This window comes from Bidens hawaiensis, unplaced genomic scaffold (assembly GCF_021521415.1).
Source record: "Bidens hawaiensis isolate Kalapana, Puna unplaced genomic scaffold, B.hawaiensis_p1.1 tig00017759_1, whole genome shotgun sequence".
In the NCBI taxonomy this organism is placed as follows: Eukaryota; Viridiplantae; Streptophyta; class Magnoliopsida; order Asterales; family Asteraceae; genus Bidens; species Bidens hawaiensis.
Window position 1 is genome coordinate 289303 of NW_027492678.1, and position 72089 is coordinate 361391.

At 36.1% G+C, this 72089-nt stretch overlaps 3 protein-coding genes and 2 pseudogenes across 4 annotated transcripts; 2 read left to right on the forward strand and 3 right to left on the reverse strand.

Moving 5' to 3' along the window:
* The first annotated feature begins 28438 nt into the window (after positions 1 to 28438).
* LOC143554539 (auxin-responsive protein IAA7-like) lies at positions 28439 to 30976 on the forward strand. Its single transcript, XM_077044268.1, has 5 exons — positions 28439 to 28842; positions 29308 to 29552; positions 30173 to 30308; positions 30399 to 30460; positions 30933 to 30976. Exons 1-5 carry the CDS (start codon positions 28625 to 28627, stop codon positions 30968 to 30970), a joined length of 699 nt encoding a protein of 232 aa, XP_076900383.1. The 5' UTR covers positions 28439 to 28624; the 3' UTR covers positions 30971 to 30976.
* Positions 30977 to 36422: 5446 nt separating this feature from the next.
* LOC143554553 (3-dehydroquinate synthase, chloroplastic-like) lies at positions 36423 to 40213 on the reverse strand. Its single transcript, XM_077044279.1, has 8 exons — positions 39736 to 40213; positions 39053 to 39203; positions 38047 to 38214; positions 37725 to 37951; positions 37498 to 37621; positions 37357 to 37419; positions 36821 to 36964; positions 36423 to 36733 (listed from the first exon to the last, which is right to left on the reverse strand). The coding sequence occupies exons 1-8, from the start codon at positions 40053 to 40055 to the stop codon at positions 36602 to 36604; spliced, it is 1329 nt and encodes a 442-aa protein (XP_076900394.1). The 5' UTR covers positions 40056 to 40213; the 3' UTR covers positions 36423 to 36601.
* A 1085-nt stretch (positions 40214 to 41298) lies between these two features.
* Positions 41299 to 43646, reverse strand: LOC143554540 (DNA-directed RNA polymerase V subunit 7 pseudogene; annotated as a pseudogene). The gene is made up of 2 exons (XR_013139038.1): positions 43501 to 43646; positions 41299 to 42338 (listed from the first exon to the last, which is right to left on the reverse strand). The product of XR_013139038.1 is annotated as a DNA-directed RNA polymerase V subunit 7 pseudogene (transcript).
* Positions 43647 to 45261: 1615 nt separating this feature from the next.
* On the forward strand, positions 45262 to 46657 carry LOC143554541 (uncharacterized; annotated as a pseudogene).
* A 10585-nt stretch (positions 46658 to 57242) lies between these two features.
* LOC143554542 (small ribosomal subunit protein uS19x-like) lies at positions 57243 to 58789 on the reverse strand. The gene is made up of 4 exons (XM_077044270.1): positions 58727 to 58789; positions 58500 to 58648; positions 58377 to 58434; positions 57243 to 57645 (listed from the first exon to the last, which is right to left on the reverse strand). Exons 1-4 carry the CDS (start codon positions 58727 to 58729, stop codon positions 57397 to 57399), a joined length of 459 nt encoding a protein of 152 aa, XP_076900385.1. The 5' UTR covers positions 58730 to 58789; the 3' UTR covers positions 57243 to 57396.
* Between the last annotated feature and the right edge of the window lie 13300 nt (positions 58790 to 72089).

Below are 72089 nucleotides of genomic sequence, written 5' to 3' on the forward strand. Positions count from 1 at the left end.
CGGCTGGTGACAGTGGTGGAAGGCGGTGTTGGTGTGGGTGGTGAAGACGGCAGTGGTGGTGGGTGGTGATTGGTGACTAGTGATTGGTAACTGGTGATGGTGGTGGACGGCGGTGTTGGTGTGTGGTGATTGGTGACTGGTGATGGTGGTGGACGGCGGCGGGGTAGCAAGGGTGAGATGGTGAAAGGGGTTTGGTGGTTGCGGAGGTGGTGTATGGTGGTGGTGAGAGATGGAGGGACGGCAAGGTGGTGGTGATTGGCTGTGGTGATGGTTCGCCGGAAAGGGAAAGAGAGAAGGACGGGGAAGGGAGAAGACAGGGAAGAAAGAAAGGAAGAACAAGAAGGTATAAACATCAGAAACGGGTTCGGGTCAAACCATGACCCATCGCGATACGCGATGGGTCAAGTTGTAGACCCATCGCGATACGCCGCCCAAATAATTTCCAATTAGGGCTTGAACTTATCGCGCTACGCGATGTGATGTTTGTGACGTCATCGCGTATCGCGATGACGTCATTAGCCAGGTGTGCCACCCTCCATCGCGATACGCGATGGAGGTAATAAGAAGCCCATCGCATAGCGCGATGGGTTCTCTGACAGAATCAAAAATTTTCAAAAATGCAGCTTTTTGGCATCCGGACATCACCCCAATGCGTACAAAACTCAAAATACCCTTACATACCTGGAATGACGTGTGCATAAACAATGCTTACCGAACTTCTCTATTTTCTGAATCTTCAACGAGCTTCCCCACACTTGGCGTTCACTGCACAAAACTCGAGACGACACTAAGTACAAGACTCGATAAAATAAAAACAAAACTGGACATACACTTACAAACCCCGGGTTGCCTCCCGTAAGCGCTGAATTTAAAGTCTACAGCTCGACAGTGTCTCGAACTCAGTTATCTTCATAAACCGGTGAAGTCACAATAAAATTCACCGATTCCTTATCAAGCTTGTGTATGTCCTTCATCTCCAAATATGGCTTCATTCTGTAGCCATTTACCACTTGCCTCAAATGATCATCGAAATCTTCAATCTCATACTGACCATGATTTCCAACCCTTACAATCAAATACGGGCCCGTCCACTTACTCTTCAACTTACCCGGGAAGAGCTTCATCCTTGTGTTGTACAACCACACTCGTTGACTAACTTCAAAATTCTTCAACCGGATATTTGCATCATGAACTTTCTTCATTTTCGCCTTGTAAGCGGACGTGCAATCGTATGCCTCGTTTCTCAACTCCTCAATCTCACACAAAGCCAATTTTCTCGCTTTACTTGCATCATCATAATCCATGTTAACCTGTTTAGTAGCCCAAAACGCTCTTTGTGCAATTTCAATCGGTAAATGACAATCCTTTCCATACACAAGTCTATAAGGAGTGGTTCCAATTGGCGTTTTATAAGCGGTTCGGTAGGCCCATAAGGCATCAGTCAACTTGGTTGACCAATCCTTTCGGTCCGTCCGAACAGTTTTCTGTAAAATCTGTTTTATTTGCCTATTGGAAACCTCAACTTGTCCACTCGTTTGTGGAGGTAAGGAGTTGCAATCCTATGATCAACACCATAACGTTTAAGCAATTTCCCGAATTTAAAATTCTTAAAATGAGATCCCCCATCACTTATGATGGTTCGGGGGACTCCAAATCTCGAAAAAATATTACTTTGAACGAAATTGCAAACGACTATGTGATCATTTGTCCTAGTGGTGCTTCAACCCATTTAAAACATAATCGACGGCCACTAGGATATACAAATTACCGTGGGAATTCGGAAACGGGCCCATGAAATTGATCCCCCAAACATCAAAAATGTCAACAAAGAGGATCGGGTTCAAGGGCATCTCGTCCCGCTTAGAAATACTCCCGAGTTGTTGACACTTTAAACAGTGTGTCGCGAACTCGTGAGCATCCTTAAACAATGAAGGCCAAAAGAAACCACTCGTTAAAACTTTTTGAGCGGTTTTCTAGCCACTGAAATGACCACAACATGCAGACGAAAGCGCGTGTTCCAAAACTGATCTGACATCCTCCTCGGGTATGCATCGTCTGATCATCTGATCTGCACCAATTTTAAACAAATCCGGATCGTCCCAGATATACTGTTTAGCTTGGGACATCAACTGTTTCTTCTTTCTCCTTGGCCAATGCTCTGGTAAATCACCTGCAACTATAAACTTAACAATATGAGCAAACCACGGATTTTGTCAAACTGCCAGGATATGTTCATCCAGGAAAGACTCGTTAATGGGCCCATCAGTGTTCCCATTGTCCACCATAATTCGGGACAAGTGATCTGCAACAACATTTTCACTCCCTTTCTTGTCCCGAAACTTTAGATCAAATTCTTGTAACAACAAAACCCATCTGATAAGCCTCAGTTTTGCATCCTTTTTATCCATGAGGTACCTGACAGCAGAATGATCAGAATATATAATAACTTTACTACCCTAAATATAAGACCGGAATTTATCTAAAGCATATACTACTCCTAGTAACTCCTTCTCGGTTGTGGTATAATTTAATTGAGCATCCGAAAGAGTTTTACTTGCATAGTATATAGCAACGGGTTTCTTGTCAACCCGTTGACCCAAAACAGCCCCGACCGCATAATCACTTGTATCACACATTATTTCAAAAGGTAAACTCCAATCGGGTGATTGCAAGATCGGGGCTTCAAATAATTTCAATTTCAAAATGTCAAAGGCCTTAGCACAATCATCATTAAATTCAAACGGGGCATCCTTAAGCAATAAATTACATAAGGGTTTGGTAATGTCACTAAAACCCTTAATAAACCGTCTATAAAACCCGACATGCCCCAGAAATGATCTAACGCCTTTAACATTTGTGGGATGAGGTAAAGTGGAAATAACTTGGACCTTAGCCCGGTCCATCTCAATCCCTCAACTCGAAACAACATGGCCCAATACAATTCTCTCTTGAACCATAAAATGGCTCTTTTCCCAACTAAGAACCAAGTTTGTTTCGACACATCTTTTCAAAACTATTTCGAGTTGGTTTAAGCATGACTCGAAAGATGTGCCGAAAATCGAAAATCATCCATGAAAATTTCCAAAGACTCCCCCACCATATCTGAAAAGATACTCATCATGCACCTCTGAAAGGTGGCGGGGGCGTTACATAACCCGAATGGCATTCGCCTAAACGCGAATGTGCCATACGGGCACGTAAACGTGGTATTTTCCTGATCTTCAGGATGAATAGCTATCTAGTTATACCCGGAATACCCGTCTAAAAAGCAATAAATTTTTTGACCAGATAGATTTTCGACAATTTGATCGATAAACGGAAGCGGAAAGTGATCTTTTGATGTTGTCGCGTTCAGTTTACGATAATCAATACAAATGCACCACCCGGTTACCGGTCGGGTGGCGACCTCGTTACCTGAGTCGTCCTTGACGACTTGGATGCCCGCCTTTTTCGGTACTGTCTGTGTCGGGCTCACCCACATGCTGTCTGATATGGCAAAGATAATGCCAGCATCTAACCACTTCAGCACTTCCTTCTTCACCACTTCCCTCATGTTCGGGTTCAACCTCCACTGAGCATCATGCGCGGGTTTGACAGCCGGATCTGTTAAAATTTTGTGCATCACAATTGAGGGACTGATTCCCTTCAAATCCGCTATCGTGCACCCGATTGCTTCTTAATTCCCAACCAGCACCGCCATCAAAGCATTTTCCTGTTCAAAAGATAAGTTAGAAGCTATAATAACAAGCAATGTATTATTCTTACCAAGAAAAGAATATTTTAAATGCTTTGGGAGCTCTTTCAGTTTGACTTTCGGTTTTTCCAGCATTGATGGTTTCAACCCGGTATCAATCTTCTCGGGAAGCGGTTCCACCTGAACTGACCATGGTGGACGGTCTCCTCGCACAGCTGCGATCTCCATCTGTCTTTCTTCATCTTCCAACAACTTGTCTGTTTCCACCTGTAACCTGTCAAACAAAAAACACTTCTCCGTTGTGCCATCCGAACTGATGAAAGAGTCGTATAGTGGAATGCACTCGTCAATGACATCGGCCATAAAGCACTCGTCATCGACCGGAGAATTATCTCCATTTGTGAAAACATTAATTCTCAGCTTACGGTTACCGAATGCCATGTCAACAGTACCATTTCTACAATTAATGTTGGCATTTGCGGTAGCCAAAAATGGTCTACCGAGGATAACCGTAGGCTGTTTAGTCCTCTCACCCGAAATATAATCGAGGACTAAATAGTCAACTGGAAAGTAAAAGTCTTCCACCTTTACGATAACGTCAATCAATATTCCTCGGGGCAGTTTCGGTGTCTAGTCAGCCAAGACAACCGTGGTGGCAGCCGCATGAAGCGGGCCAAAATCGTACTGGTCGTATAAACTCCCCGGGAGAATACTGATGCTAGCTCCAAGATCTAGAAGCGCCCGAGTCATTTTAAAATCACCCACTTGAATGGGTATAATGGGCGTTCCCGGATCTTGTAGCTTGGGTGGAAGAGCACCCGAAAGAATTGCACTCACATTGTCGGTAAAATCAATATGTTTAGGAATCTTATGATTTTTTTTCTGTGTGCACAATTCTTTTAAATACTTAGCATAGGCGGGAATTTGTTTTATGGCATCTAAAAGAGGAATGTTAATTTTGACTTGTTTAAACGTTTCCCACATTTCTTCTTGTTGCGGGCCTCGCTTTGATGCCATCCTCGAATTTAAAGGCGCCAACAAAGCATCGGGATATGGAACAGTTTTCACCTTTTCCTTATCCTTAGAGTTGTTGGTGTCATCCTTCAGAACCGATTTATTATTTTTAGTTTCACTTTTGTTAGGTTTATTTAATTCAATCGGTTCCGGCTCATCACTGACGAGATTTTCGTCAATCTCTTCCACCACCCCATCAACCAATGGTAGTGGACCCCCAACCTTGTTATCATATTTCTTACCATTATGTAAAATACTTACCTGGTTGACGTGCTTTTTCGAACTGGAACCGTGATGATTCGGGTTGACTGTGGTGTCGCTCGGAAGTTGGCCCGCATTCTTTTGTAATTTCGCCATGTCTGAAGCGAGCTGACCAATTTGCTTCATCATTGCCTCCGATGATTTATCCCGTAACTCGAACTGTTGCTTCGTCTCGGCCTTTTGATCAGTCATGGCTTTCAATAATGCATCCAACTTCGAATGTACTGAGTCATCCGAACTACCCGAGGACCGTTTCTGCTGATGTCGATTACCTTAATGATTTTCACCCCGGTTACCGTCTCTGTTATACCCCCGATTCTGATTACTCGAGCCCTGCTGATAACCGCTCTGGCGGTAATTACCCTGCCATCTGTTCTGACTCGATCCCTGAAAGTTCGGGTTCAACTGAGAAGACGCGTTCCCGTAACGAAAATTCGGGTGATTCCTCAGGCCCGGGTGATATGTGTTTGAATTGAACCCTTGACCTTTGGAATCCCCGTAAGCATAATTAACTTCCTCGGTGTCATCCTTCTCATCATCATCATAATACTTGGGGCAATTTTCTGCCTTAAGCCCGAGTTCATCACAGTCTTCACAAACCGGGAATTTCACTCCAACTTTCCCGACTTCTTTCTTCTTACCCTTTCTGTACCCAGCCAGTTCACGTTCTAATTCAGCGATTCTTTCAGACTCACTCGTGACTGACTTAACCGATCTGGATGAATTACCACGTCTTCGTCTTTCAGCTGCTGCTTCTGCCTTCAAATCTTCACACATGAACTCTATATATTCCCAATCATCTTCCTCTGGCTGATTCAACCACTGACTATTACACGAGGCCTTAAGATGCTTTCGGTCCTCGTACGTCAAACCATCAACAAAGCACTTTACCAGTTCCCACAGTTCGATTCGGTGATGTGGGCATTTTCTGATCATATCCTTATACCTGGTAAAAGCTTCATGGAATAACTCACCTGGTAACTGTGAAAAGTGACGAATGTCTAAACGGGCCTCGGTAGTCTTCGACTGTGAATAAAACTCGTTTAGGAAGACTTGTTGCATCTCGGCCCAGTTTCTGATACTGTGTGTTGGTAACGAGTTAAACCACAGTTTTGCTTTGTCTTTTAACGAGAACAGGAATAACCGCAACCGGACTTCATCCTGATCGAATGTACCATCACCAATAGACCCGCAAACAGCCGAAAAATCGATCAAGTGCGAATACGGGTCTTCCGAAGCCATCCCGTTGAAATGAGGAACGATGTTGATGTAAGATGGTCGGGACTTGAAAGTTTGTTGTCCCGGCACTCGTTCCTGTGAGACCAACAGGGATGCTCCGTCTGAGATAACCGGTCTGAACCGACTGTTAATACCATGAGTCGGGGCTTTGTAATTTCTTCTTTGCCCCCCGTGGTTTCCCATACCGCCCCGGTTAACCGGAATACCACGAACTCTCTCGGGCCGTTCCACCCGATTTACCCTTTCTCGATACCTTCGGTGTTTGTTAACGGGTTCAGCCCGTCTTCGAATTACTGGCTCTTCCACTTCTTCTTCATACTGATTATCACCCTCAGCCTCTGGTTCATCAACCTCATTCTCGGTCTCAACCGCCCGATTCCTCCTAACCCAACGATCAACCTCATCATCAGCTGCCCGAAAACCCTCGTTTCCATTATTCTTTTCACCCCCATCCTCATCTTCAGTCGGAACACTCGATCGAACATCATCAATATTTATCCGAACTCGACGGTTTGGGTTGTTGTTTGGAGCGGATGGTCCGGCTTGGTCAAAGTTGAGGTTTTGGTTTCGGTTTCGGTTTTGATTTCGGGTTCTGGAGGCACGAGCTGAGTTGTTTTGGTTATTCTGGTTATTGAAGTTTGGTGGGTCGGGTATGTTTTCTAGGTGAAACATGTTGGTTTGTGGTAGTGGATCTTGGTTTTGGTTATTGTTCTGGTTCTGCTTTTCGTTTTGGTTCTGGTTCTAATTTTGATTCTGAATCAGGTCTTCCATTTGTGAGTTTCTGTTTTGCACTCGGTTCTGCCGAGCTACTCTCTCGATTTCGGGCTCTTAAACTAACGGAGACAGTCGGCCCGAATGGCGGGTGCGCATGAACCTGTAATCTGCACAACTGACAGAACCCGCGTAAAATGAAAAAATACAAATAAAATAAAGTAAAATAAAATTTAAACTAAAAACTGAAAATTAAATAAAACACGAAAATCAAATAACACGAAAAACAAAAAAACGCACTAACTCCCCGGCAGCAGCGCCATTTTGATTACCGTCGTTTGAGTCAATCAAAAAGCTAATTATTCTAAATAGATAAAGCAAGTAGAGTATCGTATCACAAGGAGTATGTGGTCAATGCAATTCGTGTAATAGATTTAATATTATGAAATAAACGGTTTTAGTGCTGATCACACAAGCAATAGTTTGAATTAAAAGAACTAAGCAACGAACAAGTAAACGAGTATTAAGCAGTTAACAAAGAAAACCACACCCGGGAATTCAAGTAAGCAACCAAACAGTATCTCATGCAACCTAACAGATTTATTATTAACTATTAACTAAAAACTGATCAACCAGACAAAACCTTAGACGTCAACAATTACTTTACACACGGCACTGGTTATCAAACAGTCCTTGCCAGTGTGACTCAGTTAAGGGTAATTGTACGTTTTATCGTATTCAATCTAACCAAACAGTTATATGACAAGTTATCCAGCAACTGGTAACAGATCGTTCAGACCAACGTAAACCTAAACCGACCGAACACACAGAAATACCAAACATCAATAATCATATATCAATCATCAATAACAATACATAAGTGTTCTTAATCACATGAGAAAAACTGTAAAAGGTTACAAACTATACATCCCGGGTGCGATTCTAGGAGATTAGCCGAGCCGAGAAATCATCAAGTCTTCGATACGGATGATATGGATCATGTAGAAGGTCTTGACACAAGCTATAATGGTGGAAATCGCCTCTTGGAGCTGCTGGAATCGCCTATGGTTCGTCAACACGGAGTTAGGGTTCTTGAGAATGAAAAATAATATATAAACCTAAATTTCCCGTCTGCACCCCCCATCGCGTATCGCGATGGGGTCTTCAATGGTCCATCGCGTATCGCGATGGACCAGAAAGTTAAACTTATTTTAACTCCCATAGCGATACGCTATGGGTCTTCAAGGGAGCCCATCGCGTATCGCGATAGGTCTCCTCAACAGCAAACATCATTAACATTCTTGTTTCGCGTGCTGGACATCCCGGGTCTTCATTCCGTGTCACAACAGGTCCATATTGAGTACTTTAACGCCTGTGACCTGAAATCCAATAATACACGTATGAAGTATCGATAGTTCTATAATAAACAGTTAAAACTAAACAATAAACGAACTAAAATATATACAAATTAACCGACCATCAGCAATTCGTTAAAATATGGTAGCGAATTGATTATCCCAGTTCGTTATGATCAGATAACGAATTAGTTCACCAATTCGCTATGACGAAATAACGAATCAGTTTCCCCAGTTCGTTATGATCAGATAACGAATCAAGTGATTTGTTACCCGCCCAATTCGTTAGGATAACGAAGTAGGCTAACGAACTTGGATAACGAACTAGGTAACAAATCAGGTGGTTCGTCACGCTCTAATTCGCTATGATGAGACAACGAACCAGACTAACGAATCAGATCATAAAATGAAACGAATTAGCTAACGAATTAGGCTTAATTCGTTATGGCGAAGGAGTTAGATAATTAAATAATAAATTAAAATCCTAATAGAAAATGTGTTAATACAGTTAACGAATTAAATAATAAATTAAAATCCTAATAGAAAATGGCGAAGGAGTTAGCTTAACCCCAGCCAGGGGCTCGGCCCCTTGGACCCCGCTAGGGGCTGCCGCCCCTAGAACCCCACTGCTAGGGGCGCTGCCCCCGGACCCCCGTTCGTTGAAAGTAATAATTAAGCTAGAAAGACGATATGTGTAGTGATAGTTAATTGATACGTGTAATTGTTATACAGTTAGCCGTGCACAGCTCAAGAAAGGAATAACAATTAACGGTGAACGTAACCATGTTTAGGTGAGTTTCTAGCCCCATGTTCTTGTTATGTTTTCGGGGCTGTGTGCATACTCGATGTTAATGTTAATACACTTACCTTAAATGGTAAGTGTATGTCTATATGATGATTGTGATAGTTATGTATGTATGCTTGAAAGTACGTGAACGGCCTTCGGGTATAGCACGTATTGTTAAGGCAAGTATAGTGTAGTATGTACGATATGTGTATGTGAATAAGGAAGCATGTATGACTATGATATGTATGGATATGATAATGAAAGGTAAGGTACGGTTAAAGAGTTGCATACCCTAATAATATATGCGAAGGTTAGAGGGTTGCATACCCTAATAATATATGCGAAGGTTAGAGGGTTGTATACCCTAATAATATATGCGAAGGTTACAGGGTTGCATACCCTAATAATATATGCGAAGGTTAAAGGGTTGCATACCCTAATAATTTATGCGAAGGTTAAAGGTTTGCATACCCTAATAATATATGCGAAGGTTATAGGGAATGCTCTTTAAAACGTAAGGTACGAACATATTATAAAAGAAAGAATGAAGGTAAGCAAGTATGAAAGTATGTATGTGTGTATGTAGTGTATGTTATGTGATTAACTAGAGCTCACTCAGCGTAGCTGACTTTTAGTATGCACGCAGGTGAGTAGAATGAGGCAGCTCGCTTGAGAGGAACACATGGCATGGAATTGAAGAACTGGCATCTCAAGGAAGTGTTATGTTATTATAAAGACAATGTTTTCTGTTTAAACTAATTTGAATGTTTATGCTGATAAGATTTGGAAGCTATGCAATATTCTGGTTGAAGTTTTAATATTCCGCGAATGTTTTTATTAACTCTGATATTTAGAACTGTGTTTATGAGTAAATCCAACGTCCAAATGTGAGGCATCGGTAACGGGGCCTTACAATTTTCTTAATCTTAATGAACTTAGCCCATATTAACTGAATCCTCATTAATGCACCACCACAATGTGACAGATACATAAACATACCCTAACAGTTCGACGCAACGTGCCGAGTAAACTCACTAGTTCTTAAATGAAAGCGTAATCTAAGAAACTGTATATTATTTTTATTGATACATTTTTTTATTATTATTATGCATGACATTATTATATATTATATATAATAAATTAAAATTAAAATTGGATAAATATTTCAATTTCATTTTTTGTTTTATATTTTATCATCTAAAATGTAATAAAAATTTTTCATTTTTTTTAGGAATTGTCTAGTTAATATATATATATATATATATATATATATATATATATATATTAAAGGGTTCAAATAAAAAGAAGTTGTTTCCTAGGAATGGTAAGAACCAATAGAATTTTGACATTTGTCATTAAAACCTATGGTGAAACAATAATTCTAGGAAACTATAACGGTTATAGTGGTGAAAGAGTAATTCTATGAAACTATGACGTTTTTTGGTAATTTTAAATCTCAACCATTGATTGATATGATCCAATGGTTATGATTTATTCTTAGTCTTCCTAGGAAACTATTTCTTTTTAGTATAACTCTCATATATATATATATACATATATAACGGTTATAGTGGTGAAAGAGTAATTCTAGGAAACTATGACGTTTTTTGGTAATTTTAAATCTCAACCATTGATTGATATGATCCAATGGCTATGATTTATTCTTAGTCTTCCTATGAAACTATTTCTTTTAAGTATAACTCTCATATATATATATATATATATACACTATATATAATATAGCAAAGAGGGGCAAATTAAGGCACTACTTTTTAAGGGATTTACAAATAATGTAGCATATGGTACAAGGGGCAAAATAGTCATTCTTAAATTAAAACAAAACTCAAACGTTTATTTAATATATAATTACAATATTCACCCCTTAATTATAATTAATTAAAAGAATAATTACAACAATAACACTTAATCTTTTACTTAAATCTTATTTTAATTTTCACTTTTAACCCAAATACCCCCAAGATTTTTAAACGTTAATAACTTTTTCATACGCTAATATTTTTTTAAAAACATTATACCATAAAAACGAGCATATTATTATCTTTAATTTGAGTATGATATTGTCATAGTTTTTTTCAGTTAAAAAATACATTTTATGTATGTGTGTTTCGGCCTGGTTTTGATAATTTTAAATTAAATCGTGAGCCAAACCTTTTTTAACAGTTTTTTTTGTCGTCGAAAACCAAGACAAAACCTTTGAAAGTTGAAAATAACTAGCCAAAAGTTAAAGAAAAAATCAACTGTCAACTCAAAAGATGAACGGTTTTACGGTTTCAAACCGAACAATAAACACCCATAAACTAATTGCGTAGTCTGCGTTTCCCGCTGCATGGTGCGGGCACCCGTCTAGTATATATATATATATATATATATATATAGGATTAGTATCATTACAGAACTGTTAAATTATTTAAGAACTTGAAGGAACCATTGAAAACCAACGCTTTTTATAATTTTTTTTTTATGTTAATGTTCTTTGAGAGTAGTTTTATCATTATGTATATCTATATCTACGATTACAGTTTTGAAAATTAGTTTTTATACATACCTATGTTTTGTTTTACACCTATGTAAATTTGTTAGTACATAAATTTTACATATATGTAAACTTGTGATCAATATATGTACTCAAAATTTTTTATATAAAATATGATAAAACTACTCTTAAATAATGTTAATATATATAAAAAAAATTAAAAAATTGTTTGGTTGTTAAGGGTTCCTAAGAGTTCTTAATCTTTTTAGAGTTCTTAAATGGTACCAACCATATATATATATATATATAACCTTTATCTATAATATGAAAAGTTTCTAGAATGCCTATAAAAAAAATTAGGAAGTTGAGCGGGAAAAATTAAACAAAAAAGAATATGGAACTGCCATATCATTCTCATATTTTTGAATATTAGTATAGACTAGATTTAGAACCCGTGTGATGCACGGGAAGCTCAAAAGAAATACAATTAAACTATAGAAATTAAATAATTAAATTAAAAAAATTATATATTTTATCAAATTAAATAGGTTAATAAGTTCAAAATATATTTTATAATGGAATCTTCATAAGAATACATGGTTCATTCTCTCAAATTTCTTCATAATCATAAAAAATATGAGCATAGTGATTTTATAAGTTGTAATTATATTTTTTTTAATAGAATAGCATATTCTAATTAAAGATGATAAGACGTTTCATTATAAATGACATAAAAAGAGAATATCATAGATAAAATTAGCATGATTAAAACATGTTTTTGTATTACAAATTTAAAAGAGATGAATGAGAACTCCATGGATCCATAGATATTGAATGAATACGTATAATAAAATTGTTATTCATTCATAATTTCTTATTGATTTTATCTTCTATATAGATATCGTTCATTAAATTTTACTAAATTCATCTTATATATTGAAAAGTGTTTACAAATTGATTTAATATAAAAAAGGTATATATGATTTCATTTAAGATATATATTTTTTACTATACTAACATAAATACCCATATATTTTTAATCTTTATAATATAGATAATTAGTATATGATTAAATGATGGATTGATATGTTTTGATTACACTGACATAAATAAGTTTTCATTAAAAATAGAAAAATAGTTTGAGTGGGAAATTTTGGTTAAGAATGAATCTCCCAATGACATATGTTCCAGTTATTTTACTTTATTAAAATAGGTATATATATACGGGTAAAGTTAAAATACAAAGGACAACAAAAATGAGAAAGAATCCAGTCCATTGATCTTAGATTTGAATGACTGAGATTAATTTAATAAATAAAAATTGATGTAAATGACATGAATGTAATAACCCATGTTTGTTGATTTTCTCTCTCTACATGCAAGGCACATGTCAATTCCCTCATCATTTTAAAATATCCATAACTATTTCATATGACATTATTTTTTAAAAAAAATCACCATAATAATAAGCGTTTTTTATTTTAATATGAGTATCATATTGTTATATAAAAATAAAAAAATTAATGGATTTTTTTATTGTGTTTTTTTGTTGTTCATTGTGTCTTTTAGTTGAGTTTTCATATGAATTGTATTATAGATTTTGATCATTATATTTTTCAATTGGTACTCATATTAAAGATAAAAATTAAAACAAAGATTATGTCATTGTGTCGTTTTGTTCATCGTTAAATTTTAGTCATTGTGTAATACGTTCATTGTCTTTTATTTGGATTGACATATGACAAATTTATTTAATTTGAGAAAAAGAGTATTGCATTCATTTTATATTATGTTCAAGTCATTGTGTAATATGTTGTTTACATTGTGTTTTACGTTTCAAGTCATTGTGTTATATATATTCACCATTGTGTCTTACGTTTTAGGTCATTGTGTTATACGTATTCACCATTGTGTCTTACGTTTAAGTCATTGTGTTATATGTGTTCACCATTGTGTTTTATGTTTCAAGTTATTGTGTAACATGTATTAATCATTGTGTTTTATGTATTAGATAATTTGTTGTTATTTTATCATTATTTTTACATACTATTATTACACAACGGTGTTATTAGTATTTAAAAAAACGTAATGATGAGTTGAAAGACACAATGACGAAAAAACACAATGACGTAAAAGGCATAATGATAAGCGAAAAGACACAATGGTGTGCGAAAAGACACAATGACGAAAAAGACACAATGGTGTGCGAAAAGACACAATGACGAAAAAAGACACAATAATAAGCGAAAAGACACAATGGTGTGCAAAAAGACACAATGACGAAAAAAGACACAATGGTGTGGGAAAAGACACAATGACGTGATTTTTGTTTTAAATTTTATATAACAAAAATCATACTCATATTAAAGATAAAAAACGCTTGTTATTATGATGAATTTTTTTTAAAAAAAATATCATACGAAAAAGTTATAAACGTTCTAAAATGATGGGGATATTAACATGTGTCTTGCATGTGGAGAGAGAAAATGTGTACAATTACCTCTATACCCTTTTTCTTTTAGTCCCCACTTGACACATGTCATTTATTTATGGCTTCTCACACTTCTTATTTTTGTTACCTTTTGTAGAATAACTTGACCCGATATATACACATTTTGGATATAAACATTATTTCTACATTAAGTGAAAAGTTGAGAGCTTTCCATGTATGGGATCTAGTTGTTGATCGATCATATAAATATATAGGCCTTTAAACTCAAATTAAGGACCACTAGTGCCGTTTGGCTACTTCCCCTAATCATGCCATCTTCAATAAATTTTTCCCAAAAAAGCTGCAACATCTTCTTTAATAATTAAATATCTTTATTTTGTTCAAATTTAGTGGTTTGTTTCAATTTCCAACTATCCTTTTACATAAACAAATATAAAGTACATTAAACCTTATAATGAGTACTACAAATAACAAATTCATGATGATGACTGGTACAAAAACTAATACATATTTCTGTAGAAAATTGCAAACTTTATTTGCTTTATAAATTAATAAATAATCGTGTTTATTTTTCTGTCAATAAATTATTAAAAAATGTCTTAATAGGCAAATATTTAAAAAAATAGACTAAAGTCAGATTTATTAACTCAAGATGAAAAGATTAGTGAATTTTGTTCCTTTTTTTTTCCAGTAGCATGATGCTTTTCATATAACCTAAATTGTTTTTGCAAGAGTTAGATTGTGTTAGGCTGAGGGGTGTGGGGGGCGCGAGAGGGGGCGCGAGTGGGGGCGCCAGCCAATAATATTGTGACGTGTGGCAGAGAGAGAAACTTGATAAGATGGGTGTTGGTAGTGGTGCTCGCGCCCCGGGCCATGGTGTGGAGGGGCGCGAGAGGGGGCGCGAGCGGTTTATTTTTTTATTTTTTTATAAATGTATTAAAAAAACGTATTATTAAAAAAACAAGAAATTATTTAAAAAAACACACATTAATTAAAAAAACACATTAATATCTAAAAAAAAATTAAAGTACTAAAAAAAACATTATTCTTATTATTCGGCTTGGTCTTCTTCGATCAACCTCTTCCGGATACGTTCCTTTTGTTTTTCCATCAGCATTTGGTCGACCGGATTTAGGTTACTGAAGTCTCTTGTAAGGAAGTCCAAATCTCTCATTCTTTTTTTTTCCTTTTTGTCATTAGAGATCACCTCCATGGTTTTGTTGAATTTATTGAGGGATTCAACAAGATCGGTGATGTTTACGGCTTCCCCCTCAGCCGGTTTTTTCCCCCTGGCGTCCCTTCCCAATGGCCGCCTCCTCGGCGGTGAAGACGTTTCCTCCCCCGCAACGTTTAGGTCGAATCCAACCCGGCAATCCGACCCGGCGGAAGTGCTGTACGCTCCAGACGAACTAGTTTTAGTCCGTTTCGGCCCTACTTCCGCATCAACGTCCGGCGCCACCAGCTCAACCCACTTAGAACACCTTCTCAACCTCTCCCACACCTTTAAATCGTCCCACGTCTTCACCGTCCCATACCTCCGCAGGCACTCCTGCTTCCACTCTTCGACAGTGAAATTATAAACCGCCAAATCGTCACTGCCACTTGGTCTCATACGACCGGCGTTCCTGTTGAACAGATTAGTAAACAAGCCGACAAATTTTCTGATTTCGGTCCACCGACCCGAAATCATATCGGCGTTCCGCTCTGTACTCCCAACGAGCGAATAGAACGTCTCCCTAACCTTTGTCCAAAAGACCTTGCTCTTTTGGTAGTCCGCTGCAAAATGCATAAATAAATTTGTAAGTCATTTAACCTTTTTATTTAACTTTTTTATTAAAAATCATTTTTAAAAACGTTAAAACAATTACCGCAACGCCGATCCTCAGAAGTGACTATCCAAGCCCGACACAGGGCTTCCTTCTCATCCGATGACCACGGAGTGATTTTCCGTTTCGTCCTTCCGGTCGAAGCCGAACCCGACCCGTCCGTTGCAACTTGTTTTTTCCGGTGGACGCGTCTTCTTTGTCCCGCAGCTTCACCTTCTGGTTCTGGTTCTTGTGTCTCCGGAACTACAAAGTTAGGAGACGGTTGTATGTTGGATGGTTGAAAGCCGGATGATTGTTGCGACCCCGAATAAAACATCGCTTGGTCCGGTGCCGACCATAAATCGTCGTAACTGTAATCTGAATCTAGGTTTGGGTACCAATTTCCAGCCATGTTTTTAAAAAAAGGTTTCGAAGATAGGGTGATTTTGGGTTTTGGGTGTGGTATGTGATATTGGTATGTGATATTGGTTTTGGTGTGGTATGTGAGAATAGTTTTGGGTGTGGTATGTATTGGTTTAGGAATATATATGTGATATATAGAGGAATATATATAGAGGAAAAAAATTTTTTTTTTTTTTTAATACACATTAATATGAGCCAACGGCTCTATTTACGCAACCCAAGAAGCCTTCACGCTCCCCCCAGCCGCTACCCCTCTTGCGCCTGCCTCTTTTTCCGCGCTCGCGCCCCTCTCGCGCCCCTCTCGCGCCTCGGTGGTGTGGTGCTCGCGCCCCGGCTGGCCTCTTGCGCCCTTTCTAGCGCTCCACACCCCTCAGCCTTAGTTTATTGTGCTCTTTTATCGTTTATAACTGTGTTGATAACTTTAAAATGATAAAATAGTACAATGTTTGCTATAATTGTAAAGCAACTCAGTTACATGATAAAACATCATAATTATAAATGGTAAAAGAACACTGTTTTCACTCTAATGTAAACAAAACAGTTACACAGAAACAATAGAATATCGGGAAAAAAAAGACATACAAATATAAAAATTAAACTGATTTATGATGTAATCTTTTTTAAATAATAGCCTACGAAAAAGTTATCTAAGAATCCTTCTCGGCCAATCTAAATATTGAGGTTTTTCCCAAAACTGTCTTTCATGCCATTGGTTTTTTAAATCAATGGTTTCGAACCTTCTTAGCCAATCTAGACATTCTCTTTCTCTCTAAGTAAAATTAGGAGTAGTTAAAAAAAAGTAAAATTAGGAGTCAAAATCATTGCATGCTAATTAGATTATTATTACCCATATACATAGACTCCCAACCTAATTAATCGAAATATGTTGAGTCATAATAGATTTTTGTTGTTTGAATGATCAGAATCCATGACTCCATGATACAACGTTTCCTTGTATCCTCCAAGCATCTCGATTTCTAGGTTTATATATCGGTTCTTTTATGATTGTTTCATTTTTTTGGCATAATTTTCATATTGCGGGCACGAGCTAGACTCCGTCTATTCTATTTCATTAATTTATTAGAACCAAACTTAACCGTTTAAATAAATTAAAATCAATGTTGTAAAACTCGTTAGACGGTCCCTAGGCGGCGGTCGACCCCCTTGTAAGGAGTACTTGGGGAGTACAAGGACATGATAAATATAACAAAAAATAATTATTGGGTATTATATATATGTTAAGACAAACATAATTCACATCAAAATAAGCATAATTCATATGAATTTTTTTTTTCAAAAACTCTTGTTTTGTTGATAACTTAAAGTTTTTTACAAAAAAAAAAAAAAAACACGGTGGTCTAGTTGACTTTGGAGGCTGAGTAATCCGACTTTTGACCGAGTTGGATCTTGGCGAGTAATGGTGGCCGAGTTGGGAAAAGGCGGCAACGTTGATGTCCGTGGACCTTGGATTCGCCGATTCCAAGGCCTTGGAATCCGACTTCTATAACACTGATTAAAATTTATTTTCTATAAAATGGGCGTTAAAAGTTCATTCTTAAAACCCTTGCTTTAGGCGCCCATTGTGTCATTCATAAGTTTGTGTAACAGTGATAGAACTAGGAACAATAACACTCTCGCATCTATGGGTGTTCAAAATCGGATCTCCGGACATTTCGGAGAGTGGATTTCACTATCCGAATCCAAAATTTCGGATATCCGAAGTTCGGATAATGAACCGGATATACGAAATATCCGAAAAAATAACATTTATAAAAATATTTAAAAGACTACTTTTAAAAATATTTTGGATATCGAAAATATCCCAAAATTATCCGAAATTTTGAAAAAAAATGTAAAATTATATACTATATTAAAGGAAACAAAAATTGCTACAGTTTTATTTTTAATCTTTGCAACTTTAGTCCTTGAATTTTTTATTGTTACAATTTAGCCCTTCAAAGTTTTAAATTGTTTCAATTTGAGCCATGGCATTTTTTCAGCTAAACCATTTTTACTTTTGATTAGCATCCCAAAGTTTTCATGGTTTTAGTATGTGCTTTAACATGTGCTTTTCTTCCCACATAGTTTTTTGTTATTACTTATATATTTAAGTTATTAATTCTTTTGTAAAGTTTAACATACAATATTTTTAAAACTTTTTAGTATACCATTAATTATGACATGCTCCTATTTTTTTTATATCATGTTGTTAAAACGAAGTTGTACTCACAATAAGTTATATAAGTAGCGATGACAACGGAATTTTATTCGCAAAATATAATTTATTTTTGTAAACCATATACCGAGTGTCGGTACCACATCAATCACGTAATGAGCTGAACCAATACCAACCAAGTTCTTTTGATAGTTAGATAAACATTTATTTTGTTGTGCTAAAGTGATATTCGTTACGATGTGTTTGCATATTTGCGTTTTAATATTCGGATCTGTTGCCGAGTTCCCCGCGCAAAGCACGTCGGGAACACACTAGTTACCAAAACAAACTAAAAGTTCAAGTACATTAACAATAATCATCATAAAAGGTAATATCTAACGGTTGTACTTATTTAGTGTTCCGATGTTTTAATTTATTAACATATGTGTAGCCAATAATGACCAATTAGTGGAGTGGTAAGGAAAAGACTTCGTGTTCCATGTTATACATGTTTGATTCATGCCCACAACATTTAAAAACATCAGGTTGATGATGGGAGACTAGACGAGTAGGTGACTTTCACTAGTTGGATACTTGAATTGAACGGGTTTTATCTCACCACACTGTCGTGTCTTCAGGCGAGTGTTCACGGGCGTTGTCTTTAGATTAGGTTTTTTTCTGATCGAAAGACGAGTGTGTAACATCTCCAAAATTTCGATCCAAATTTGAGAGATCAAAAATATCCCCAAATAAATAAAGGGAAATTAGATAAGGAAATAACAATTATTTTATAAATAAGGAAATAAAAATTACATAAATAAGTCAATCTCACATAAAGAAAATGAGAAAAAGAATCTATCATACATGGAAAGATGAAAGAAAGTGAAAGCATTCCACATTAGTATAAATAAGTAAGATAAAACTCATCCCACATGGAAAATGGAAAAGATTTGGAATTTCTTTATAAAAAGATAAATTTCCATAGTAATATTCTTTTATATTTAGCATGCACCCAGTGGTCCTAGCGGAGGGTGCAAAGCAACTGACGCGTACGGGCACAGGCTGGGGCTCAGGAGAGGACGAGGACCATGGCCATGGCGATGGGCGCAATGTGGCGCTTTGATGGCGCACTTTGCACTTCGCACTCTAGCATCGCCGCGGAAGCTAGGAAAAGACATGACAAGTTAGTAAAGTAAAGGGGTTAAGATGAAATTTTTGATATCTTAAACCGTCGTGATACGAGACGGACTTAACCAAGGAACCATTGCGATACGCAATGGACACCTCACCAAATCTCAGAAAGTGCAGCGTCGCGATACTCAACGGCCTATCACGTTAGGCCATCGTGATACACGATGACCAGGCTACCCAAGTGATGATGCGTGTCCACCGCATGGCAACACGTGTAAGGCCACGTGGCAGACTCTGAATATAATGAGTCATCGTGATACGCGATGGGCTGAGAAATCAGCTATAAATAGAAGGGTCACGACACTCCTCATTTCACACTATAAATCTCTCTCTAGAAATATTTTCTCTCTCTCTACCTCAGTTTTCGTACCCACGACCTAATAATTATATCCCCGTAAACCGACTTACCTCGAAGTACGTGCCGACAAGTCCCGACGACCGGGTACCTTGTTTTGCGTGCCAAGCATCGAAGTACGTGTCGAACATCGTTTTGCATGCCGAACATATCGTAATGCGTGCCAAGCTCTGTAGTTCCGCCGATTTCTGCCCTTGTATGCGACATAGTGTAGAAGTGCTGCCCGTACAAGCTTAGGTGTATAAACTCCAAAACCCCTGTAAGGTAGGGGTTCTGCCTAAGTTAATATTTAATATTATATTACATGGCTTGGACCCTAGTCAGGGGTATAGCCTAGACCTTGATCAAGATTTATAAATAAAAAGGTTAAAATAATGTTTCTTTAATATTAAGAAATATAGAATATTATATACATGAGGATATAGTTAAAATAAGATTTCTTTTTTATTAAGAAAGATAACTTTTTACCTACAAAGAGTATAGTTAAAAGTAGTGTTCTTTATAATTAAGAAACATAAGATTTTATATATCAAGGTTATAGACAAATGACGTTTCTTCTTGAAGAAGAAACATATCATAGACATTTCTTCTTAAAGAAGAAACATAGCACATGATTGGCAAATAAAGAGAAGGAATTCATGTCTAAAGTATTTTATTCAAACAAATGATCAATCAAGGTTTAAAGCTATCAAAACCAGACTAAAGGTCTGTAGCCGGATCAAGAGACGATCAGGGTATTTATAAACCTATTTGTTTATAGGTTAAATCATTAATCATTCATAAAGGTTTTCAAACGAGATCACCACATCATTCAGAACAGACAATCACATGTGAATACGTTAAACCTTTTACAATCAGTCAAGATAAACGGGTTGTTTATCTTAAACAAAGTCAGTCAAATATTTTATGAGATTACGTGATCTCTAACATATAAATTTAAAGGATTACGTGATCCCTAATTTGCAAGATAGAAAATAAAAGCAACTCAGACCGAGTACACATGTGTCTGGATCCAAACATAATTAGTCTAGTCTATCAATCAATGTTGCATGGCCGCATACTAAAGATCATAATAAAAGTTCTCCAATGGGCGTCAGTTTCCGGAGAGCCGTAATTGTGTGTGTATGTCAGTGGCACAAATCCTAGAAATTAGAGACGTTTCTGCTGAGATTGTTTAAGAAATCTATATTATCAATCAAAGAAAGATTTATTAAATCTTTTTAAAGTCAATGATTCACCAACACATCACTGACGTATTTTCCTCCCATATTTCATAGAAACATATTAGTACAAATAGCAAGGAATTAGAGCTATTCAAGAAGATAAAGCTCACAGGGTAGAGATGACTCAGTTTTAAATTATTAAAATATTATAAACAATATTTAAATATGATTTATACAATCAAACAATGTTTATAAAATCAAACACTCGAGTATTTATTATCCGAGAAACATTTCAAATAAATTAATAATTTATTTTAAATAAAGGTTTCCAAATATATTAATATTTTATTATAAAATAAAGACTTCCGCTAAATAACCCGCAAACTCTGATATATTTACAAAACATGTATCAACTATTGGTCACACGTCTAGGCCCTAAGTCGGGGTGTGACAAAGTGTATCCCAATACGGTGAATTTAGCCAGTAGCTCATTTGGAGAATTTGTTGGCCGTTCAAAAAACAATTAACATATGTATCATCAAAACTAAAATGATATGCATTACTAGTGTTTTTTTAACGACGACTGGATAAATTCATTACATGGTAGGATGAAAAATCGGGTGGGCTCGGGATCCGAATTTACAACCTTGCAAGGCCTAGCTAGAATCTTTTATTACCAATATCCATCTAAAGTGACAAACGTGGGGGTCGAACTTGAGTCTCCATTAGAGAACTCAAGCAATTCCTACCACTAGACCACAAGTGGGGGATACATACGTTATTGGCGCAGTCTATATATATATATATATATATATATGTATACTAGAAAAGTGTCCACGCGATGCAGCAGAAAACTGGAAACACATACTTTGATAATCATGTAACAAATGTTTGGGTGTTCATTATTTCGTTTAAAACTGTGAGATCATTCACCAGTTTGGTTTCATGGTTGAAACCGGAGGTGGCCGTACATATTGAAATGTTAATTATTTACTTATTTAGTATTAGTATAATATATATTAGACATAGTTAAAATATAGTTAACCATAGTTTTATTTAATACGGGCAAACTCGTCTATTACAACTTTAATTTATCCAAATTTCCAGTGGTTTTTAAATAATTTTTGTTCTTGTTATTATTTCGCCTTTTATTTATTCTAATAATGTTTATTATTTATATGACCAAAGTTATATTTGTTCATAGTATGATTCTCTTAATAATGTATTAGTTGATGATTAGTTTGAAGTGAAGGTATATGCAGATTAATAATTCTTGTTTTAAATTTTTAAACTCATTTTTTTATCAAAGTACAAACTAAATAAGAACCTAATCGTTGGTAATGGTTCGGTTTAGTTGGGTTTTATTTAGAAACAGTTTAGTTTTGGTTTTTGACGACAAAAAAAACGTGTAAAGTGGACTCATTGTTTAATTAAAAACCCATCAAAAGCAAACCGGACACACTTTTGCATAATTTTTTTACTTCGAAAACTATAGCAATATGATAATCAAATTAAAGATAATAAAATGCTCGTTTTTATGATGTCATTTATTTTAAAAAATATTAATGTACGAAAAAGTTATGACCGTTTAAAAACCGTGGGGGTAGTTGGGTTAAAAATGAAAATAAAATAATATATATGTAAAAGACCATGGACCAATTGTGTAATTTTAAGGGATGAAACTTGTAATTATTTTGAAGACATTGATTTGATGTTACAATGACATTTGTGCCCCTTATTAATGTTGTACCTCTTGCATATTTGGTTGTAAATTACTTAAACAAGGCGTCTTAATTTGCCCATCAATGGTATATTATATATAGTATATATATATATATATATATATATGGTAAAGTTAAAATACAATGAAAGACAAAAATAAGAAGTGTGAGAAGAATTTGTAACAAAAAAAAACCCTAAAAATAAATTCAACAAATCATAACTCAAAATATAAATAAAAACGAAAAAAAACTAATATGTTTCCGTCATCATTCCCGTTCAAAAAAATGACGAAAAGACAAAATGTCAAGATTAAAGACACAATAGAGCACATTGTTGCTGACTAAAAAAATGATGAACAAAAAACACAATTCTGGCTAAAAAGACGCAATATATAACACAATAGCGAACAAAATATAGCACATTGTTGAGTAATATAACACAATATAAAGAAAAAAGACACAATGTAAAGGAAAAAAGATATAATCAATGACGAATATAAACAAAAACACAATGATAAACAAAAAGACACAATGATCTTTTTCACTCACCATTGTGTGTGTGCGTGTGTGTTTTTAGAACGAGGACGGTGAAAACATTTTTGTGTTTCTTACTTTTTTTGTTTTTTTTTATTAAATTTTGAGTTATGATTTATTATTATTTTTTAGGGGTTTTTTTTTGTGTTGCTACAAATCCTTCTCATTTTTGTTCCCCTTTGTAGAGAATAACTTGGCCATATATATATATGGTAGAGATACTGTACGCTAATGTCTTAACGTACGATAGGTACACGAAACGCTCAAAGGCAAAAAAACAAAGGCAAGGCAAAAGTACTAAACACTCGGAAAAACGCTCAACCAAACCCTAAAACGCTCAGCCAAAAACCTAAACGCTCAAAAATGGTTTTTGTGAAAAAGTGATCGATTAACCATCCAAAACTATTTTTTTCGGTGAACAAATGATTAATTTGGATATGTCTTGACGATTACGAGATGTTTGGATGTGATTTCATGGATCGATTTTGTGAAAAAATGGATTCGCGTTCCTATTGTACGTTAAGGTATTATTGTATTGCAACTTTTCCATATATATATATATATATATGATTTATTTCTTTTGAGAACCACTTTGAGTTTTAAAAACTCGAAAGAACTCAACGTAACAATTTTTTTTTTGAATTTTTTTACACACATGTAATACATAAGTGTAAGTAACGTAAAAAAAATTACAGTATTTTTAATACACCGGATCACCTTATTACACATGTATAACTAACATTTAAACTTGTGTAATTATCAAAAATCTTTATTCTCTCTCCTGATTAATTTTTTAATCATATTTATTCTCAGCTACATATTCAATACCCGTTTAATTAAATGTGTGGTCCGTATTAAATTCTTAAAATTCTTACGACTCATCATGGTTCTCAAAAGATCCTTCTCATATATATATATATATATATATATATAATTGTGAATATCTTAACAAAATATGTGTATCACACCCTCAGATCTTATAAAACTAAAATATCAATATGGGTTTATATATTTGAATAATTTTTAAATTTTAACATAGTATCAACAAGACGATTTTACATAAATTTTATGTTTTGGTCATGAAAATGGAGTGACAACACTAAAGTCATGAGAATTATAAAAATAGTGTTTAGACCAATCAACGTACCTTTTGGTAGTATGTTGATTTGTAGGTGTATAAGATTATTATATGAAATAGCCATTTAAATAAGTCATCATAACTTTAGAAACATCAATTATCAATGGGTCGAATCGGATTGAACCCGAATTGACTCACTCATTAGCAAAAGTCATTTAAAAAGCCGGGAGTAGTAGGATAAGAGGTCAATGTGATAATCGTATTCTTGCAAAGAGTGATATGATTATGATTAAAATACAAAATTTAAGTTTTGAAATTCAATTATCTTTATATTTTTGCTATATAAAATGATTTGATTAAAAATACATCTTCGTATTTTTGATACCACTTAAAAGCAAGATTTTGAAACTAGATCGGAACGGCTGGCCTAGCTGGTTCAGCCGAGAACGAGTAGACTCATTGGTCCGATTACAGACAATTAAACCAGAGGAAAAAAAACGGTTGGTTATTTATAAATCAAATCAAATGAACTGATCTTGAACAAGCGGAAAAACGATCTGACGGAAAACAATTTAAAACATAAAACTTCAGAGTGCCTACAATATCTCTTGAGTTGCCTATCTACTTGATGGGAAGATGCGTATTTTAATTATATAAAATGTTTATTAGATGGAGTGATTATATAATTATGGCAATTGTATTAGTGGCATCTTATATGGATATGCTAGTATAATTACATGTATTTACATATGTTTGTTTTAATATATTAATTCTAATATTTTAAATAACTGTGAAAATTTGTCATTTTTTAGTTAATTTTCACAATTTTTTCCCTCCAAAACTAATATGTTAATTGACCATAATATATGCAATAAATCAATAATTGTTCACTTTTCTTTTACACTTTATTTAAATTGAATCTATACATTTTTATAAAAATAAATATTAACATATTATTTATTATATATTCCAAAATACTTTTTGAAATCCAAAAATGAACAAAAAGCCACATTTCTTAAAAATATAAAAGAATATAATTTTGAATGTTATCATTAACATATTGTACTATGTATATTGTAGAAGATTGTAAGGAAAAACAAAACTCAAATATGTTTTCATTTTATAAAGTAATTTTTTTAATTAATTAAATTATAAATATATGTTTAAAAGTCGGTCCATTTTTTTAAATCAATCCATTTATCTATTATTATTATTATCAATGTAAATTGTCATGTGAATTTATAAATTATATATATATATATATATATACACACACTTTAAATCTATCTATTTATTTTTTCGGTTAATTTGGTAAACTATATATATGTTAAAATGTAAGGATAGTATATAAAAATCACTTTAAGACATAACAAAGCTTATCATATTTAATTTTTTTAGTTTATATATCAATGACTATTTCAGGTTTTTTGTGGAACTTAAATTTGATTTTTATGGATCAAAAGTTGATAAATAAATTATTTGGTACAAGTTAACCACATTTAGTCAAAAATTGTTACGGGTCAAAAATGTGAATTTTAGTATTTTTAAAAGTTTGAGAATGAAAAGAGATTTATCATCAAAATTTTATGAGTTCAAAGCGTTGACTTAAAATATCAAACGGATTAAAGTTTAAATTTTAAACAGATTCGGGTTTCGAATTTATTTTCAAGGGCATTTTTGCAAATAATAAAAAAGTTCGGGATTTGGTAAGACTATCTTTCTCTCGACTATTAAAATATAAGAAAAGATTGCGAACACTTTCGACATGCCAACCCCATGCCTATCAACGCTTCTAACTTTTATCAAATTTGAAATATTTATGTTAGCATTAATTTTTCCTTCAATGGTGATCAGAACGTTGTTTGGCAAGCATGTCATGCGAAACTATGCTCAAATGAAACAAAATATTCTCAAAATTGAATGAGTTAACATGCTATTTTTTATGTTGTCATTATGACAAAGTCGAGAAGCCTCCTAAAACTTATCAAAATATTTTTCATGGCGTAGCTCAGAAAAAACATAATTTTGAGCTATCAAACGGATTAAAGTTAAATTTTAAACATGATTCTGGTTTCAAATTTATGTTCAAGTGCATTTTTGAAAATAATCAAAAGGTTCAGGATTTGACAAGATAATTATATTTCTCTCAACAATTAAAATATAAGAAAAGATTGCGAACACTTTCGACATGCCACCCCCATGCCTATCAACGCTTCAAAATTTTATCAAATTTGAAATATTTGTGTCAGCATTAACTTTTCCTTAAATGGTGATCAGAACATTGTACGGCAAGCATGTCATTCGGAACTATGCTCAAATGAAGAAAAATATTCACAAAATTGAATGGTTTAACATGTTATTTTTTATGTTGTCATTATGACAAAGTCGAGAAGCCCCCTGAAACATATCAACATATTTTTCATGGTGTAAACATTCTTCTGAGCTATCAAACGAATTAAAGTTAAAATTTTAAAATTGATTCGGGTTTCAAATTTATTTTCAATGGCATTTTTGAAAATAATCAAAAGGTTGGGGATTTGATAAGACTATCTTTCTCTCGACTATTAAAATATAAGAAAAGATTGCGAACACTTTCGACATGCCACCCCCATGCCCTATCAACGCTTCTAACTTTTATCAAATTTGAAATATTTGTGTCAGCGTTAACTTTTCCTTCAATGATGATTAGAACATTGTATGGCAAGCATGTCATGCAGAACTATGCTCAAATGAAGCAAAATATTCACAAAATTGAATGGGTTAACATGTTATTTTTTATGTTGTCATTATGACAAAGTCGAGAAGCCCCTGAAACTTATCAAAATCTTTTTCATGGTGTAGCTCATGAAAGCATAGTTCTTAAAAAACATCCGTTGTTTCACTTTTTCTCATTTCCTTCGATGGGTGGTAAATTGATAAATATATAAATAAAGGTAACGCTCCTTTTCTATTTAGGTTGAGTGGTTAGAACTAATATCGTATGAGAAGTCTTATTTTCGAAATTGGTTCATAACCAAAATTCTTTCAATTATACATATATGACACTGGTAATGAAATTTTCAATAGAAAGAAATATTCTCGAGTACGTTTTTGCACGTGCATTTTTTTTATTAAGTTCTTTTAAAAAAATCATTTTGTGCTATATATATAAAATCAATTTATGTGCACATAGTATGTATACATGCATAGTTGTAATACATTTTTAGAAACATTCTCGAGTACGTTTTTGTACGTGCATTTTTTTTATTAAGTTCTTTTAAAAAAATCATTTTGTGCTATATATATAAAATCAATTTATGTGTACATAGTATGTATACAGGCATAGTTGTAATACATTTTTTCATATATATTGTGTAATTTTTTATTTTAATTGTAATTTTATAATTTGAATTATATCGTATATGACACGAGCCTTGAAACTAGTAAGATATATAGGTAAATGTATCTATATATGCACTTAAGTTTCAAGTTCATGTTGGAACACGTCACGTTGTCTTTACATCTAGTTTATGTCTCAACTTCAAACTTTTCAACAATAGTTTTCTATTTTCGAACAAGGCTACATTTCAAGATTCTTTCGATGCATGCAGATATTTTATAAAGCGAAAATAAACTATAGCCATGGAAATGCAATGTATATATTCTTTGATTTTAAAACTTTCCCAAATATATTTCAATTCTTTTAAGACATTCTACACGTGTCATGATTTATTGTCATGAAAGATCTACGGATCATGTCCACCGTGAAAAAGGCTAATGGGTCAAAACGTAATTTTGTTATTTATTATCACTGCACACAGTACACAGCTTTCAATATTTTAAAATATTTAGTTATTGTAGTTAAACTTCAATCATTTGTATGTGAAATAATGAGACCTAATTAAACATTGCTTTTAGAAGATGGAAAATGGTACTTAAGTCATTATTATTATTTTGTGACACTTGTATTATTATATTTATTATAAAAATAAGACCTTGATCCTAGAAGATTTACACAACAAATACCACCACGTGTTTGCATATGATCCGTCAGTTCACAATGCAAAAGATGCAGCCCTTTGTTATATATGCACATGAACCTCTTTCCACTTCTCTTTCTAATTGCATCTCTCTCTCTCTCTCTCTTTCTCTCTCAGCAGAAACTAAGAACTGAAAGTAGAATCAAGAAGCAGTGAAATTTGGAAAGAAAAGCATGATGCATCTCAAGGAAACTGAGTTATGCCTTGGCTTGCCTGGCGGCGGTGAGGCGGATACTTTAAAGGTCAACGGGAAGCGCGGGTACTCGGAGACTGTTGATCTAATGCTCAATCTTCAAACAAATGACCAGTCATCCTCTTCAACTGATCTCAAGGATAAGAAGTTGCAAACATCAGCTAAGAACAACAAAGATTTGATCAAACCACCAGCCAAGTAAGCAAGCTACTAGAAAAGTGGAATATATATATTTTCCTAAGAAAATTTCCAACCAATAATAATATGTGTATATGGATACAAACATCCATATTTACATATGTTTATACAACCATTTGGTGAAAACCCTTATGTTATATTTTTGAAAGAATATATATAGGTTGTTAATTTTCTAAATTGAATTACTGGATGCATACATAAACAAACGTACCCAGTAATGTCTCACTCATAACAAAGTTTTAAAAAAGTGAGCCAAAAGGTCTGGGAAAAATGAGATAAGCGCAAACATTTCCTGATCTTTAAAAGTTATAAATATACGTACATGTAAGTGAGTGAGCAACTATGCAAACCGGTTGAGATCAAATGAGCGTGAATTTTCTTTTAACATGTATGATAAAATGATTACTATGAACTCTAAATAATTAGCTTATTAATTTTCCTTTTGATTTTCTGGATTAATAATAGGGCACAGGTGGTAGGATGGCCACCAGTGCGAAACTACCGCAAGAACGTGATGGCTCAGAAGAGCAACACTGAGGAAGTAACTGAGAAGGTGGTGACAACGCCAGGTGGTAGCGGCAGCGCAGCGGCTTTTGTGAAGGTTTCCATGGATGGAGCACCCTATCTTCGCAAGGTGGACCTCAAATTGTATGAGAGTTATCAACAACTGTCGGATGCTTTGGCCAAGATGTTTAGTTCTTTCACCATGGGTAAGTTTTAATTAGTTTATTCATTATTACTTAATAATTTAACTTTTATGATCAAATAATTGAAAACATTAGTACTAAAGAAAGACAAATTTTGTTAAATACAAAATAATATAATTATCATTACATATTCCACAACTTTACTTAGGTTGTTAATATACAACAACCATTAAATGTCATCATAGTACTAAGCTTTGTTTATTATTATTATCATTATCTTTTGAAGGGCACATCATGGTACTAATTTAGGTTCCTATATTTTTACTCTTTAATTCTTACAATATTCTATAAAAGGTCATAAAACATATATTACATATTATAAGAAATAGTTAATTATATTTTTACTCTTTAATTCTTAAATTTTCTATAAAAAAAAGTCGTAAAACATATATTACATATTATTAATAAACTATATATTTACAAAAGTAAAACGAGAGTAACTATAAAGAAAAACATTATCTAATGATAACTCCTAATTATAACAAAGATAACTATAATTCATGTTATATATCCAAGAAACAAATCACAACATAAACAATATTGTATCTAATAATAACTAACAAATTGTATCTAATACTATATCATGTTATGTTTCTAAAAAAATTTTGTTATTAACCTTGCAGGAGATTATGGATCTCAAGGGATGATAGATTTCATGAATGAGAGCAAACTGATGGATCTTTTGAACAGTTCTGAGTATGTTCCAAGCTATGAAGATAAAGATGGTGACTGGATGCTTGTCGGGGATGTCCCATGGCAGTAAGTCCTTAATCCTAATGGAAATTTAGAAATCCAATCAACAAAACATCTTGATTCGATCTCATCAATCTCGACTTGTGTTTTGTCCAGAATGTTTGTTGATTCTTGCAAGCGACTTCGAATCATGAAGGGTTCAGATGCAATTGGACTCGGTAAGCAACTCCTACAAAATCATTTCTATCTATTAGTCATATAACTAATGACCCCTTTTTATGTCCATACCCTGGATCGACTAAACTTTGGTTGGGTGTAAAGCGGATTTTAAAATTGAGGCATTTACATAACACAACTGTAATAATAAAAATATTGTGTTACATTAGCTTTAACACGTGAGAATAATATGATAGCATACATTTATTGTATAGACGTTAGAGTTGGAATTAGTTTTAGTGAAAAGAAAACTATTCCAAGTATATTGATTTATTGCTTTACTTGTCAAAACATGAAATTAAACAAAGATAAAACCTTAAAAATCAGTGAGCCTTATATAGACATCATAAACTTCAACTTATCTTTTTGTAAAGTTAAGATTAGCCAGTTTACATCGTTCGATGTAAACCCTGATCTAGGAAAGATACTAAATATTAACTGATGTAAACCGTACTCTTGGTAAATTAATTACAGCACCGAGAGCGATGGAGAAATGCAAGAACAGATGCTAAACTCATGTTCATGTTCATGGTAAATTATATGTTTTGATCGAAAGAAAACCCTAATGTTAAATCATGTTCATGGCAACTTCAGTATATCAAAAACATGGATGGATGATCAAGCTGTTAATGTTTGAATGTGTTTGGATTTGTTTTTGTTTTTTGTTTATTTTAAGTAAAAAAAAAACTACTCAAGTTTTATAGTATATAGAATTTGTGAAAAGGTGATTTGGGACATTTGTAATTGACAAAAACAATGAATATCGTACTGGGTTGCCTCACAAAACATATCTGGAGTGTTTAAATTGTGTTCATGTTTTCATAAATTGTTGTTCATGTTGTCATAAATTGTGTTCTATGTTTTCTTAAATAATTGTTCATGTTGTCATAAATTGTAGTTCATTTTACATATTAACCTCATTCTAGCACGTTGCATTTCTCTTTAATATTGGTAGATCTAATTTCATTTATGTATATATTAATTTATTCAGTAAAAATGTAATTGAATAAAATTAATATTTAATTAATTGTATTTATTAATGAGGCATGGCTTAGTAATTATAAGTAGCCATCCCCCAAGTGGTAGGGTGGGAACAATGGCATGTGCATGTTTATGGGGCAACTCATTCATGACCAATTACTTTTTGTTTTTCTGTTTTTCATTAAAAAAAATATGTACAATAATTATGGAAATAGTAACACGGTTTGGCTTCTCTATATAAGTATTTTATTTTCAATCTAAAGTATGTGTTTAGAATAGAATTTAAGGGAATTTGTTTTTTTAGAGAACATGTCACTGACATTTTATCTCACAATTTGATGTATATATATTCATAGTTTCATACTTCAAAAATATGTTGGTGTATAAGCAAATCCATTTAAATAGATTAAATCTTTTACGTAAAAATAAAAAAATCTAATACATTAATACATTATATGTTGTTTGCAAAGTGGTTGCATATAAGATTATACAAGCACTACTTCACACGATAAAAATCTCGATAGCAACCTCGTACCACGATCGGTCTCGCCTAGCTTCTACCTCAGCCTGTGTTACCCTTGTGGCATAAGTGTTTGATTAATTTAATGATTGATTAAATCCTTTATAAGACTAATTATCGTGTTTAATTTAACATAAATAGTATGCTTAACATATATAAATACTTTCATCTAAAATAACATTTGTAATTTATGTTGTCATAAGTCAAGGGTGAACTTTATTGTCAACATCACTAGAAAACATTGTAAAACAAAAGGTATTGTAAATTTATATTTTGCATGTTGGTTTCTGGTTTGAAACCTAATTTAGAAAAGATTGAAGATACTTCTTTTAACACCGTAAAAAAAGTTTGGGAAATAATATATTTTGAGATTGGAAATCGTAAGTTTTGACTTTGTTGGAGGGAGGGAAATTGATTAGTATGTGATGGTAGTTAGAAGCACATGCATATCCCAATATGTGTTGGCTTGGGATTTCTTTAATAAACTAATTAATTTATGGGATCACTAACAACTAATCACTTTTATTTAAAAAGATTCACATGCCTAACCCAAATATATAAAAGAACGTTCGTGGTCATCTTTTCCTCCAATCACACACTCGAAATTATATTGATTCTTTCATCATATAAAATTGATTTCAATCGCCGTTCAAAAAGGGGGGAAATTCAGCAAGATAAACTAGAGATGGAAAAAATAAAAAGAAAGAGAAAAACCCTCAATAAAGAATAACAAAATTCTTATTTATTATGTTTTAGTAATCAGATACATTAAAAAGTACAACAAAGATGATGGATATAATCTTAATTTGACATATGACCGAAGGTTAATATGAACAATCGAGAAGTTTTTGAGTATTAGCAGTTGGAGTAGGAAACAAGTTAAGGTTGTTATAAATAGAGGTGCATGATCATTGTATTGCGCGTGGTTTTCGTTCTTTATAACGTTGTTCAAATATCGCGTGGTTGGTGTCCAAGTACTTCGGATTATGGTAAGTATAATTGTATAAGTACAATAAACCCTTACTAACTTATATATTTTATTTAATACTCCCAAATAGTGAGAGCATGATAAAGTCAAACAATTCGACCGGATGGAAAAACAAGCAATATGTTGATTTGAGAATAACACACACTCGGAAAAAAACTTATAAAAAGTAAATAATAAGGGAACTATGTGGCAACAAATGACGTCGATGGATTGAATCCAAGGTGATAGAAGCGGTGACAAGAGGCATGACACTAGGGTGCACGACAACAAGACTATTGTGATAGAAGTTATACAACTGTGACTGGAGGAGATACTGAGGAGACAAGGGAAATATAACTAAAAACCTAATTAATTTGTATGTATATAACCCTCGGGGTAGGACGAGAGGAAAATAAGACAAAGAAAGTCGTAACACAATTGAGGTGATAAGGAAGAAGGCCGAAAACCAACCAAGATACAATGGTGTTAGCGATGTAGAGGGACAGGTTGGGGAGAAAAGAAAACAAAAACGCTATAACTCTCTAACCATATAGAATCGTGAAAACTATGTTCATGCTATTAATCAATAATATACGGATATACAGTATGATAATCACAAATAAATCGAATAAAACTATTTCTTCTAATTGCGGTAATTGTGAATACTAGGGTGCTAAACAGGTCATGCTCATGAGTTGGCGACAGCTCTAGCTTGACACGAACCAAAACCTGTTAATAGAAAAAGTATACTATGTGATTTTTGTATTTTTAAATAATTGAAATTAGTAGGCTGGGTTAGTAGGCTTCATCATTTCTCCTTATTGGTACATAAAACTTAACTGTATTATATACATGAGATATAAAGTAGTTAAATGAGTCGTATTCATGTTTGATATTTGTATTAAGTGTGCTGTCTCTAATATGTTTAACACGATAATACATGTTTTGACAACCCTATACGAACCCGACCTGTTTGACCAAAAAGTTTTTTTTTATTTTATATTGTTTTTCATGTTAACACTTTGAATTTACATTTTGACAACAAAAAAAATACAAATTTATATATAAAAATAACAATTACATTTTAGTTATAAAATTTATGTTAAAATCTTTTTTGCTATTAACTTTAGCATAACAAACCTAACAAATTTAATTTATTGCATAGAGCACATTTTAAAAAATGAAATAAAATAAAAAATAAATAGGTTAAGCAGGTCAACCTGCAAACTAGTGCGCTACATGTTTAGTTAAACGGGTCCGTGAATTCAACCTAAGCCCATTTATACCAAACCCAAACGCGCAAATTTCGTGTAAAGTTCATGTTATGTGTGTGTATCGTGTCTAAAAATCACATGCCTAGTGAATACCATAAACCTAAACCTAACGAATTAATATATTTATATTTACTAGGAAAAGGATACGAAGCTAATCAAATAAACTAAAAACTAGCCTTTTGATTCCTAATCAAAATCCAATGAAAGGATAGAGGGCTGCAAATGCAAAGAATCGTCTATTATTATGTTAGGTAGTAAATAATAGAGGGACTAAACTGTAAATGTTAGATAGTTCAGGGTTATAGTTGTAATATGTTCATATACATAAGCACGAGTCGTGAATGAGAACAGTAGCTAATGATTTGAGAGTTTTATCTCCTTTTCTTTTGTGAGTCTTCTTCTTCTCCGTCTTTAGCTCGTTTACCCGTTTTGATACGTAACATATTATTAACGGACTTCAAGTTGGAAGTGGGTCATTGATCCAATTTAATTTGGGCTAGAGGAAAAACTTACTTAATCGTTGGACAGACAACAGGAAGTTTTGAATAAGTTACAAATATCATAATATACTAGAAAACTGCAAAAACCTGTGGACGACATTTGGGTTTGGGCTAGTGACAATCAGGTATGCATAGTGGTTAGCTATATTGTTGTATTAATGAAAAATAAATAGTTTCCAACATATATTCCATTTACAATTAATAATGTTACAAACTAATTTAAATATACTGAAAATTTTACCAATTAAAATCTGCAAGACAAGAAAAAGGCAAATGAACTGGAATTAAGAATTTGTATGAGTAACAGGGAGATGAACCATGAGGTAGCAGCCCATACCTAGCCCAGTTAGAAAAAGGCAAATGAGCTGGAATAAAATCCAACTCAAAAAAATAATAATAATAACTTGGGTTACGTTTGAAGTTGCAGCTTATGGAAGAAACTTCTTAACAAATAGGATCATTACAAGCAGCCATAAACGGTTTGTCGCAATTTTCAAACCCGAATTCCACCATCTAGTGCGGATTTTGAACTCTACAGTATTTGAGCATTTTACAAGTTTTAAAAGCTGATTCTATACATATGCAGTCGAAGATGTAAACTTTATATGTTTGATATAATGTCTTTTCTTCCCGAGTTTTAGAAGCTGATTTTATATATATGCAGTCAAAGATGTAAACTTTATATGTTTTGACATAATGTCTTTTCTTCCCTTTTTTATAATTCCTCTACACAGCGAAGGAAAAAAAATCATATTCTCTTGGTAACTTTTAACTCATAAGCCAATCAGGCTAAAAATAAAGCAAATATGCGTTACAGTTGACTTGATAATACTCGATCATGGTCCTCAAGGATGCGTTACAGTTGATCATACTTGATCATGGATTCATACAATAACACACATTTCTAGCCTTCCAGACGCCATAACGAATAGCAGAGATTATTTCGGGCGGGATGATTTGCATTTACTCGCCACAATCAGAATCGTTCAAATTGAAACACACTAATAAACAAGTACTAATAGTTTTTTTAGGATTCATATAACCAAATAAATAAACTAAACCCTTTAAAAAATCAATGGCTAGTTATGATTCTCGATCAATTTTTGTGGTCCGGTTATGAAATTAGATGGTGTCTTGCATTCTTTTAATCAAACATGGGAATTTACAAGTTCATCAGATCTCAAGGTTTAACTTATGCCAAATGCTAACCAACCGTAAATAAAGACCCAGCATGTTAACTGACTCAACCCTCTACACCACCCGTCCAGTCGTCCACACAGAACCAAAATTTCATGTTTTTGACCGTTCTAATAAAATCACTCAAACTTCTTTCAAACTTAAAAACCATTCAAGTTCGAATACCATCTAAATGCATGTGAAATACTTCCTAAATGATTATAATTAAGTGACCAAAATGAAACACTCATGGAACTTCAGTGATTATTCTTTTCGAGTGTAAGAAAAACTCACTATATAGTAAATAGTAAACAAGTGTTATAAACTTTTTTTTATTTCACTTGGCTTAATTAATTACTAAAATTTTCAAGAAAGTGAAAAAATATTGAAACTTGAATATATTTTTAAGGTAAAAAAAGTGATTTCAGATAAACGACTTGAAACTTGTTTACCCTTTCATTGTTTTCTCCAAACCAAAACCTCTCAACCCTATGCTCATTAGCCGGTTCTAGGTTTAAGGCAGGTGGTTATAGATTCGAATGTCTCTATTCCAACCATTTCGATATTATTATTATTATTATCATTAAACGTAATAGGATCTGCATTTCAAATTTGCAGGCAAAAAAAATGACCACCAAAAGCCATTTATGATACATAAATTAAACCATATTATGGCATGTATACAAATCTTATACATTGAGCAATAACAAGAACTATACCTGCACTCAAGATTTGCAAAATGCTTTTAGGGTTTCATCAAGCGCATTTCTGTCATAGTCTCCAGTGAAAACACAGCCTCCCAATGGACCTTTTAGAAGGATGAGTCTTAGTAACCCATCAGCCACCTTTTTATCAACCTGCCACCAAAAAAAGTTAATAAATAAAGCAATTAAAACAAGAAGCTTTTGATATAGTAAGTTTTAAATCATTTTGATTTTACTTACCGCCATGACAGATTTAAACATGTCTACAGTCATCATCTCGGGAGGACTAGTAGGCAGTTTGGCTTGTTTTAAGATATTGTCAACTCTCTCAACAATAGATTTATCAATCCAACCAAGTCGGTATGACATGTCAACCGCCATTACCTGAAACCACAAAGTATAACTTTTAGTCTAATGATTTATATTTTGTAATCATATTTTTATGCATAATATTCTTATAAAGTGAACTAGAAGGTGCTTTTGGCCAACTATTTTTTTGATCCATACTAAAAAAATATTTTTTTTTCAATTCAAGCCTGTTTTGACCAGTTACTCAACCCAAACCCGTTTTGACACGTTACTAACCCAAACTCGTTTTGACCCAATCACTCAACCCAAACACATTTTGACCCGTTACTTAACCAAACCCGTTTTGACCCATTACTCAACCCAAACCCGTTTTGACATGTTACTCAACCCAAGTCCGTTTTGACCTTTTACTCAACCCAACCAGCCCGCCCATTTAGCCACCTCAACTAGAGACAAAAATGTCATACCGTGCCAGCTGCAACTGCTTCTCCATGAAGCCAATGTCCGTAACCGTAGCTAGTTTCTATTGCCTGTAAACCAATAAATACAATATGTAAGGTATTCGCTAATAAAAGTATGTGTGAATATTTTTTTACCAAAAAACTCACATGCCCAAATGTATGACCGAGGTTTAATGTTGCCCTTAGTCCACTTTCTTTCTCATCTTGGGATACAACTTCCGCCTTGTTTTCACACGAACGTTTAATAGCATAGGCAAAAGCATCAGGGTCCCTACAAATTATAATAATTTGAAAACCCTTAACAGTAGAAAATATGCATTATTCATACAAGATTGTGCCTTTAAAAGGATTACAACTGTCGACAGTCCTTTTACCTAGCCATTAATGCATGTATGTTCTTTTCTTGCCACTCGAAAAATTCGGCATCTCTAATAAGCCCATACTTGATGACCTCAGCAAGTCCAGATGCCAATTCTCTATCAGGTAACGTGTTTAACGTGTCGGTGTCTATGAGCACACATTGTGGCTGGTAGAATGCACCAATCAAGTTTTTCCCCAGTCTGTGATTTATTCCCGTTTTGCCCCCAACAGAAGAATCCACCTTAAAGAACAAAGAAAAGTCCATTTGTAAGGTGTTAACAGTTAAGAGCAAATAGAACCCTCAAATGTTAGGATCAAAAAGATGATTAATTATACCTGTGCCATTACAGTTGTAGGAATCTGAATGAAATTGACCCCACGAAGGAAAGAAGCTGCTGCATATCCACACATGTCACCAATGACACCACCACCTAAGGCAACGAACGTACACCGTCTGTCTAATCGAGACTCTATGGCTTTGTCAAATACCTTCATCAGAGTATCCTATCATGAAACAATATGAGCAGGTTATTTAACAGGTCTAGGCTTGTAAACGATTGTTTAAATTTAACCGAACAAGCAATCGAACACGAACAATAAACGAACGGGAATTTCCGTTAACAAAATGAATGTGTGCATGTTTGATTATGTTAGTTTGTTAAGAGTATAATCGAGCTTAATAGAACGAACATAACTGAACATAGACCAATGAATATAAACAAGCATAATTGAGCAAACACCAAGTAAAGTACGTGGAAAAAACCACCAATAGGTGATATTTTAACTTTATAAAGTAGACTACATTTTAATAGGCCTAAAAAACTTATATGAATATATAAACGAATGGACTTAAACAAACGTAATCTAACGAACATAAGCAAATGTAAATGAACGACATACACTAATTTAAATACAAGAACATAAATGAAAGAAATAGTGTTCATATTCGTTCTTTTAACAAAATGAACAAAAAGTTTTGTTCAAGTTCTCTCGTTTACTATATAAACAATTTCCAGTCAAACTAGTTAATGAAAGTTTGGTTTGTTTACAAGCTTATGGGTCAAGAGATAATTTTGCACGGTCAAAACAAGTCAGGTCAGATTGGATTAAACAAAATACACGTTTTAACCAAAATCTTTCAACTTTTACCATAAAAATGTGTCCAAAAGTTATACTAATTCAATTGGCAAACTTGACCCATTTTCTTTCAATCTAACCTTTTCTATTTTTGACCAGATTGATATAAAATGTGACCGAATTGACCCGTACAGAAGTAAATGCATCAATATATGCCACCTTTAACAGAATAGAAAGATTTAAACAAAGGCTTCAAGATACCTACCATGTCCTTGTACTTCTCTCCATCAGGTAGAATCACACTTTCAACCGTCACATTAGGGTTCCCAACTGTCAAAGCAGTTACAACTTTATCCAAGTACAGAGGTGCCACTGTGGTGTTAGTGACCACAAGAACTCTCTTTCCATGAATATGTCTAACAATATACAAAAACACATATCATTAATACATTCCAAGATTTTTTGTAAGCAAAAACAGAAAACAAAATGTAAACCAATCATCATTTACAACTTGAATAGTGTACCTTATCATCACTGGTGTAATAATGACATATGTTATAAACAGAAAACAATATGTAAACCAATCAAATAGTGACAACTATGAGGTAGAAGCACAGTTAACTGTTAATCGACTTAACACTGCTACAAATAATCAGTCTGAAATCTTTAGTGTAATTACCTCTATTCCTCTATTTGTATCTAAAGCAATTTCATTCGTCGAAATAACTAAGTAACACGATAACAGCAGTTCGTTCCAATAACTGATTGTGTTCAAAGTTCAAACAATCGGAATAAGCTGCCGAACTTATTAATTGATTTAATTAATTAAAAAAGCAAACACAAATAACAAAATGTAAATCAATCAAACATTAATAACTATAACTCTTTGAGCTAGAAACTTAGTTAACTGTTAACTTAAATAAAATAATTCATTAATAACTATAATACCTCTGTAGAAGATCCGGTTGATTAAGAAGTCCGGATCCGATGTAAATCGGATAGCTCCGATCACCTAAATCAACATCAACAATAGTAGGAGTGGAATTCGATTTGCTAGTCTTCGTCACCGGAGCGGCGGCGGAGGTAGCCATAAATTTGATCGGACGAGAACGGGTAACGGAAAGTGGGCGGGTGGTCCGGATAGGGTTGTCGGGTAGAAAACGTAGAGTGTTGTTATTGATGTGGTGATTGGTGGCTAGAGATAGGTTGTGTTTGGTAGAGAGTGTGGCGGCTGCCGTTGTGGTAGCTGCGGTGGCTGCTGCTGCCATGGAATTGGAATTGGAATTGGTGGATCGTATGAAGAGATGGTAGGTGGGAAATCTGGTGGAGCCGTTGGTGGACTGGCAATTTGGGAAGTATTTGAAGGGTGGGTGGTAGGTGAAGGATGGCTAGGCTAGGCTAGTCACTGCGGGTCACCCTCGCTCTCAGTCACATATTCACATGCGTATTTCAATTTTATTAATTAAATTAATTGTTATTACTTATAAATTAACAAATATTTCGTCAATGGTTATAGGGCTGGTAATTCGTGTCTTAACAGGTTTAACAGGATAGAAGCGACGCGCATAATTTAAATATCAAACTTGAATACGATTCGTTTGATTACTTTATATGTCATGACTATAAGACAGTTTTAAGTTTTGTGTACCAATAAGGGAAAATGATAGAGTCTAGCCTACTAATTTCAATTAATTAACAAAATAAAAAAATCACATACCGCACTCTTTTTATTAGCAAGTCTTATCGTGTCTTAAACAGGTACCCAATTGTCAGCCCTAATTTGTTAGGCATATAGTGTTGCTGACGTACTTCACCGTCTCTTTTTGGTAAGGAGTGTTCTCCTTGTGACCGTTTGGGAATCACCGGAATGTACGACACTTTTTTTTGGAAATCTGCGTCAACATAGTCGTCTTCTCTATCGCTCAAGCGTGTTGCCGCCTCCATACAAGTACAATGTAGTTCTAATCGTTCTTGTTCATAGGGTTTCATCCATGTTTTTATCTTCTTGTGACGAATGGTCTTGTTAACGTTGTAGAATTCTAATTTTAGAAAGTGAGTGGCCCCACCTTTTTTTTCCCTTGCGACAGTATTAGCATAGCGCCCCCAAAGGGGTCTCATCACCCTTTGATGCTGATAGAGCCAAGTTCGAGATTGGCTAATCTCCTTAAAAAATAAAAGAACAATAATTGTAAAGAGACTTTTTAATCAATTTGCATGTCCTTCTTTAAACACCAAACATGTCTTTTTATAGGCTTACAAGTAACTATTGATAATGCAAGAAAAAAGAAAGATAGGTTTAGTGGTAACTACCCAATACTACTTCTAGGAATTAGAAAATAACATAAATAATGAACTAAAATTACTAATGCAACTAAACGTGGGAATGATCAGCTAAACATGAGGAGAACATTTTTCTGATAGTTGGGTGGATCATGGGGAATCCGTATCAGACGCCCTCATCTTGAAATTGCCCTCGTCTTGAAATCATGTAGTGGTATAACATGAATTTAGAGATGAAGTGACAAGCTTTGACACCCCCACATAGAGATGCACAACCGAACCAGTTTACCAACCGGTAACCGGTTTATACCTGAAATCCTAACCGGTTACCAACCGATTTCCAAGAAACTAGCAACTATCCGAATATGTTACCGGTAATGAACACTGTTAGCCATATATGTAGTTTCTGAAAAGAAAATATCAAAGTTGCAATATGACCTTACTATTAGACTACTATTGCAGTTTTCTTTATTGGTAATATCTATTAAGCAAAGTTATAACAATTCTTTCATACCCATCTTTTAAATGTGTACTGGACTGGTGAATATCAATGATTCACTAAAATTTGAAATGAAAGAGACCATGTTATCAGAAATTCAGAATTAGCACATCAAGATGATCATCTTCTTACATATCATAAGTTCATAACATTAAACATGGTCAAACTATGCATAACCATTAGTCTAAACAACACATTTCCTTCCAATCACCAAACAACCAAACCACCTTAGACCGGACCCAGGTAATTGCCCTCCAAGCCCACAACCGCCTGAAACTCCTTCTGAGCCTCCATATACTTAGTCCCCATCACAACACACCTCAAAGTAACATCCTTCTCAATCCTCGACCCGGTTTTCACATTCAAAAAGCACGGGTTTTCTGCAATCTGATACTGAAAATCACTCATTTTCAGGTTAGACAGATAAAGGTTTTCAATCGGTCCGCACCTCAAGAAAACCCCGTGCTTTAGAATCTTGTGAACCACTCCTTCAATGACCTCACCTCTAAACACCTTAAAGCTCAAACAAGTAAACTTGACCGGAAACAAGACATCACCAGAGTGTTCCCTAACTTTCCCCTCACCGATTTTGTCCAAAGTGGTCACTGCTAGAAGATATCCCAGATCTTTTGTTGCTCTCTTTGCCGAGAAGTCATCCAATAACCGAACCAGAATCGCCTTCTGTAGCATCAATCCTTTGATGTCAAGATTCTCAGCTGGTATTACCACATTCCAATTCAGTTGAACCTTGAGAAACATCTTTCAATCTTACCTAATAAAGAGAACAAATTCATATTAAAATTGAAGTTCAAATCATAGTTCATAACTGCAGAGGACATCAGAAGTTGTATCTAGATGGTGTTAACGTACAGAGGATACAATGAAAGAGACAATAAACCCTAATTCAGTGTGCATGGTTTGGTTTGGTTCGGTTTTTAGCCTCAACTGAATTAACTAATCGCTTTTCGGTTAATCGGTTCGGTTTATTAGGTTAGTTTGTTGGTTTTTGGCTCGGTTAATATCCAAAATCAAACTTGGGCTAAAATTTATACTTAAAAATACCTGAAATGGATGCATAAATACATGAAACGGACATGTATTTATATCTCCGTTTCATGTATGTATACGTCCACTTCATGTAAACGAGTCGAGCCGAGCCGAGCCGTTGTGGGCTCGAACCCAAGCTCGAAATTAAAGGAGGCAGCTCGGCTCAGCTTGAGCCAGAAGTTAAATGAGCCTAATAGATTGCCAATGAACCGAGCCGAACTTGGCTTGAGCTCGGCTCAGGTACAAAAATGAGTCAGCTCGGCTCAAGTCGGTTAAAATCAAGTTTTTTTAGCTAGCTTTATTCGAGCGAGCCACGAGCTTTTAGAAGAGACCTTATACATGAAATGGAGGTATAAGTACATGAAATAGAGGCATAAAAGCTAAAAATATATGAAAATATGAATTGTTCGGTTCAGTTAACCGAGAGTACAAAAAACCGATAGCTGATTTTTGGTTATATCAGTTTTCGGTTCGGTTAATGCTCACCCCTTCCTGACCTACTGTATATTGTGCAAACTGCATTATCATCTGATCAGCAAAAGCACTAGATTATAACTAAAGCTCTATTCGATATTCAACAGAACTAAAATGAATTAGAACAATAAGCCCTAATTTCTACTCAAGCCCTAACAATTTCACTTACGATCGAAGCAATATAAAACAAGCACCAATGTATTCGATTTCCGTACAAAAACAACAGAGATTTGCATTTGGATTATGATATTAGACGCATGCAATTGTGCAAATCTTGTACATATAACATAAAAACAGGAAAATTAAATAATAAATTTGAGAGAAATCAGATTTAAAGTTTGCCCTAATATGACAAGTAACGATTTGAGGAAAAATATGAAATGAAACGATGGTAATGAGAGAATGATACTTACGAAGGCTGTAGCGCCGGTTAAGGATAATAAGCTCCACGGAGTGGATCTTGTGGGTTCACGCCTTCACTGGTGTGTGCTACTACTAGAGGGTTTATTGCTTAGTCACGGGTACGAGTGGGTTTTGGTTAGGTTACTCGGCAGTGAATTAAGTCAAAATTTATATAATCGGTCCAAACTAATGATATACGGTTTAATTTTATTTCTTTTCTTGAAAACTCAAATTTACGGTTCGATTTTGGTTATATCTCGTTTCAAATCTGAACCGCGTTGAAATTGTTTGAATACGTGTTACGGCCCAAACTTAATATTTTGGAACAAAAACTTTAGGCCTAAAGTCTTTATCCTGGTGGTTAAATGATGTGTCCTACAACTAAAAGATCGAGGTTCAAATGTTACGATGTTACATATTGTAGTATATTCATTCTAGAAAAACTATGAATTATTATTCAAATGAATAGGTTTAAGAATCAAATTCATAACTTTGGTTTGAAAACTTTGTCCAAATACTATAATAAGTGGTTAGCGAATATTTTTAGCTTAAAGCTTAACTCCAAATAAAATAGGTCACACGGTTCTATCGTGATTTTGAGAAGCAAGAAAGAAGAAAATCTTGTATGTGTGATGAAGATGCGGGACACCATCCCCCTCTATCGGGACCAAAGGTGGGAGAGGTCGGGATAGTGGGGTTGGGATCAACACCACGTGCTCTAAAGACAAAGTAAAAAACTAGAAGTAAATAATAATTGTACGAAAAGTTGTTTAGAACGAGAAGCATTGTTACATCTTCACTCTTTTCGAGATTAATTTCATTCCTATTGTTTAAGGCATGATTAAAAGCTTAAAATCAGTTTCCGACTAAACATAACAAATTTGTCATTGATCAAAAATTAGAAGATTTGATGTAGAACTACAGTATGACCAGTCATCAACAATGGTGTATTGACCTATTTATCGCTCTCTCTTCTTGAGTATTTTTCATTTAAACTTTTTAACCAACCTTTTGTGGAATCTAAATCAACACATCCTGTTATTTCAAGTGTTCTTCTACTTATATGCTATATCAAATTCAAAGATAAAAACATGTATCATGGTCAAAATGCTAACGAGTGTTTGAGCTATAAAGTGTAAAGTCTTTCACAAAAAACAAATGTATTCCTATGTGGTGACCTCACCATCAAGATTACATTTTTTTTAGAGGAAGTTTATTTCCACCTAAAATTCTTGTAACTTTATATTTGTGAGGATATAAACTCACCATCTCCATTCTAAAGGGTGAATATCATATCACTAAACTAAACTATTATGTCATAGGTCATCACCAAGATTACTGAAGTTACAATAGAGAGGTATATGTAATATCTATTTCTTAGACATATGTATTGTAACTTCTATCAATTTAAAGAGACATACGGTAGTCGGGGTGATCCGGTGACCCTGTTCATTATTTATTAGCCAAATCAAATAAAACATCATTTATGTTTGTGAATTGATCACGAACAAGTTCATTTTCTTAAAGAACGAAGACATAAATAAATTTTGTTCGGTTAACAGTTCGTGAATTGTTCGCTCATTCAATAAAAACTTACCAAAAAAAATATTTAAATTTTTGTTGGGTTATTCATTTACAGTTGTATATGTATTTTTTCGTTAAACGATTAATTTGTGTCACTGGCTCTATTCCTCAAAAACCGGAGATCAGACATGTACATTAAATCATTGTGAAACAATACATATCAATGCTTTCAAATAGAGACGTTGAATTTATTTTACCAAACCAAAAACACATCTTCAACAAAACCAATATGAAGTTCTGCAACATTTTCCGACAACTACTCACACTCCTAACACTACTCTCCATCTCTCTAACATCACAACAACCACTCTCCGTCAATGATCTCAACGCACTTCACCAAATCAAATACACCCTCACCGACATAAACACCAAAGGAACATTATTCTTCTCCACGTGGAACTTCACTTCAACTTCAAACCCATGCCACTCCTTCTCCGGCGTCACATGCTCCATCGTAAACCATCACTTACGAGTCACCTCTCTCTTCCTCGGCAACGGCCTCTCCGACTCACTCGGTCTCGCCGGCACAATCTCCCCCACCGGTCTCTACCAACTCACCGAGTTAACTCAGCTCGTTCTCTACCCTGGACTCGTCACCGGATTCATCCCATCCCAAATCGGCCGTGTCATATCACTCACCAACAACCACCTCACCGGAACCATTCCGACAACATTATCAGACCTCAAACACCTCCACACGTTAGACCTCAGCCACAACAACCTCGTCGGAGTCATCCCGCCGACGCTGACGTCAGCCTTACCGAAGCTAAAAACACTAATCCTCTCACACAACAACCTCGCCGGAAAAATACCAGAATTCTCCGGCGAGTGTAAACTCGTCCACTTGGACTTAAAAAATAATAAGTTATCGGGAGCGCTGCCTGGAACCACGCCGGAGACGCTCCGTTACCTGTCATTGTAAAGTAACCGTCTGTGGGGCCCAATTGTGAAGCGGCTGACGTCACCATATTTAGTGTACCTTGATTTAAGTATGAATAAGTTCAGTGGGCCCTTACCGGGTTCATTATTCCGACCCGGTCTTTCATTAATGTACCTCCAACGGAACTATTTCCCCGGGAGGGTCCCACCGTTACGGTTAGATTACCGTTACGGATCGTACGGTCCAGGATCAACGATTGATCTCAGTCATAATTTTCTATCCGGTGAAGTACCTGAGTTTCTTTCCGGCGTGGAGACTTTGTATTTGAATAATAATCGATTTGTTGGTGAGGTTCCGAAGAGTTACGTTGGGAATGTGTTTGCTGGAGTGATGAGAACGTTGTACTTGCAGCAATAGCATAATTACTTGGTGTCGTTTCCGGTGGAAAAGAGTGGGCAGACGGTGTTGCCGGATGGGGTGGCGTTGTGTTTGAGTTATAATTGTATGGTTCCACCCGCGGTGGGGCTGACGGCGTGTTCCGCGACAGCGGGTGGGCCGGTTTCCAGACCGGGTAGGCAATGCTCGGTGTTTAATGGCGGGAACTCGTTGGGGTAGAATCATGCATTCATGTGTACACATATATAATTTGTAACTCTTATTTCTTTTTGTATGTTTATTTATTTATTTGTTTTTGCTCAAATGCTTTTGGTTTTTGGTAATTATATTTTTTTACAAAGTGTATTATTGTTTGAATATTAAGAATAAAATGATTTATTTGAAGGGGTGGCATCCAATAATATCCGGTTAAAGACTCATCGAGCACAAATTATTCACGTGGTTGTGACTCGAGAACTTTATAACCATCCTTAATCACCAAGGCCGAATTATCATCTCCAAATGTACGAGCGTGAAACAAAATAATCATGTCTTGAACTTCGACTATTGAGCACTGAAGAAACACTAAGTGACCCCGGCAGATTACGGATAATCTTAAGGTCAAGTAGATGTTTCCCACGAGGGTTAGGTCCGGCAAAGATGGTTATTCTTCTGATGACCTGCAAAACAGACACCGTGAGCTCGTCACTGAGAATGGGGGGTACCTCCTTGTGACCAACCTCAGGTGTGATAATCAGACTAGATTGCTCTGAATATAAATGTATATTAAGAGAAATAGCTAGAGCAGATAAGATATGTGATGGTATAAGATAGTATATGATAAGATAATGATACCGTTCCAAGATGTTGGAGTATTTATAGCCGAAGGTAGGTTTCCAAGCAGGTACAGCCAGCTGTATAATATTCCTTTTCTACCAACTGTGGGCTACGCACGTGCCATGCTGGTGGTTGGTGGGTAGGCAGCGGCTGATAGTGACATGGCCGGCTGTGTACTATTCCTTTTCCACCAACTGCAGGCTATGTACGTGCCACGATGAGGGTTGGTGAGTAGGCAGCGGCTGATAGTGACATTAAGTACTAGAGCGTGTTGCTCGTCGTACTGTTGTCAGTGAGCTGTCACCCTGTGATTGGTTCATGGGCTGCTTTGGTCAGATCTTGTCTATTTTGTCCATACCTTGGCAGGTATATTACAAAAGATCCTCCAGAAGCGTACGGACTGGCTCATTTGGGCGGGAGTATTCCCGCCTTGCTCATTCCTTCTTCAGGTGACATTACTGAATTATTGAGAGTTAGTGCCTTGTGCGTGTAGCCTTGCTATTAGTGCGGGTAGCCTTCCCTGATGGCTTGTATCCGCAGCTGCGGGAACAGGCGGGGTACTTCACCATTGGGAGGCTTTTCCTGCGGGAACAGCTTGCGTACTGCGCGTAAGGTCTTCATCTCTGAGCATAGTGGGTCCTGCGGAACCAGTTGGTCTTTGCGCAGACGTCCCTCTTTAAGGTGAGTCTTGCGGGTCCAACTGGGCTCTGCTGGGACCTACCTCTTCAAGTCCCCCCAGTCCAATGTTCTTCTCATGAATTGTTAATAAGTGAGGTGAACTTTTGGACTTAAGCAAAGGGTTTTGAAAAGGGTTTTTAGTTTTAAGGTTTTCCGTGGGGATTCTTCCCGCGGTTTTCCTAATGTCACGTGCAGAAATTCCCGACTTTTCTGCTTGATCTTTGGGTATGATGCGGGTAGGTGTGTAACCTCCTCGCAAGTCAGGAGCGTTGAGTTTCACTTGTAGATTCTCCACGACGTTTTGGTAGTTTTAGACATAGTGATCAATTATGTTAAAACAACCAATTCCATCTTGGAGCTTCAAACAATCTAGTTCTCAACGTTCCCGTTATGCGGGGATGTTATTTCCCTTTCCACAAGCATGGCCCAGAAGATCCTTCTTGGTTTTAATTCCCTGCAAGTGCTAAGTATGTGAAGGGTTTCGCCTTGACATTGTACCCGCACTCGTCTTATAGTTACTTGACTTCCAAGGTATTCTTGGCTTCAATTCCCTGCAGGTGCTAAGTATGTGAAGGGTTTCACCTTGACACTGTACCCGCACTTGTCTTACGGTTTCTTGGTTACCAAGGTATTCTTGGCTTCAATTCCCTGCAGGTGCTAAGTATGTGAAGGGTTTCGCCTTGACACTGTACCCGCACTTGTCTTACGGTTTCTTGGTTACCAAGGTATTCTTGGCTTCAATTCCCTGCAGGTGCTAAGTATGTGAAGGGTTTCGCCTTGACACTGTACCCGCACTTGTCTTACGGTTTCTTGGCTACCAAGGTAAGGGGGTATATTCCCTCTTATTTTTGAATCTTTGAATCTTTTTTGAAATTCGAAGAGTTGGTGAAAGGATAAGAACAGTCCAAACTGTTGAAGGGACGTTAGCGTCGTCTGACAGTTTCTTCTAACAGTTTCAGGACGTGCAGGCAGTTATGGCGACGTGACAGTATATGGTCATTCCAGACGCTTTTTCACGCGCGTGGGCGCGAGTTTTTGGGCGCGTGGGCGCGAATTTTACGGCACGCGTCCTGTCGACAGCTGTTGTCTCATTGTGCCTGCGCTTTTCCCTCTCCCCCGCATTAAATTCATCGCATTCATTGCGATGGGTATATAAAGAGGGAAGAGGATGCATCTCAACTTACACCTTCACTCTTCTTCTAAACGATTTCTGGCGGATACTCTAACTTTTCCGCCGAGCATTCTCCTGAAATCGCTTTCATACCTCCAAAATGTCTTCTACTCATGATCCTGAGGTTACTGCCGAAGAGTCCGACGTATACCCTGAGAACCCGATGTCCGCGTCTGACAAGGACGATACGAGTACTGCTGGCGAGTGCCAGTGTGCTCTTTCTGTCGATCTATACAGCTATATCGTCAATAAGTTCATGCTCGATCCTTACGAGCCTGAGTTTCCGGAGCCTTACCAGACGGTGTACGATGCCCCCAAGGGTAAGATAGGGGTTTATGCCTCATCCTTCCTATATGGGAATCTCAGATTCCCATTAACGAAGTTCGTATACCGTGTTCTGGAGAAACACGGTGTACATTTGACGGAGGTGCACCCGATGGCGATCGCAAAGGTTCGCCACTTTGAATGGGTGTGCCGCATTCTAGGTGTTGAGCCCGCGTCGACCGCCTGATGACCTTCTATTCCTGGAGGTGCATCCAGGGCTGGTATACCTTGGTCACTCGGATCAAGGGTTTGAAGATATGTGCTACCGAGCGCAGTCTTCGGTCTTGGAAGCGGGAGTTTTTCTATATCTCCGCTCGCGTCGTCCCCATAGCGATGACGTTCAAGAATGGGAGAGCACTCCCCAACCTTCACGCCTCCAACTACCAGGAGACTGAATGGTTTACCAAGATCTCTCGGATCCATACTCCGGTTTACCGCTTTGCGGAGTCTGGGATGGTGATGCTCGGGATGAGCCGGGTATGGAAGGATGCCGGTTCTGGGACGCCGCAAGTACCTATCATCCTTGAATACGGTTCAAATTCTATTCCCTACGGTATGCTCCATCTCTTTTTGCTGATTTAGGGTTTTTCTTCTAACTGTTTTTCTGTTTATTTTCAGAGGGAAACAACTTGCAATCTCTTCTGCAACCGCGTGAGAGCGGTGGTCCCGCTCGGCTGGGTACTCGTGCTCTTGATGAGAACGAGTTGCCCATCTTGGAGCAAACGGCGGATAGGTTCGTGGAGGTCTACCCGCCGGGCCACGAGATTTTGAGCGCCACGCGGCCAGGTAAGGGATTCTTTAACCCTCGCCCTCTTCATGCTTAAACCTCTACTGGAGTTTCCCTAATTTTATCATCTTCTGATGAGGGATCCGCAGATGGGCCTTTCTTCGTGAGGAAGAAGAAAGCTGCCGGTGTGAAGGGCAAGGCGAAGGTCGCCTCCACCGCCGATCAGGGAAATCGGTCCGACTCGGAGACCGAAAGCGAGGAGGCAGTGGGGAACCCTGGTGATGGTGAGACCACTGTTCCGGAGGTTGAGACAGCTGTCACCTCCGGGCAGCCCAGTACGACGGTGACCGGCGTGAAGAGGCCGGCTCCATCGGGTTCGTCCCCGCCTGTCAGAACCTTCAAGCTCAAGAAAACTCGTAAGTATAATTAATCTTACCCGCAATTCTTTCCGCCATTGTTTTTAATATTTTGTCTTCATGCAGGCGTGGATGCAACCGCATTCCAGAGTGGAGCGGGAAGGAACATCTCTGGACCCATGACGGTAGGTTTGGTCAATCTACCCGAGGCGATGACCCAGGCGGCTGCGCCTGTTTGCAGTGTTGGTTCAGTTGCTCATCCCGTTGAGGCAACTGTTCCAATTGTGACGTCATCTCCGCCGGCAGTCAGTGCCATCTTTACTGCATCCTTCACTGAGCCGGCGGTGATTTTTTCTGCGGGCTCCTCCGCAGCGGCGGCCTCGGTTGTGAGTTCACCTCCAGTGAGTTCACCTCCGATGCTCTCTACCGCGGCGGCTTCAACCGTGCCTCCGGCACCGGCGACTACCTCGTCCCCGGCCGGTTCATCAGGTATGTTCAGGGTTGGGGCTTCTAGCCAATCTCTGTCTCCTTCCCGTCTGCCTGACCTCTTGGATGGATATCCCTTAGGTTCAGGTGATGGGTTTGGCGGCTACCGGCCTGTTGTCGACCCTACAGGTACGTAGGGTTATTTTGGCCTATTATCTTTTTTTTTCTCTTTTTTTTATCATTTTTTCCTAAACGCCTTTTGTTTTTGCAGTTTCGGATTCCAATGAGGTGTATGTTCCACGGTGGAACATCCGTCGGGGAACAACCCATCGAACGGCTGTGGACAGCGTCGAGTGGGCGCGTCACGCAGCCCCAAGTGGTGCGTTGGGGGAAGCCATGTCTAGCTACCAGGAGGGTAGGCTGACGAATGAGCTTCGGATTCTCCTTGCCCGGATGCAGCCGCGCGTCGAGTTGCTTTGTCGTGAAAATGACAAAGGCGGAGCGTAGCCAGGAAGTGGCTCAGGCGCGGGCTATCCGGGAGGAGAACAGGAGACTTGCCGCCTTTGCTGCGGAGAAGGAAAAGGCCTTCAAGGCCCTCGAGGTTGAAGTTCAGGCCCGGCTCGAGGCCCGTTCCAAGGCTACCCAAGTTGTTAACGAACAGCTTAGGTTGGCTAAAAAAACTGCGCGGAACGCGACCGAGAGGGCCACCAGAGCTGAAGCCATTGTTGAGCCTTTGCGCGCTGAGAATTAGGAGCTTAAAGCCAAACTAGAGAGGCTTCAGCAGGCTCATGATGCTTTGGCTTTAGAAGATGCCAAAAAGCTCCAAGAGATCTTGGACCAGAGGGGTATGCTTGACCACACTGAGCGTAAGCTGAAGGGCGTTGAAGAGGCTGCTGCTAAGGAAGTGTTGCTTACCAACCTTAACAAAAATGAAGTCGAACGCGCCCGTGACCAAGCTCAAGCTTCCCTCCAGGAAGCTCTGATCACCAAGGAATGGCTTCTACGAGAAGCGTTGTCGCAGGTATGCGTAGCTTCATAATATCTTTACGCTTTTCTTTATACTTAGAAAGGTTGATATATATATATATTTTTTTTGTAGGTTGTGCATCGGATCTTCACGAACACATCTTATGACGATGCCATGAGCGCAGCCCTCAACGCTTCCCATGAGGATGGGGAAAAGGCTGGTTTCTTGCTTGGTCTGGGGTTTGTTGAGAAGGGCATCCCGCCTTCCAACTTCCCTCTTTATGATGTGGACACTGAAGCTACTTACGACCAAGCAGTGAACCAGTATGCTGCCTTCCCGCATCCGGTGGTGGAGAAGGTGAACGAAATTGCTGCTGCTGATGATGGGCTAACTATTCTCAAGGCTTTCCTTGAACCACCACAATCAACTGATGGTGCGGGTTCGAGTGGGTTTGGAGGAAGTGGTCCTGAAGTTTGAACCTTGAGATCCCTTCCCACCGTTAGGATAGATTTACATTACTGTAGGCGGGTAGATACCTGGCCATTCTTGTAATGTTTGAATTTTTTATGAAATATAAATGTTTGTGCGGGTAGGACCGTCACTTTCACTTAATGACTTGCTTTATAAACGTTATATGACTTGCTCATGCATATTATAGTTTAATTTGGCACTTGTTTTGCCTCAAAAACAATATATGATTCGCTCGTGCATACTTTAGTTTAACTTAGCAATTTTCCAAGTGTTTTGGATAAGTTAACCTTTCGACGCGTGGTTGTCAATAGGTTAGTGTTCAGTTTCCTCTATCATGATTGTGCGGGTAGGACCGTCACTTTCATTTAGTGGGATAACCAATCTTCACCTATAACTGACCTGCGTGAAGGTTTTCCTCATCTTTTCCTTAGAAATTTTTTCCGTTTTGTGTTTATGCGGGTTTTGCCGCCTTCCACACGCAACGACTTACTTCCCCACTTATTTATGCGGTGAATACCGGCATATCAGTGTTTTGAATAAGTTAACCTTTCGACGCGCGGTTGTCAATAGGTTAATGTTCAGTTTCCTCTATCATGGTTGTGCGGGTAGGACCGTCACTTTCATTTAGTGGGATGACCAAACTTCACCTATAACTGACCTGCGTGAAGGTTTTCCTCATCTTTCCTTAGAAATTTTTGCCGTTTTGTGTTTATGCGGGTTTTGCCGCCTTCCACACGCAACAACTTACTTCCCCACTTATTTATGCGGTGAATACCGGCATATCAGTGTGGTCAGATCATAAGTATAAATGTAAGACCATCAGCGTCAATGTGATAAGAAGAATCATTTCCATTAGAAGTGGCTCTAGGCCTTTTCTTTACAAGTTTGGAATTGATCTACATGCAGCCTGTGTAATTGAGCTCCCTTCCATGTTCTTGGGATGGGGGTGTCATCGAGCCTTTCGAGCCGATATGCACCTGGTTCGGAATCTCGTTGTTTACGCAGTATGTAGTCTCCAACATTGAAGCTGCAGTTTCATCCGTGTTTTCCCCAACTGGGGTTCTACACGAATTAGCCTGCTTAGCGTCCATTACGCCACGAGGTGAGTCAGTTTCCCATTTCTGACGAATGCTTCGACGACGTCCTTCAAGGATACGCATTCCTCCGTGGTATGGCCTTTTGTCCTGTGGAAGTCACAGGATTTGCTCTGATCAGCGTTGTGACGCTGTCGGATTATTGAAGCCTTTGGCCATGGGAGCCTCTCGGTGGAAAATATTTCGGTGACGCTTTTGGTGAGTGGCGTCCATCTGGAGTTCCGGTTCGACGACTGCATGTTATCCCTTCCGCCTAACTGAGGGTGCGAGCCGGATGAGGTGTCAAAGTTTACCCTTGACTGCCAAATACCAAGCTTCCTCTTTTTATTTTGTCGGGCGGTAAGGACGTTGTTTTCTCTTGTTTTTTGAGTGTAGAGGTTTGTGCTCTGGGGAAGATCTCTACCCAGTTGCTTTTCCGTTTCCGCGAAGCGTTTAGCTGCTGTCATGATGGCATCCCACGTGGATGGCATGCCATCTTTACCCGTTAAGGTGCGGATGAGCTCTGGGTCTTCCGCGCCCTGGATGAAAGTAGCGCGAACAAGATCTTCGCTAATAGTGCCCAGACTTAGCTTTTTTGAATTGAAGCGCGTGATGAAGTTTAGTAAAGACTCATCTTCCTCTCGGATGCAGTTGAGGATCGTCCATTGCTCTTCAGTATACTTTCTTTGTTGACTGAAGTGTTGGCTGAACTTCTGCTGGAAGTCTGCCCAATCGTAGATGTGATGGACCGGTAGACGGTCGAACCACGCTCTGGCTGCCCCAACAAGCGTCATTTGGAACATGTAACACCACGTGGGTTCCGTCCAATTGCTGACGGTTGCCCCCGCTATGAATCTGTTCAAATGATCGTCTGGGTCAGATATACCATCATATGTGCCTATGTTGGACATTTGTTTGGCACTTTTCGGGGCAATTGCTTCCGCAATGTCCCTTGCAAATTTGGACGTTCCCGCATTTACAACAGTTGGTCTGAAGGTTTTAGAGAAGTCACGTGGGTTTCCACCCGCGTTTTTTGGTTTAAAGGTTTCTCCAAAATTTCTTCTGTGGAAATCTGCTTGTTTACGCTTCCCTTTCGCCCTATGGCGCGGGTTTGCGTCACTGTCAGATTCTTCCCAATCTTTATCATACTCGCACTCATTACTCATGTTGAGCTGTTGTCGAGTGCTTCCGATTTCGTCAGCCTGTTGGAGTGAACGTAAGCGTTCATCCAACTCAGCTTGGAATTCCTTCTGACGTGCTTCCGCCCACGCTTTAACTTGATCAAGTGTTTGGCGGGGGAGCCTCGTCTGTTGTCTCTCCAACTGGGTATCGTGAATCCCAGGGGAGGATTATTTACTGCACTTGCCCCGGGTTGGGTAACCGGGGTAGTGTTCGTAAATATTGTGTACTCGCCGGTTTTCCCCCCAGTAGCTGGGGTTGTGGTTACCGGAGTTTCTTGGTCACTCGTTGGCCTTGGCACCGGAGTAACCTTAACCATCTTTCCAGAGGTTTTGAAAAAACTGAGAATTAGTTTTAGCTTTTATGCACGGATGGCGCCAATGAAGAAACACTAAGTGACCCCGGCAGATTACGGATAATCTTAGGGTCAAGTAGATGTTTCCCACGAGGGTTAGGTCCGGCAAAGATGGTTATTCTTCTGATGACCTGCAAAACAGACACCGTGAGCTCGTCACTGAGAAGGGGGGGGGGGGTACCTCCTTGTGACCACCCTCCAGCGTGAGAATCAGACTAGATTGCTCTGAATATAAATGTATATTAAGAGAAATAGCTAGAGCAGATAAGATATGTGATGGTATAAGATAGTATATGATAAGATAATGATACCGTTCCAAGATGTTGGAGTATTTATAGCCGAAGGTAGGTTTCCAAGCAGGTACAGCCAGCTGTATAATAATCCTTTTCTACCAACTGTGGGCTACGCACGTGCCATGCTGGTGGTTGGTGGGTAGGCAGCGGCTGATAGTGACATGGCCGGCTGTGTACTATTCCTTTTCCACCAACTGCAGGCTATGTACGTGCCACGATGAGGGTTGGTGAGTAGGCAGCGGCTGATAGTGACATTAAGTACTAGAGCGTGCTGCTCGTCGTACTGTTGTCAGTGAGCTGTCACCCTGTGATTGGTTCATGGGCTGCTTTGGTCAGATCTTGTCTATTTTGTCCATACCTTGGCAGGTATATTACAAAAGATCCTCCAGAAGCGTACGGACTGGCTCATTTGGGCGGGAGTATTCCCGCCTTGCTCATTCCTTCTTCAGGTGACATTACTGAATTATTGAGAGTTAGTGCCTTGTGCGTGTAGCCTTGCTATTAGTGCGGGTAGCCTTCCCTGATGGCTTGTATTCGCAGCTGCAGGAACAGGCGGGGTACTTCACCATTGGGAGGCTTTTCCTGCGGGAACAGCTTGCGTACTGCGCGTAAGGTCTTCATCTCTGAGCATGGTGGGTCCTGCGGAACCAGTTGGTCTTTGCGCAGACGTCCCTCTTCAAGGTGAGTCTTGCGGGTCCAACTGGGCTCTGCTGGGACCTACCTCTTCATCCAAAACTAGAGCTCTAGAAGGAGACTTGTGTAAATCCACGTTAAGTGAGTGAGTTTACCTCTCTAGAACACAAGTTGTAGTGTTGTACAGTGAGTAGGAAACATTGATTTGCAAGAAGATGGTGTTGCAAGCACAATATGGTTCTATACAAGTGCCTCAAACATTTGCCAACACGATGGATACCAAAAATCTCGGGGGGGGGGGGGGGGGGGCAATGACATCCTTCTACATTTGGTCTAGATATATTTGTTGGGTGGGGCACATTTCTTAAATACTTAGATCAATATAGTTTTATATTTCTAGATTACATTCAAATATTTAATTAAACTAAATTTTAAGGGTACGTAATGCTAGTAAATGGTAAGTTTTATACTTTCTTTAAAAAGAATTTGATTGAATATGTTAATGATATTCATTTCTATTCTATGAATTTTACAAAGAGCAAAAATGGAGTTAAAGTAAAACCATCACATCGTTTTGCTTCTCTAAATCAATTTGCTGACACAGAATGATGTGAGAAACGGACATGCCATAAAGTTATAATTTAATTATTAAAAACACTCATTTAATTTATAATAAATAATTTAAATTGTTTCTCATTTCTGGTATTTGTAGATTCATAACTCTGAAAATGTTCAAACTTTCAATAATGCAAGCTCTAATAAAACAATTCCTCCACCCACCAAACCTCTATTGACCAAGTTGACTTCACCAAACATGACTTGAACTCGTCTGAACCGGTTGTAACAGCTGGTTTAATTGAGTGAGTGGCTCACCTTCCATGTTAGATAAAAAAAAAAATTTTAAAACATCAAAGCTACTGTTCTAGTAAAGAGGCCCACAGTATTAACAAATGAAGATTACCAGGAAATTATTAACTTATTGATTCATACAGGCTATAGCTTGACTCAAGGATACGTTTAAACATACACAAATCATAAAACTTATCAATCGACAGTCTCTCGGTAAGCAACCTCTTTATCCTCATCAATATAGGTATGACCTGCCTAAGCAGCTAACTCTCTTCAAACTATATCAATAGCGGATCAAAGAGAGACACCTTGATCCACAAGATTAGAGGTAAGCCTTCCTACATTTTGCCGCCTGGCCCCTAACAATAATTGAGCTATTTGAGGGGCAGCCTGTGCCGTGGTGACGGTTGAAGAGGTGTAGCAGCAATCAATAAAAAACAACTCAAAACACTTGCAATAAAACTTCCAAAAACAGGTCTGAGGACAACAATCCAAATGAATATGTCAATCAAAAAGCACATAACTAACCCTAAAAAACCATCTATCAAGAACAATTTGAATAGTAAAACACAAACCAAACCATAAGATCCAAGATATATAACTGAAAAACTGACATAATAGAATCATTCACTGAAAATTAAATGCTAAAACAGAAGTATCACCATCATTTTAAAAACAAGATCCTTAACAAAACATAAAGAAAAACAAAACCATCCAAAAAACAAGCTCTCACTTCAATGGGATAAACCTGGAAGAGTGAGTGGCACCAATACCGGGCCTACCGTGCTTCACGGGCTTGTATGAGATAGAGAACTCTGCAAGGTAGTGACCGATCATCTCGGGCTTGATTTCAATCTGGTTGAAAGTCTTCCCGTTGTAAACACCAACCACACTCCCGATCATTTCTGGAACAATGATCATGTTTCTCAAATGGGTTTTCACAAGCTCAGGCTTCTCACCAGCAGGCGCCTCACGTTTCTATTAAAAGACGATAGTACATCAGTATAATGCAGATAATATAATAAATCATATTAAAAGTTGAAAAAAAACAAATAGCATCAAATATTCAGCAATTATAAAATGAACTGTAAAAAATCTTATATAGCATTTAACTTAAATAATAAAATAGAAAACAAATTCTTATATATTAAGCTTAATATAAAGCTGCTTAATTTAAGCTAAAAGCCTAAAACCAAGCTAAAACAACTCCCTAAACACTTGGCATATAATATATCAAAATTCAAGTTACCATCTTGACCATCAAAAATGCACATTTGTATTTAAAAAACATTTTAGAACCTAAAAAACACTTATATTTAACAAACAACTTAGAATCTAAAATCATTGTATAGCTAAAAGCATTGTACATTTGTTCTAATAATCCTTGTTAGAAAACAGTTCTACAAACTAACAAAATTACGATCTTACACAATAATTACACATAAACAATAACTAGTCATTTCCAAACGTAACAATTCAATCAGGGTAGAAACCAACATGTATAAAATCATATAAAAAATTAATAATATAGATACAACCTTACAATAAATCTATATAATACACAAATCATGATAACATAATTGACCTTAAAAACAATATACAGGCTATAATCACTTAATTTCATTTCAAGCAGATATTTAATCAGGGCACATAATAACATAATCAAACACAAATAATATCATATACCAGAATAAAAATAATAAACATACAGCTTTGCGGAGCTTCTTAATCAAAGCCATGGGCTTCCTCTTCAAACCTCTCTGAAACCTACAAACAAAAAAAAATATTAAAAAAAGCCATATAGATCCATCAAAACATAAGAAATTTATTACCTTCTACGAGCACGAGCAGTGAAGAGCTTGACAAGCTCATCAGTGGACATATCAAGCAACGCATCGAGATCAACTCCACGGAAACTGAACTTCTTGAACGTCCTCTTCTTCGGTGCTCCGGCTGCCGCAACATCAACCTCAACGTCCGCCTGCAACAATAATTCATTACAGTTAGATTGGATTGAATTGTGACTGTTAAATCATACAGCATAAGACATGAAAATCACCATTTTTGTTGAATCTGCCAAGGCTTGAGTTAACTGTGTGGCCGCTAGGGTTTGGTGGTTCCGAATGAATGGTGGTTAACAAAGAAATTTTGTATTTATCGTATGACTTTAGGGCTTCGGCCTGGTTATGGTTTTAGTATAACTGGGTGGGCCTGTTGTTTATTATGGGCTATAAAATAATGAGCTAGTTATTTGTTTTTATGGGTTCTACTTCTTTTACAGAAAACTTTGATTTTAGGTTTTTGTATTTTTTGTTTTGAACTGCCAAACTTAAAACTTTAGGCTTTTGTATGGGCATGTTGTTTGAGGGCTATAAAAATATAAAAAAAGTCAAAAATAGAGGTGTGAGAAAGTTTTTTTATCACATAAAAAATCTTTTAAAATAAAATAATAATAAAAAATTTATAACTCAAAATATAAATAAAAAGCGAAAAAAAAATTAAAACTAAAATGTTTCCCCCGCATTTCCGTTCAAAAAAATCGAAAAATGCACACAATGACGAAAATAAACAAAAGACACAATTATAACTAAAAAAAATGACACAATAAATCGCAAAATATAGCACAATGTCAAACAAAATATAACGTAATGTTGAGTAATATAACACAATAGAAAAAGACACAAATGTCAAGGAAAAAAGACAAACAATAACTAAAATAAACACAAAACACAATAATATTTATCATTCATCATCGTGTCTTTGTTTTAGAACTAGAAAGACAGTGGAAACATTTTTTGTTTTTAAGTTTTTCGTTTTTTATTCAATTTTGAGTTATAATTTTTAGAGGTTGTTTTGTGTAGCCATAAATCCTTCTTAAACTTCTCTTTTTGTTCCTATTTGTATAATAACTTGACCCCGTTATGAAAAACTATGATTTTTTGGGTTTTGAGGCTTTGACTATGAGCTTTTTGGGTTATGTTCTACTTCTGTTTGAGAATTTGACTTTTGACGGGTTAACTCTCGAGTTTACACCGGAGTAGGAAAGTTTGGTTCGGTTTTGGTTTAATCGGTTTGAAATTCTTTTGGATAGAATCGAAAGCCAAGCCGAACAGAACGAAATTTTACAAACATATGTTTATTTGCTACTGTGACGTAGACATTGAACAATTATTTAAACACTAATAGTTTAAATATGGCCCATACCAAAGTGGTTATTTAAAATATTAAAGACAATTGCGCATAAACGAACATAAATGAACGAACGAAGCAGGAGTTCTTATTCCCTCTTTTAGTGAAGCCAACAATGTTGGTATTTGTTTGTTTATTAACTTAATAAACGAACATAGATGAAATTCCCTCGATTAGGAGATAAACTGCTTTGGCATGTGCATTCATTTTTTAATCATAAAATGCAGCAGTAGAGATGTCAAAATAAAGTAGACAAAGCACTAAGGATATCGGGTGATGATATCCTACTTCAAGGTTGCAAAGGGCACGTTTGAGATAAAGCACAAAAATACATGGATAATTTACTTGGGAAGAGTTAATGTATTTTGAATCCTTTAAATTCTCTAAATGAATTCCTATAATATTTTAATGTAACGGCTACGGAAGGGTGAATAGTTTGCTATTATGTAGCAATTTGTAAGGAACTAACGATCATTATTTTTTGTTTATGAAATTCATTTTCTACTTTGGTATTTGCTAAGTGAATGAGGTGATTATCCCTTTGTGGATCTCAGATGAATTGGTTTCACATCGATGCAAATATCATACATTCAACTGGCAACTTTAACATTTGGTAAAATTTCAAAATGAAGAAATCTATTTATTTAGTCTAATGTTTGTAAATGCAAATTGACATAGCTTAAGATTCAATCTTGATAAACATGGACGTCAAAGTTGAGATATGACAGCAATAATGTAATCTTTAATAAATATTACGGCTTAAATTATAAAAATAGGTTACGACACAAATTATTTTAGTTGTAAGAAGGCATTTTGGGTATTTAGGTATTCACTATAACTACTGTTGGTAATAAACCAGCATAAATGCATTTATATTTGTTATAAAAAGTAGTATTTATATAGAAACAGAACGCAAACGAGTAAGGTGCGCCGCTACCCTTTTTTGAATGGATTCATAAATTTTAATCCATTTTTTGCATTACACAATTCAAGAGAGTATTTGTATTTAAAACTATTTTGGCATCCATAAACCATATTTTAGTATTTTAAAAGTGGTTTTTTCAGCCCATATATCACACAGGCATATAACCTGGTTTTTAATACACCACAAATTTAATAGGAATTTATATCAAATATTTGTGAGATTATGTAAGGCCCCGTTCCCTGTAGCCCTACTTTAGCGTCGGATTTACTCATAAACACAGTTCTTACAAATCAGAGTTAATTAAAACTTTTCACGGAATATAAAACATCAACTATTCGTTACAAAACATTAAATCTTTTCTTTGATACCATAACACAAAACATTATATTTAAAATATAGGCAACACCATTACAAGGGAGGTTCGAACTTGGGTAATGGGGTATGACAAGTGTTATGACCATTTGAAAGATACATCATTTCCACCACGACATAAACTTTTTTTAAAAAGTTGGTCATATTGAGAAGTAAAAAACATGACTGGTATATTTTCTACAAAAATCATGATGGGTATACATATTTAAATAAAAACCGATTGTTGTGTGAGCTAAATATTACTATTTGTTTATTAACCTAAGAAGCAAAATTAAGTTATCGACAATAATATTGTATGGAGATGAAATAGTTATGATATTATAAAAAAAGAATTAAAAATAAAAGATATGATCTGGTTGATCTTAACAATTAAAATATGGTAGCTACGTTTGGTAACGAGCATAGTCCTGGGTACGCTTGGGAAAAATCAAGAGTGATTTATAACTACTATTGTGTAACTTAACAACAACCAGAAACTTTGAAAAATTTGGTCAATACGTACGGAAAATATAAGGTACTTTTCCTTTTTTGGCTCCTCTTTGATCAACAATAATGAGTCCATTCAAGTGTGTCTCAATAACCCTATCTTCTTTAGAGCATTCCAATCACGTCTCTCGTCTCCATCTTTATCTTTATAATTAGACTACATTTCTCTTATATGTTCAATTAAATAATATTTTTTATTTCTTTATCATTATAGTTTTCTTTTTTTTTTGCTCACAACCAATTTAACAAATATTAAAAAAATAAACAAGAACAAACAAAGTTTTCCAAAATTTTAAAAAAATCACTACATTTTATCTCCCAATCCTATAATTTACACTCACAACCACTCAATACATATAATATAATTTACAAACTCTCATGATCTCATCACATGATTTAGAGGACGTGTTAGAGAATGCTCAATGAGTCCATTCAATAGTGTAAAAAACATAATGTCGACATTGCGTACAAAAACACGCTTAATGCAAACACTTGGTAACAATGCTCAGAGTGTCAGCAACAAAAGCACATAGGGCAAAGATTTGTTTTAAAATATTAAAGAATAGAATAATGCTTTATTTTGGTAACATCTTACTATATAAAACTAATATGGATTTGTCAATGATCCGTCAATAATGATGGTTACTAATGGAGAAGGTCGTCGGTATTTTGTTATTGTGGGAATCTCACTTGCAACAAATTATGACATATGATACTGGTAGCTCATGTTTCTTGTTCTACTATTTTTTTCTTCTAGAAGTGTCATTAACAAAACCTTAAAACATACGGCATATATGTAGTGCGAGTAATTTCCTTGAAACATACGGCTTTGAGCTTTTTGAGTTCTGTTGTACTTCTGTTTGCGAATTTGACTTTTGACGGGTCAACCCTGGAGGTTACACCAAAGGGTAGTGTGAGAGTTTGGTACGGTCTAGGTTTAATCTGTTGAAATTCTTTTGAATAGAATCGAAAACCGAACCGAACGAAATTTAGGAAGTTCAAAACCTCCAAAAATAGAATTCACATTTGATTTTTTTTTTCAGACACACTACGTGAATATCGACTTTTAGCCACACATGTGGTCTGGGCGATTTGCCACACTTCGGCTTAAATGTGTGGCTAAAAGGTCTTTGACCATGTTTGAAAACCTTCCTGAATGTTTTGGCCACACATGTTATTCTTCATGTGACCATTCTATACCTACTCAGGTACTTTTTGTCACACTTTGAAAAAACTATGACAAAATCTAGCCACATTATAAAAACGTGTGGCGAAATGTGACCTACAGTCATAGTTTGTTTGATCTTTGATACATGTGACCAAAAACACATACATTAGCCACAAACTGTGACATTTAACTAGCCACATGTTTTAATAGTGTGGCCAAATGTGACGAACGACTACTGTATTGATAAGAGGTGTGTCTAAAAGGTAAACTATATAGCCACATATATTACGTTGTGTGGCTTAATGTCACATTTGTTAGCCACATTTTTAATAATGTGGCGAAATATGACGAACAACCATTGTATTTATTAGTAATGTGACTAAAACGCTTAAAATAATGGCCACTTATACGAGGTTGTGTGACCAAAGAGTAGTTTAGTTTTATATGGCTAAAACGCTTTATTTTTTCTAAGTATCATCACCTTCACCTCCTCCCAATTACAAACCTAATCCATAAACATCGATTGAAGCTCATTACTCTTCTTCATCACTTTGATTCTTGCTCCAAACTTCATCAACCATCATGCGATCAAATCTAACGGGGGTTTTCAACATGATTAATTAGAACCCTAGAGATGTCAAAAAAATGTTAGGGTTTGAGTTTTGTTGAGATCAGTTGGTTGACAGATTCGTTCTCGTTTATTGATTGATCTGTAAATCGATGTTAAACAACAATTATGTAACATCCCAAATTTCAAGATTTTATAAATATGGATTTTAAACCAAAGAGGGGTCAAAGAGGAAATAAAACAAAAGGGTGGGTGATGCATATTTTTGGATGTTCTGGATGTGTGTGTGGACAAAAGAAGAAAACAAGCAAGAAGAAGAGAACGAGCAAGAAGGAGAACAAATGATTTCACTTCTCAAATCGATTATCAAATCGAGCATTAGAAAATACATAATCATCGTCTAGTAGATCGATTATTGGGTAAGTGTTTCTACCCTAAAGTTGGGGCTTTGTTATCTACACTTCATGCATGATGATCTAGTACGTGATAATATTGATTATGTGATCTATTACTAGTTAAAAGAGTTGTTAAGATGTGAAATTCATATTACTGCTGTCAATAAAATTCGTATAAAATCATAGAAAAATCGGGTGAATGTGTATTATACATGCTTGAAAACCTCTTTTGATGTACCAGGTTTCATCTTTGAACACGATAAGCTAATTCAAAATTAAAACGGATCAAAACAGTAGATTAAAATGATGACAACATGTTGTTTGAAGTTAAATTATGTTGCTGTCCTGTTCTTTGAATAATCATATAAAATAGTATAAAAATCCGGGAAAGATATATTTTATATTCTTGAAAATCTCCTTGAGTCTACTATGTTTTATATGTGAACATGAAAAGCTGTTTCGGATGAAATATTGTTCAAAACAGTTAGTTTCTAGAGCAATACAACAGATTCTGCATACTGTTTTGACAGAAAATAGGTTGCTGACCTGTTTGCTAAAAATCACATATAATAAACCGCAGCTCCGATAAAGGTGAACTTTATATGCTTGGAAACATCTGTGAGTTTACTACATTTTACTTTTGAGCATATTAAGTTAGCTCTGACTTTTAACTGGTCAAAAGTTGAGGTGAATAGGTGCTGTACAAAAGGTCCAGTACTGAAAATAGTTTTTTTCATAATAATAAATGGTATGCGCACTTGTTTAGAAGAAATTATGACATAACTGCTTTAATGTAAATTAATTTCATAATGTATGAAGTTGCTAATTAGAGCCTAGTCGTATATGTACTGAGTTAACCGTTAAAACGGGGGAAGTGGATAAATGACTTGAAAATGTTTAACTAATAACTTGATGAACACATTGATGATTCTTGGCTTGTTAATTATTCGGTATGAATGAGAGTGGTATGAAAATATAAAGAATACTAATGCCGAGTGTCCACATTATGTATTCTAACTTGTTGAAAGTTGACTTTAACAAGCTAGGTATGTTGAAGCTTGGAAGCCAACGACTCAAATGGACGAAGTGTAATCAAGCTCCTACGAACAAAGGTAAGTTTATCTTACATCTATTTTAAGAAGTTACAAGTCTTATTAGTATGTTTTGATTTATTATGAATATCAAATGGATACGGGCCGCCTTGACCCATTAAATGAAAGTTGATTCTTTTGACTATACTTAGTGCGTACTTGTTGTTTTAACTCGTTACAATTTGAAGTTTACCCTACCAAATGTCTAAGTGGGAATTACTCGTGTGTAGAATATAAATAGTACTAGCATTGTGTAGTACGGTTTGATTTGGGTTTCGGACCAGCTTGTCGATTATAATAATAATATAGTAACTAGATGAAGATTTGACTCGTTGGTGAATATTAAATTAGTAGCATGATTTAATTAGAGAAATGATTCATTAAGTTGTTTAGACGGGTTGTAAATAATATGTTGAAAAGTTGTAACCGTTTCTAAAGTTGAATTTTAGTTGAGACGTGAAATAGCATTAAGATTAATTTAAATGGGTTGTAATTATGTTGATGGGTTCTAATCATGCTGATTAGAAACATGTACGCGAAGCTTATGATCAGTCGGGCGAGTTAAGCTACATAATAAATTGTGGAGTTGCATAACGGTAGCCGGCATAGACTACGTTGGACTTGGTTTGGCTTAATATTTTGACTAATGTTACTCTGGGTTTAATATCTTATTTATATATAATATTTAAATATTGGCAATAACTAATATTTGGTATTGGATTGCTTTAGGCGAAGCCCGCAAATGGAAGCGAAAAGCCGAAGATCAAGTGCTCGGATTTGGACACCAATACACATCAAAGTGCAAGTTTCTAATATTGATAATGAATTATGAATAAGTTTTAAAATATGTACTATCTTTGATTAAAAGACAAGTTCCTACGGATATTATATGTGATGTTCGGATATTATACGTGATGTGTGGATACATGTTAGGACTTTTGGTACTGTTGACATTACTTATTATCACCAACGATTTTTTTAATTGAGTCGTTCCGACCCTGACCTGTTTCGACCCTGACCCGTTCCGACCCATAACCCATTTCGACCCAACCCAACCCATTTCGACCCAACTCAATCCATTTGCCACCCCTATGTTTAATGTATATTGACGAGTTAGGCGAGTTGAACCTGTTAAGACACAATTTAAAAAAATATTTAAAAATAATAATAAAAAAATCATAAGTCAAATTATAAATAAAAAACGGAAAAAGTAAAAAAACTAAACATTTCCTCCGTTGTCCTTGTTAAAAAAAACAACCCGAAACCCGTTTTGACCCGTTCCGACCTTGACCCATTTTGACCGGACCAGTTATGAACCCGAACCTTATGACCCTGACCCATTCCGACCCGAACCATAACAACCCCTTTTTTTAATTGACCCGTTTGGACCTGACCCGTTTCGACCCATAACCCGTTCTGACCCATAGCCCGTTTCGACCCAACCCAACCCATTTGACACCCCTATGTTTAATGTATATTGACGGGTTATGCGAGTTGTACCTCTTAAGACACAATTTAAAATTATATGCATAATGGGCCATTAGAGATTTCAAGGCCCAATATGATCCATTAGGACATGTATGAGTTGTTTTTGTCTATTATGGTATAATATGACTCCCTATAACACGATATAACCCTTAAATATCTAATGTTACATATCACATGCCATAATAGACCACTAAGAGATTTCAAGCCCTAATATGAACCATTAGAGCGACTATGACATGAAAAAGGCTATAATGGGCCACTAACACCAACAAGGCCCAATAAGACCTATGATGAAAGTATCACATGTTATCGGCCATTAATATCTAACTATGACTAATGACATTCCTATACAACCTTCTTAGAGCAACTATGATGTGATAAATGCTATAATGGGCCACAAACACCAGTTAAGGCCCAATAAGGCACATTGATGAAAGTAAGGCATTTTGTTGGGCGTTAACCAAACTATGACTCACTAAACTCATATTCGACCCTTTTAGAGCAACTATGATATGATAGAGACTACAATGGGTTACTAACAACAATCAAGGCCTAAGACGGCCCATTAATGCAAAGTATGACGACCAACTATGCATATGGCTCACTACACTCATATACAACCCTCTTGTAGCAACGGGGACATGATAGATGCTATAATGGCCACTAGTACCATTCAAGGCCCATTGATGAATGTATGACATGTTTTGGGCGTTAACATCTAAGTATGACTAATGATAGTCATATACAAACTTCTTAAAGCAACTATGATGTAACCAAGGGACACTAACATCTAACTAAGAGTCTATGACTAATGATAGCCAAATAAGGCCTATTGACGAAAGTATGGTGTGTTTCGAGCGTTAACACCTAACCATGACTAATGACACTCCTATACAACTCTTTTAGAGAAACTGTGACATGATAGATGCTATAATGAGACACTAACACCGATCAAGAACTAGTATTACCCACTAATAAGCGTATGGTTTATTATTGGGCGTTAACACTGATTACTACACTCTTATACAACTCTTTAGAGCAACTATAAATATCACTTGTATTTATTTTATATGTTTTTATATTTAAAATACAATTTGTTGTATTATTTAATGTTTAATTAGTTGTTATATATACACACACACACACACACTAACAACTCTTTATTTTAATTAAAAATATTTAATTTTATTTATTTCCTATTAATTTTACTTCCCTCAAAATTTCAAATTAAATTCACCCCTCTTTTCTTCAAAAAATTTTGAATTACCCTCTCATTCTTAAATCTAATTTCATATTAACCTACCTTTTTTTTCTCTCTCTTCATTACTTCTTGTTCTTCTTCTTCTTCATCTCTCTACACCCACCATCTTTCATCTTTAATTATCTAACTCACTCAATTTTTAACCAAATCCTTTGATTCAGGGCTCTAATCTTATTATTTTTGCCAGAGGAATTCACGTATGGTGTCGGTTTCCATCAATTCTATCTCGATTTTTTCCGGATTCGTGTTGAGTGTGAAGAACCCTAAGAACCAAGTTTGGGGATTTTCAATTTTAAGTGTTATTTCTTGTAATTGAAGCTTAGTACATCTTCTTTCATCGCTAAAAAGGTATGTATTTCACTTGTAATTGAAGCTTAGTACATCTTCTTTCATTGCTGACAGATTCGTTTTTGTTTATTTATTGGTATGTAACTTGATGTTAAACGATGATTATTGAACGAGTGTTGATTCTAGGATATAGTACTATGAGTCTAGTTTCCAAAAAGGTAAAGTTTGTAATTTTTTGATGAGTTTTGAATAGTATTTATAATTTTACAAAAACACTGGTCAAAGCTGATTTGGGGAGTTATATTATGATCTGTCTTTCCGACACCATAACTCCCTAATGACAAAACCAAACGGGTTGGTTTTAGTTCTGAAAATTAGTATTATGAGCTTTGAATACAACCCAATTGGTCTTGCACAATTTGGATTAATGAGTTGATAGAACCATTAAACAAGTGTTTGTTGTGCAATCTACTGAATTGTTGGTACATATCTTTAAAGCTTGAATTATTGTGAGTTTTGTATGCATGAGAAAAATATTATAAAAATTGTTTGATAAATCTAATTCAAATATTCTACTGTGGTAAAGTTTGTAGAATTTATACTTCATCTTTTCATAGTGATTAAATAAGTTTGTATATGTTATAATCTGTCTCGTGAACTAAGTGATCATAAGTTAAGTTGTATGATGAATGTTTGGTTGATTTGCCATGATACGATGTGTAAATACATGTTAGGACTTTTTAGTACATTTGTCTAATGTGATTGTGCATGAAGGTGATTCAAGTTTTTATTTTTATATTTTTTACCCTATACATGTATCATATATTTTTCTCTCTTTATAGGGTTGGAACACAGAAAAATGGCTAAAGAAGTCCGCGAGCGGGAGAGACAACCGCACGAAAGAGGGTAATGATGGCAGTATATCTCAGCATACGGGCGGTTCAATAGGGTTTGATGAGCATCGTATCTGCTTGGTAAGCTAGTTTTATTTGTAAATTCAATCTTAAAAAATTATAATTGTTTGTGCTTTAGCGTTTATTACATTACTTCTTATTAGGAAAAAGAACATGGTCGAAAAGCTAAGTGGATTGAAGTATTTTTAGATACCCACCTCAGCAAAGAAATAAAATAGATATAAATGATAAACATGTTCATATAAATCTGATTACAAAAGGTTTGAATGATTAAAAACCAAAAACGAACTCACAAACGTTAAAATAGTCAAAACCGACAACCGAAAGATAAAAGATAGAACCGTAAGCTTGTCCTCCTTGGTTTCTCCTCTAGAGCAGGTGTGGTGGCTGGAAATATTATGTAAATTCGTTCATAGGATATTAGCCCTTTATATATATGTTTAAACACCTCATTCCTAATATAAGATATGTAAAAACAAGCCCACAAGGCCCACTAGAAGACAAAATAGATGGGTAGCTGATTCCTGAACATTCTTGACAGTCTTTGGGACATGTGGGAAGTCGAATAGCGTGGGCATGGATGCCTCACCTGGTCCCGTGGCGCGGCCAGTTCCTAGGTGCTCGTTTCTTCGTTTTCTGACTCGTTTATCTTTAAACGCGCATACCAGCTTCATCCAAATCCCGTTTGAGCTGATTCTTTCTTCATTAAACTCGTTTTTTCGCTCTCTTCAACATGGGACCTATCATATACACAAACATTTAATTTCATGCAAGAACACTGTCACACCCTCAAAATCCACTAACGAAGTTTTACCGTCAGAGAGTGTGAACTAACAGGATCAGAATCATTAGTTATAATCAAACACCAAAAATAAAGTTTTCAAACAACCAAGACATCAAGTCTTAAGTAAAAATGCGGAAGCGTAATTCGTAAACCAAAACAGTGCGCCACACAGGACGACTTAAAAACACAAGTTGTCATGACAGAAATTAAAAACAGTTTTTTAAAACAATGATGTTTAGCGAATGCATGTCCTAAACCGCGCGCCCGCCTCGGCCACCTGAGAATAACATACTAAAAGTGTCAGCACAGGGTTGGTGAGTTCACAAGTTTATATAAATAAAGCGTTTGCGTTTGCGTTTGCGTTTACGTTTGCGTTTGCGTTTGCGTTTGCGTTTGCATTTGCGTTTGCGTTACCAGATAGTGTTAAGTCAATTTATATATCAATAGGTAGCTAACCTATCAACAAGTATTACTAAGTGTTCGACACCGAAGCTGATTGTTTATCAATTGCCTTGCCACCATGTCAACCACGACCATGGTAATGTGTTAGCCAAAATTACATCCACTCGACCTACAGTCGAGTTTAGAGTTGGGTGGGGTTTGTCAAACCCAGTAGTACTACTCAACAGTGACTCGCTATTATCCAAATATTAACCGGTTTGATATTATGAAGGACTTTGGTTGGTTTGTTTGCCACTTAGCCTTACAAGTGATATATAAAAACTAAACAAAATCTACAGCGTTGGAATATGTTATCTCCCCCAAATAAAAGCGTTTAAAAGAGTAAAAAGGGGACGTGAAACTCACTGTTTGCGAAGATAACCAAAAAGATCCGAGAAAAAGGTGTGCGTCACAGAAAATCCTCACTAGTGTTCTAAAAACAAAAACGAGATTTTCTAAGTATTTAAACTACGAGTGAGTCCCTAGACTCAGCACATACAAATTATGTATGAGATGCGTTTCGTGTTTCGTTTGCGAAATAAGTGCGACCCGACAAACACATTGGTGACACGTTACATGTGTATACAACTACTTAAGCATCAAATACTAACATTGTACATTACTAGTAAATTATCTCCCCACAAGGGCAATTTAGTCAAAACATGGCAATTATCTATTAACAAACACGTTTCATGTATTTTCACATAGTTCAGCAGCTAGTTTTATCAAGACAGATTTCTACTTGAAAGATTACTCTATTAAACAGATCATAACATATCAATTAATTCACCAAAAATCGTCACAAAAGGACACATGAGATAGGTTTCCAGAACTATTTTTATTGTATTTTTATTCCACATAGTTTTCTCACAAAGACCAAAACATTATAGTAAACTCACAGTAGTCAAAATCGTGCGCAATAGAATGATATTTGTTATTCCCGTTAAATGGTAAATTCAAATAATACAAGACCAATTGGGTTAGATTCTTAACTCAATATGTTAACTTCCAGAAGTAAAACTAACCTATTTGGTCTTGTAGTTTATGAGATATGATAATTTCAAAACAGCCTAACAGCAGGTCTCCCAAATCAGCCTTGCACAACAGTTTTGTAAAATAATAAAAACAAACTTTTATACGTCCAAAAATTACAAACTCGGACTTTTCAGAAACTAGACTCGACCTAGTATATTATAGAATTAACAATCGCATCAAAACATAACATTAACATCGAGTTACAGTCGTCCAAACACGAATTCAATAATCTGTCCAGCATCAGTTTTCATCAAAACTCAATAAACAATTAACCTATGAGCTAACAATCATGCATGTAACCCTAAATCATCAACAAACAACATATTTAACACTTAGGGTTTATGTTTACAGGTTTAATCATACAATTAAATGATAGAATAAATTAGATATGAAGCTTATTTACCTAGTTATCACCTTGGATCCTTCAACAACCTTGTAAACAACTTGTATGTGTATGTGTGTGTGTGGTAATCGGCCGAGAATGGTGAAGGGGGAGGGGCTGCTGCCGTCTTGTAGGGGAGAGGGAGAGAGTGGAGTTAGGGTTGGGTGATTATGTTGTTTATATATTTATTAAATATAATAACAAGTTACAACTAGCACCCTCAACTTCTATTTTGTATAATTCTAGCATAAAACATAAATCACCTCCATAATATAATGACATGCATACAAGCACACATTTATACATATAAACGTAACACATAATTATATCAAGTACTTGTTTATAATATTCATCGTTTGTTCACCAATGGTTTGAGTCGACTCGTGTGTGTTTCGGTGAAATTCCGAAAGACTACTTGTGTAGTGATTGTCATGCGTCATCTAAACCCTAGATTAAATGCAATGAGATATGCGTTATGGTTCGTGTGATCTTAAGTTTGAATTAACGGAGTTCGGATTAACGGAGTTAACCTGAAATTGACAAGTGTCACATCATTCCCATGTTGAAAGAATTTTCGTCCCGAAAATTTGAGTCAAGTCGCGATGGGTGTCTGAAAAAGGCAAAAATTTTCAGTT

Bases quoted from the DNA above. Each gene is read 5' to 3' on its own strand.
- LOC143554539 (XM_077044268.1), top strand. From the start codon at position 28,625: ATGATGCATCTCAAGGAAACTGAGTTATGCCTTGGCTTGCCTGGCGGC. The intron at 28,843-29,307 runs GTAAGCAAGCTA...GATTAATAATAG, and splicing joins TTGATCAAACCACCAGCCAA to GGCACAGGTGGTAGGATGGC. The intron at 30,309-30,398 runs GTAAGTCCTTAA...TGTTTTGTCCAG, and splicing joins GTCGGGGATGTCCCATGGCA to AATGTTTGTTGATTCTTGCA.
- LOC143554553 (XM_077044279.1), bottom strand. From the start codon at position 40,055: ATGGCAGCAGCAGCCACCGCAGCTACCACAACGGCAGCCGCCACACTC. The intron at 39,204-39,735 runs GTATTATAGTTA...GTATATTGTTAG, and splicing joins CAACCGGATCTTCTACAGAG to ACATATTCATGGAAAGAGAG. The intron at 37,622-37,724 runs GTAAAAGGACTG...TATAATTTGTAG, and splicing joins ATACATGCATTAATGGCTAG to GGACCCTGATGCTTTTGCCT.
- LOC143554542 (XM_077044270.1), bottom strand. The intron at 58,435-58,499 runs GTAATAAATTTC...TTTTGTTTGTAG, and splicing joins ACTGCTCGTGCTCGTAGAAG to GTTTCAGAGAGGTTTGAAGA. The intron at 57,646-58,376 runs GTATGTTTATTA...GTCTTTTAATAG, and splicing joins TTAAGAAGCTCCGCAAAGCT to AAACGTGAGGCGCCTGCTGG.